This window comes from Cyprinus carpio, chromosome B20, assembly GCF_018340385.1.
Source record: "Cyprinus carpio isolate SPL01 chromosome B20, ASM1834038v1, whole genome shotgun sequence".
Classification (NCBI taxonomy): Eukaryota; Metazoa; Chordata; class Actinopteri; order Cypriniformes; family Cyprinidae; genus Cyprinus; species Cyprinus carpio.
In genome coordinates, this window is record NC_056616.1 from 11,253,979 (window position 1) to 11,326,067 (window position 72,089).

Consider the following 72,089-nt stretch of genomic DNA (forward strand, 5'->3'; position numbering starts at 1 on the left):
AAAATGATGGTAAGACAACAGGTTCCCCTTTGTTCCTCCCTCTTTATCGCTTATCTCTCTTGCTCTCTGTCAAGGCCAACCTCTCTGACGTCACTCAGACAGACCGGCGGCTCCACGGTTCGTGTGTGTGTTTGTGTGTTTCGGCCCGGGCCGGTAATGATGAGCAGATGGTGGTGCGCGCTGATGACCGGAGACTCTCTCAGAGCGCACAGGACATCTGCTCCGTAGACATTCGCTGCTGTCACAGGCACTCCTAGTGCCAGTTTCCCCATCCCTGTCCCTGCCTGTCACGATGAGAGACGCAGTCATGACCACAAGACAGCAGTGGAATAAGACATCACCTGAGCAGATTCCCTAATCAAGTTTCAGCACTGTCATAAAATCCATTTACATTGTCAATTCACACTATTTAAGATTCACAGCATAAGACAAGCATAATTTCCCCCATCTGATACTCATGAGATTTTTGGCATAACTAAATCAAATTGGCCTATATTGAATTACTTTATCTGAATTTATTACAGAGATTTCTGGAATACTTGATTCTGATTCCAACCATTCATCTCAAAAACTAATGTTGACATGTATAGCCTACATAAAGGTTCTTGGTGTTGATGGTTCTATAAACAACCTTTAACATCCATGGAACCTTTTTATTTTACACTCTTAAAAATAAAGATTATTTATTGGCATCTAAGATCTATAATAGAACATTGGAACCCATATATATATATATATATATAAAATAACCCATTGATCAAAATGTTCTTATAGTGGAATAGGATTTTATTATTATTATTATTATTGTTATTAAAATGTTCTTCACACTAAGGAAATATTGTTCTTTTAAAAACTGTTAACTGAAAAAGGTTCTTCTGGAAATCCAAAATGGTTTTTCTATCCACCTTATTCCTAAAAGCGGAAATAAGCCTATGGGCGAGATTTCCGGTTCATTAGCCACTATAACAACGTACAGTAAATGGTAAAACGGTTTGCACTACAAACCAGTGTGCTCATAATTAAGATAATACATTAAAATAATATGGAAAGACATAAATTTGCACTATAAAGCAGCAAAATTAGCTGTTTTGTACAGCTTAAAAAGCTGGAAGCGAATGAGACCATAAGCAAGACCCATAAAATTTAAATTTACAAATGGCCACGTCCGTTTTTATGGGAAGAATATGGATAGCATCACTGCAAAAAAAAAAAAAAAAAAAAAAAAAAAAAAATATATATATATATATATATATATATATATATATATATATATATATATATATTTTTTTTTTTTTTTTTTTTTTTTTGTAACCTTTATTTTTAATATTTTTATTAGTGTACAAAGGGTCCTTCATATGGGGAAAAAGATTATTTAGATTAGATTATTAATGTATTCTTTACACTAAGGGAAAAATTGTTATACAGACAGAAAATTCTAAGAAAAGTAAACAGAAAGTAAATGCCTATATTCTTTCTGTTTTAAAGATATTTAAATATTCATTTGTCTGTATAATGAGTGTGTTGTAGATCTGTTTTAGTGGTTGTTTTCTCCCCTCTTCCCACCCTCTACGTTCCCACTTTTCTACAGTTTTACACCCCCAATTCTGGAGTGTTTTTCAGATCCAAGGTGTGAAAGAAGAGTGCTGAAACAGGGGGGTTTCATAACACTTTAAGGATGGTTCTTTGAGGAACCCACAAATGGTTCTTCTACACTCTTCAAAATAAAGTTTGTTTATTAGCATTGATGGTTCCAGGCAAACTATCCATTCCACATAAGGTTCTTTATAGTAGAAAAAGGTTCTTTATTATTAAATTTTCTTTATACTTTCACTTAAGGGTTCTTTGTGGAACCACAAAAAAAAAAAAAAGTTCTTCTGTAGCATCACCGTGAAAACCTATTTTTGAAATGTTGAAAACATATTTCTAGTAGTGTTAAAAACAAATTGGAGCCTTTATTGTTAGAGCATAGGCTATATGCTGAGGTTACTACAAATAAATTTTCACATCCATGCATTTATTTCTAAAATATTCCTGTAGTAAGTACTGTCATTTTGGCAAAATAAACTCCCAAACTCGTCTGACATTTAACACTTCTCAGTCTCCTCTCACATAATAAAATATTTTGAACTCCAGTTTCAGGTGCATGTGTCATTTTTTAGCAGACGAACTTCTTGAGGGTCCTGATCACCCTTTTGGTTTTATTTTGCAGTTATGACCCGATGACTGAGCGTTACCCCTAGCATGAGGTCGTTAACGATGCTTTCAGAATTACTAACACAACATGAGATTTTCAAAGTAGCCCACCAGCATGAGACATGCACTTTAAATCCAGGAATTCTCAGCCGATTAGTGAGCAAACCAGCTCGTCGGTTGGGTGGGGTAAAGGAAAGAAGATCTTCCTTTTGTTATAGTGAAGAAGGAGTGGTCTTGTCTTCTTCGCTGTGACTTCCGGAGGCCGAAGGGGGTGACATAAGGAAAGGAGCCCTCTCTCCGGCGCAGTACCACAGAGTGCGGCAAGAGGGCGCTGCTGAGAGCACTGCTCTGCCGTTGAACTGCGCGAGCGAGCGGAGCCTCAGTACCAGACCGAGAGCAGCACGGATCGGTGCCAGAGAGAGACGGAGGAACGATTCTGTCGCTATATGCCGCCGCTACCGCACGGAACATTATAACGCAGCGGAAAACGGCCAACTCTATCGGTTTCTTCATAAAGGACGGAATTTAAACGATGTACCGTTCGGGAGGCGTGATGCTGGGGCTTCTCGCCGCTCTGCAGGTACGTTAACGTTAAAATCGAGGGTCCGACAAGCGATGTGCGCTCGGGCGCGATACTGCTTTATGTTTGAGCTTTGGCGTATTTGCTGTGGTGTGTGTTTAAACTGTGGAGAAATTGTTGGTGGGCCGAATACAAATAAACGATTTTGCTTAGTGGCATGATATTTAAATACGGCGATAGTGCCTAGATCAAATTCAGTATTAAAGGTTTTTCGGTTTGTCTCGACTTCATGTCGCATCGAATTTGCTTGCTATGCAATTCTAAAGAGTCTTTATTTTATTATTCTCGCTTCAGAGTTATTCACAAGAGGTTTCGTCTCCGTGTGCGATGGCTTTATGTCGTGTAGCCGTTAGATTGTGTACCAGCAGCCCCGTTTAAACCGTCCCGTGCTGAACCGGAGCCAGTCGCAGATCAATGCGGGTTTTCAAACGCGCTCTCGCTTCTTTTGGCACGAGATGGAAAAGTTGCCCTCGGGGAGGTGATTAGGTCGCGATGGTCCCTTTCCGACTGATGAAACAAATGTAACAATAATCAGTTAATGAACAGCTCATTGAGGTGCCCTCTTCCGCTGGCTCTGTCTCTTTTATTAGATGTGCAAATGCGAAATCTCACGCCGTACAACGGCTCTGTGCGTAACCCAGATAAGACCAATCACTCTGACCCGGAGGAATGAATCGTGCTGTCAGGTTTGGGGTCCGCTGCCCTCTGAATTGCTGAAAATGCAGAGTCCAGCAGAATAACATTTGAACGCAGGGAGCAGTCATGCTGTTTCCTTCAGCATTATCAGATGAGAAATTGCGAGCAAATCGTTATGTTGTGATGGAACCAAAACGTGTGAAAAATCTGCATGGCAATATTTGGCCCGGGGTTCAATGTTTTTATTGTGTTTGTGGTCTGCAGTTGCAGAAGTTGCAGTCCTGACCTCGTAAATGTTTTTTTTTTTTTTTGCGGCATGTTTTTAAAGAGTAATTTTAATCCATGTCGCGTTTTACTACTGTTTTGTGTGTGATATAACGGTTCCACATGTTTAAAAACCCGCTGCTGTTTGATAGCGACGTGCGATTAGTGAACGAGTCATTCTTTGGAGTCGAATCTTTCCAGTGAATCATTGGAACTGGTTATGTGCGCGAAGTGGGCTGAGTTGTTCTCGAGCCAACAACTCACTGATTTATTGAACCGAGAATCGTCCGATTCGTAACGAGCCTGTTAAAAATTAAATGTGCTGGAAATTAACATACAGAGCTGTTTAAAACATTGTTTATAGCAAAAACGCTTTCATCCAAGATATACGAATGAGTTTTTTTATTGTTTAATATAAGTACAAATTATGTTTGCGTTTTAAATGTTTTTTTTTTTTTTTTTTTTTTTTTTAACTGAATCATGACTGCAACAAACTCAACTGAAGCACGTGTATTTATAATAAACAGAGTTATTAATAAAAACACAATTAATCGAATATTTAGAGCAAATAATATTCAACACTGTAATGTCAAGAACCAAGTGATGATTGAAAATAATCGTTTATTATTTTTTTTTTTTTCTTAAAGATTCTTTGAAGTGGCCTGTTTGCAAAAAAATAATCACTGCATTTTTAAATGGGTTTAATTTTGACTTATAAACCCCAATCCCACTGTAATTTATCTGGGGAACTATAACGCCAAGTGACATAGCGGCTTTAAAGGCCTCTTTCTGCCTCTGATTCTTTATGTCAGCAGGGCCGCTGGTGTGGCTCCATCTAGAATCATTCGCTCTGTGTGGATGTGCAGAGGCAGCATATTGCTAAGCAATTGCTGACAGGACAGTATAAAGTCAGATTTTCAAACACACCCCTGTAGTGCCAGCTTTATATAGGCGTTCTGCAGATATATCATCAGCAAGGCAGCAGGAGATGACGACATCAAAATCCTGATCAGCTCTCGGTTGATGATGATCTTTGTTAGCACAAAAGCAAATGTTTGATGGGTCGTTGTGTGTAGGACATTAAGTCAGCATCCACCAAGCTAACAAGTAATTAACATGTTTGATAAATTAACTATGGGGCCATTAACAAACACAGCCAGCCGTCTTCTTCAAGCCTCTGATCTTATTCCAACACAAAGAGGCTGTTCCACGGTGGACGTCACCTTTGATCTTCTCAAGCCTCTTTTAAAAACCAAATTCACCTATTTGCCTTCACTGAGATCCTGACTTTGTGTGTCATATCAGATGCTGTTAAGACTGAATGACTCAAAGCTGGTCGTTTATTTTTCTAATAAGACAAGGCAAGTATGAATAAGGCTTTGTCCTGAGCGTTAAACACTAGGTGTGCGCGCCTGTTTTAAGCGTAAACCATAAAGGAGGGTTTGTGGCTTGTCGCTGGAGTGCTTTCGCCAGCTGCGTGAGTGTGTGTTTGTGTTTTTATGTGATAAGTGCTCCACCAGACCATGCCATTCAAGGTAGAGTGTGCGTAGCCTGGTCAGCTCTGCTTTTTTAACGTCTCGCCCTCCTGACCTCATCAGTCTAATTACACCCACCTCAAAATAACAGATGCCCCAGCGCCGGAGGGGGAGGAGGTGAGATAGAAACCCCTCGCTATCCTTGAATGAAAATAAATGGAGCAACACAATAAATTGTCATGCAATGAGCCTTATTTAATTTCGCCGATCTGCTGCAAATTAGCGAGTAATCGGTGAAAAATACAATAGCATTGCTAATTCAAAGAGTTCATTTGGAGCCTGATCAATGGACTCGGCGGCTCTGGAAAGTCTCATCATGGTGCTCTTCTTGAGCAGAGTTCTGCCTCATTTCCTCTGTTTATGGTGAAAGAACGTGATCGTTATGTCCATCGATTCCTCTCGGGATTCTGGATATTTGGCTCTTGCTGTGGTGTAGGTTGGCCCGTGCTGTTTATTAATCACCATTAATCGGGGGATTAATTTGTCTGGTGCTTTTGTGTTTTTGACAGGTGGCGGTCCAGGGCACAGGGGCAATGCCATGTCAGCCAGGTTTCACTGAGAACGAGTACAACGTCATGACCACCGACGTCATCACCGAGGGACAAGTTCTACTCAAAGGTAAACAGAGATGTCTGCATTTATTCTCCTAATAAACGCCAATCGAACCGGTGCGGCAAAACGCTCCCTCACCAGGCTTCGGTTTCCACCCTGATTCTGTTGGGAAGAGAAAGAGAGAGAGAATGGAGGATGGGGGAAGGGTGGGCTTTATGTGTGTATGTGAAAGAACGAGATGGGGTGTTAGGGTTGCTTTAGCGGGGGGTGTTTATAAAGGGGGATATGTGTGTGAGGGAAAGAAAAAAGCAGGAGAACAACTCAGTGTTTTGGTGGAATGTGTTTTGGAGGGCCACAGTGTGAAATATTTGGGGGGCTGAATCACCCTCCCCCACCGTGCTCAAAACCCCCCTGTTGTGATCAATAGCATTGATTAGACCAGCTCGTATCCATACAGTCAGTTGATGGCACAGATCCCAGTCAGCAATCTCAATATATTCAGTCAATCCAGTAGGGGCCACATTTGTGTCAGGGTTGTAAACTTTGGAGGCCTTGTAACATCCGTGCATCACATCTAATTACAACAGCGTAAAAAGAGCATAACAATGTGTTTTACATTTCCAATAGATAAACGAAACTAAACCACAAGTTACACCCATGACTTGTGATTCAGTCAAATTACGTAATTTATAAACAAAATTAGTGATGCACCAAAATAAAATTTTGAGCCGAAATGATAATAATAGTTTTAGTAATCAGATTTGGTTATTTGAACTGTCCCTGCTGTTCAAGGTGTCGTGTTCTCAGGTAATAAATGAAACCAGCCATATTAAAGTTCATTGGCAGCAAGCCATCTCCTGATATTTCAGCCAAAAAATAAATAAAAAACGGTGAAAAATTTTACTCAGAAATTTCTAGTAAATTTCACAAATAGTTACAAATAAATAATAAGTAACACATTGAAACATTACATTTTGAAGTAGTGAAACTGAAAAGTTTTTCTTACACTCCAATAAAATTATAGATGCAGTCCGTAACTTTTCGCGCTCTAGTGGTTAATAAACAGAATTGCGTGCATCTTGCGGAAGAACATTGTAGGCGGAGCTACTTCTCTCTGTTTATGTCTATGACGAATCATGTGTTACTGGGCTACTCCGCAGCAGTGCCAACATGAACCAGTCTAAAATAGCTGAATATTAACACCGATTATTTGAAAAATGGACTCATGATGTACTCGCTCATTATATAAATTTTGTAAATTTTGAACATAAAAAAGTTATGGACTGAAGCTTTAACTTTACAGTTGTAGCATCATTTTTGGTCACAGTGAAATGTTGACATGTTAACGTGTTGTGTGGTTGAAATAGAGTCTGAAACAGTCAGAACTCGCTGTCAGAGACATGCTAATTAAATCATTGTTTCAGTCAAATGATTTTTAACCCTCAAAACTATTTTTTTTTTAGTGTGTCACTAAGCAAAATATTTTTGTCCCAGAGAGCCGTGGAGTTGTTCTTTTTCTTGTCTAAAAGTGTTATGCGACTTCTAACAAGCGACATATTTTTCCATTTCCATATCGTTGACTTATTCATGGGTTACTGTGGAAGAGAAAGTCCTAGAATACGAACAGACGGTCGCAAGCTGTAGCTTTGTGCCTCATGAGGTCTTTTTGCAAACTGTGGGACACACACACACTCACAAACACGCACACACACCTGTGACAATTACAATAAAAGTGATAACACTTGCTTTAAATTTCACACTAAGAGTCGACATATCACACTGATAGGAATTTCCCAAGTGAGTGTGTGTGTGAGTCAGGAACTGCTGATGGCCGAGTTGTATTGTGCTCACAAAGACTGGTCATTTGATCTCACAGTTGACTCACTGATTCACTTCCTATGTTCTTTTCTGTAGAAAGGTGAGCTGTATCGCAGTGGCCACACGAACACAAAAGCGGCTCTCGTTTCATTACCATTTCAGCCTGTACAGTTAGCAAGTCAATGTGAACTCTGTTACGCACAGTGCCTTTTGCCAAAGGACACAAAAATTTGCTTCCCATCATCCTCCTCCCTCCCCCTTAACTCTTTCTCCATCAACCGCCCCCCCCCCCCCCCCCCAAACCAGAGGACTGGGGGAGTCTCTTGTTAAACATGAGGTGGATGTTTTGTGTCGCTGACATTCATTCATCACATCCTTTTTAGGCAAATGACTTAGGGATGAAGACTTTCTCTTCTCCCTGCAGCCTCTCTTTCACTCTCTCTCCCCCTCCGTCCCTCCTTTTCTTTTTAAGTGGGACAGAGGAATGTACAGTTAGTGCTGTCTCACTGAGCCCGCTCGGTGATTCCTACCCGGAGAATGTGCTTATGCAGTCTTTGCTGCTCTAACGGATTTTAATTTGCTTCCTGTGGGTCTGGAAGATGTAGATATAAAGTGAAAAACATGGCTTTTTTTAGTCTGTTGACTGGTTATTGTATTTTGATATTTGTATTTCAATTGACAACAGCCATTGTTTGCCAAGCAGATTTAAAATTAGTAATCTAAGAAATAAAATACAATAAACGTAGTGAAAAAACCCCAAAGCATCTTATTTTTAATAGTTGCTGAATTTCATTTATATTAATATGCGTACATATATGCAAACAGCAATATTTACAAATAAATACACATATAATGTTTTTATTTTTGCTGTTCGAAAGTGTGGACCGCTTATCTTTACCAAAGCTGCATTTATTTTGATCATTAAACTGCAAAGCTGAATTTTCAACATAATATCCTTCAGAAATCATTTATTGTTATTATAGTTCATTTTGAAAACAGTTGCACTGCTTAACAGAACTGTGGTGTGTGTGTGTGTGTGTGTATATATATATATATATATATATATATATATATATATATATATATATATATATATATATATATATATATAATTTTATTGGACAGTTTGGACAGAGTGACAAACTCATTTGTGGAGATTTATCAAAAATACCAAGTCACCAGGTCAATTCTGTTCATTTAAAGTTTAAATCTGTTTTAAAAACAGATGAAGTGTTCATTCTCACTTCCTTTTTCGGAAACCTAATGGCCAAATAAAAAGCATGTTAAAATCATTGTTTTCCAAGTTGCTTAGTGTTATATTTCCAGCAAAACCATCTGAATATTCATGGTATGCACAGCCCAACATGCCAATAAACCTTTTTTTTTTCTTTTAGGCTTCCTAAGCCTCTTCTCCAGCTTTCATCTGTTTTTCTTTTCTTCATATAATTCTCCCATCTCTTCTGAACAGAGATACTTCTTTGAAGTTTTAAGACAAACTTGTTTTACTAGAGGAGTCATTTTGTAACTTTTTTCCCATGAAATACCTTACTCAAGCCTCTTTTAACCACTGAGAATGTGCACTCCACAGATTTATCTCTCTCTCTCTCCGTGTCCTCCTTGTGTTCACAGGAACCTGTTTTTACCTCGTTTGATCTGTTTTAAAACAGGAGAGAGCAAATGATCAGAGGAAGATGCAGAGGTGAGAGGTGATTACCGTATTGCACGCATCGCACCGCTCCGGAAGGCGGTGTTTGTTTTTGATCACTTCCGATCAGAGCCTACGAAACCCAACTTTCAGCTCTGTCTGTTTTTGTGAACAAGTAAAAGAGCCGAAAAACAATAATGAGTCAACAGAGAGGGGGGAGAGTTACAGAGACAGAGTGGCTTTTTTGTCTGGCTCATGTGGGGGCTGTTGGTCACTGAGATTGACCAATCAGGACGCGACTGTGAGGTCATCAGCATGCGGGTCACTGCCCCTCAATGGGCTGACTGAGGTGGAATTAAAGAATGGTTACGGGAATACAGAGAGCAAGGGGAGCGAGTGAGAAACAAAACACTGAGAGAAAGAGAGAGGTAGATTTGGGGGGTGGGCACTCCTGGTGCTTTGTCCCTTCAGTGTTTTTAAATTTAATATGAAGTACCTAATGAGCAGTCTAAAGATTACCAAGCGTGCTATTGTCTTATTTGTTCAGGCACCGAAATTCTTTGTTGTGTGTGTATACATGTGATAATGAGCTGACATTTTTAATTAACCACAAAAGAAACATAAAAACCCTGGGTGAGAGGAAGCTTTGCAGGAATGGATTGTTCTCTACTTTGTTCATCATCAAAATTTGAGTCACAGAGTTCAGTTCAGCCCTAATTGGCCCGTTTACTTGAGTGACAGCGCAAGTCACCCAGTTTGGCCTTTGCTGTCATAGTTTTTAAAGATCACATCGCCAACGACTGTGCTTTCCATCTTCATTTAAAGCTATAGTTCAACCAAAAAAGAAAATTGAAATCGTTTACTCAACCTCATGTCATTCCAAACTTATGTGACTTTCATTTTCCTGTGGAAGAAATATATATATATATTTCAAAAAATATCTTGGTTGGTTTTTTCTTTTCTTTTCTTTTTTTGTCCGTTTATTGAAATTAAAATGGATCCAATGTTGTTCACAGAAGAATGAAAGTCATACAGTTTTGGAAAAATATGAAGGTGACTAAATAAGAACAGAAGTTAAAATTTTGGGGGAAATTAATTTTGAATCTAAATTTGAGTCAGTTTGAACAGAGTTCCATCTTCATTTAAAGTGATAGTTCACCCAAAAATGAAAAATGAAACCATTTATTCACTCTCGTGTCATTCCAAACTTCTGTGACTTTCTTTATCTGTGGATCCCAAAATGTTTAGGGAAAAAAAAAAAAAAAAAAAATAATATATATATATATATATATATATATATATATATATATATATATACATATATATATATACATATATTTTTTTTTTTTTTTTTTTTTTTTTTTTTTTTTTTTTTTTTTTCCCTATTCATTGAAAGTCAATAACATCCAATGGTAGAATGAAAGTCATGCAGGTTTGGAACATCGTTAACATGAGTAAACAAGAACAGAAGTTACATTTTTAGGTGAATTTGAACATTTTGAACAATTCTGAACAAACTTGACCCATTCACCCATTTTGGCCTTTACTGTCACAGTTTTTTTTAAACCAATGACTGTACTTTTGATCTTCATTTAAAGTAGTAGTTCACCCAAAAATGAAAAATGTGTAATATTTTACTCACCCTCATGCTGTTCTGAGCTTTTATGACTTTAATTTTCCTTTGGAATACACACACACACACACACACACACACACACACGCATACACACTGAAAGTCAGTAGGGTCCAATGTTGTCTGCAGAAGGATGAAAGTCATACAGATTTAGGACGACAATTTTCATTTTTAGGTAAGCTATCCCTTTAAGACTGGAAAAATATGCACAAACCATTTTCACAGTTGTTTAAATGCAACAGGAAGACGGGACGTGCTTAATTAATGGCCGTTTGGAGAGGTAGTCTGTGTTAAAGAGGTAAAGTAGAACGGATGAGAGTAAAACGTGACCTCTCTAAAGCCTCAGCTCTGATCCGCATACGGTCAAACCTCTGGGCTTGACAATCGCTCTCTCTCTCTCTCCCTGTAGGATTTGGCCACATGGACTTCATTACCCTAAATCGATCTGGCAAAACAAAGACCCTAAGAGTATTGATCAGAGCATGCATATATGAGAGAGCTGATGCATGTGAGAAACGAAAGAAAGAGAGAAGAAAGAAAGGATTAATTCTTGGGTAGTGAACCTGGGAAAGACAAAAAATAGACCTTTGGAGTTTACAGTTCAATATAAATTGGGGTGGTCTGTACCAGACATACCAGGATTACTGTGGACCATGAGATCCGGCGCTCTCTCGTTAGCGTCTGTGTGTACGTGCACCTGTTAATGTTGCGTTAAATCGTTGTAAAAATCTGAGTTTCAGCACCACAATGTTTCTTTAGTCAGCTGGTCTCAAGGTTTGGTGCGGCCGGGGGGGGGGAGGTGTGGAACCCGTCCAGTGTGACATCAGCCCTTTCCACGGATATTTTTAGAGAAGTGCTTTGCTCTAACATAAGCTGTATTTTCACAGAGTAAAGAATGACATCAGACACGACTCGAGCTGTGTTCGATGGTTATCATTGGCTGCTTATGGAGTTGGATTGTAGTTTTGGCGAAGCTTAAGCAGGGATCAACAATAAGGATTTTTTCTCATGGCCCAGTCCGGCCAGTAAATCAGATTTGCACTCGCCTTGCCAACATTTTCACAAGGCCCCATAACAAATTCTGTTTTTAGCATGTTTAAAAACAGCAGTGTTAAAAAAAAAATAGTGAAATAAAATAAATGTATTATAAGTAAAAATCCATATAATATAAAAATATTATATTAAATTGATAATGAGCAACAAGTGTAGTATATAAATTGTTTAATTTTTTACATTTACATTTTTTAATAAAATAATTTTAAACACATGGAAAAGTTGTCACAAGGCGTAGCATTACCTACCTACATATTTAAATGTGCTTGAAAATATGAATGTGAAATATACAATTGATTATAATTACATTTAAATATACTATAAAATATGATATAAAGTATACATTTAAATATAAAATATATTAATATATTTAGATGAAATATCATTTATTAGAATTAAATATAAATAAACTACAAAATATGAGTGTGAAATATAATGTAAAATATATAATGTTATAATATGTTTTTTTAATAAATATATTTATTTCATTTAACAATATAGTTAATAAAAAAATATATATTACTCATTTGTTTATTATTTTGAACCCATACTAACTTGTGTAAGACTATCACAAGCAATAGCATTACCTAATGCTATTTAACATATTTAAATGTGTTAGAAAAAGATTATTATAAAATAAAATATATTATAATTAAATAAAGTGAAATATTGATATAAAATACAATATATTATAATTAAAATAAATAAATATGTAATGTAAATTTTTATAAATATAATATATTTTATATGATAATATTAAGGCGAATATGTAACAGTATGTAAAATATATAATCATTATAAATATATTAATAGAAAATAAAATGACTATTTTTGTTTAATATTCTTAATTAAATAATAAAACGTTCACAAATCACAAAAAGAAAAAAAACATAATACGTAGTGCCAGTGCAACAGTTGGCCAACAGAGCAAGCGACTGTCCTGTCAACTGGCCCAAACTCTCTCCCACTGGGCCCGGGCCGTCTTTATTGTTGAACCATTTTTTCAAGACTGCTTGAGGGTGTTGGAACGCTAAGCAAACACAATCACAAGTCATTCTGTGCTTTTCTATCGGTCTTTCTCTCATGTGTACACGTAAGCCCCTTTTGACTGCCGGGGGATTATTATTGGGTGCTTTGGTGTCATGGCAACTGTCTGATTCAATTCTCTCAGGCTTTTTGTTGTCAGAGGTCAGGTGACCCAAAAACTCTGTTGTCTCTAATTTCGGGCACAACTTATTTCTCACACGCATGTTTTCAAACGCTCTACACAAGTTCATACGGGATGCCCTAGTTTCCGTCGTAATGATGGATTCCTTCCCACTGTGCTGACCATATTGGATCGAGGGGAGGGGTGGAGAGAGGAGAGGAGAGAAACAGAGGAGAAAAAGAGGAAACATGGGCGTGGTTTGAGTTTTCATACTCAGAGGATTATTGATCGTTGAACAGAAGGCATTTTAGACATCATTTACGCAGTAATGGTGTTTAACCACAGGAAACAGGTAATTATGTGGCATGTATGCTAATCATAGCATGGTTATGCGGTGAGACTAAGAGATTCCCATCGGATCGCGACTCTCACTCTGTTTCTGAGCGTGTTTATGCAGCACTGGCTGTAAAAGACTGTTTTTGTGTCATCAAAGGCTGACCGCTGCTAAACAGCCCGCGGTTCAGAAGCCCACTGCTCACGATCTCTCCCACACACACACACACACTGGTCAGTGCCGCTGACCTCTACGTGCATGCCTGGGTGACTGCGTGCTACAGAGCTGGGAGATTGCGGGGGCGGCTGAAGTACACTGAAGTCTGGTTTCAATCATCAGGCCGAGACAGGGGCTTTTGGGGGAGACGATGATTGAGAGATATGAAGGTTTGATCCAAATGCCGGAGTGGAATGAGGAGCACAGTCAAGGTTTAGGGATGGGTCAAGATGGTCAATTAGTCCAAGAACCAACTAGTCATTTAGTGAGGACTAGTTCATCCAGATTTTTTTTCTGCTTTATTATTGTTATTATTATAATTAAGAAGAAGAATTAATTTATTAGTTTTATATATGTATGCAATATCTACTGTTCATATAATAATAATAATAAAGTATGCAATATATTTTTTTCCTATAATAATAAGAATAATTTTAATTGATTAATAAATCAAAATAATAATTGATTTGAGTGATGAGACTGACATAATAAAATAATAATTAGTATTATTATTCATTTATGAATAATTACTAAATGTAACGTGTATAGTTTGCATATGTTTGAATGTAATGCAAAGCAAATAATTACATATTATAAATAATTATAGAAATAATTGATAAATTAATATGTGTGTGTGCGTGCGACCCTGGCTGTGAAAACCCAGCTAAAGTCATTTTTCTGGTGATTTATTGTTTTCTACATAAAATCATCCTTCATAAGGTAAAGAACATTCTTGATATCTTAACAACAACAGTCTTTCATATTGACTGAGTAAGACAATGTCAAAGATTTAAATCAAAATGAAATTAATGATTGAAATCTAATTCTGATGCTTGTTATCTCATAATTAGATTTTGAGACTTTAGCCTGGATTTCACAGAGAGGGTCACATATTATACATATGTAGCATAGTATATAGCATACTATCAATTGCTTAACTAGTTAACCGAGTTTTTTAACTACTGAACTATTTTTACTAGGTTATTTTCCACATTTCTAGTTAAAAGAAAGAAAACAGTACAGGCGGAAAAACTGGACAGAAACAAATTACTGGATTTAATGTTTTTCTTGTTCATTTTAGATGGTGGTTGTGAATTTATGAATCATGCCTGATTCTTGTTAGTGTGTCACAGTTACATGGAAAGGCCAATTATGATGTCATCAGTACCATCCCAGTGATTCACAGTGCTCATAAACAAAACACCACAATGCTAAAACAGCCCACTGAATGGAGCGATGTTTTTCTCCCTGTGTGTTTGTGTGTGTGTGTGTGTGTGTGTGTGTGTGTGTGTGTGTGTGTGTGTGTGTGTGTGTGTGTGTGTGTGTGTGTGTGTGTGTGTGTGTGTGTGTGTGTGTGTGTGTATAGATGCGCTCCTATGACCGTGGTCTATTTCATGCTCTGCCAAATCTCTCCTTCTCCCATCCTGCAGAGGGAAGATACGGGACACACATTTTTAGCATACAGTTGTGTGTGTGCCTGGCAGAAGCTCTTTTAATGCTTTATTAGTGTTTATGTTGCCTTGATTTGTGGCGTGAAGAATGTGAGTCGACGCACTTCAAATACACACACATTCCAGCGAACCCAGCAGACGTTACCCCGTCTCCGTCTCGCCGCCCGTCCAAAACACCCTCCCCCTCACCCCTAATCTGGCTGGTATTTGTGTTATTCTAATCTTCATCCATAAAGGGTTACAGACGTAGACGTAACTGTGCATGAGTGGGGAGCTATTATTCGATAATGGTAAACGACGGGTTAATCCCATCCTAATGGCATCTGACAACAACACTGGATTTCCGTTTTGCACATATGCATGTGTGTGTAAATATATGGATGTATAATGCCATCAGAGCCCACTGGTTGACAGCTGTAAGTACCCCCTACCCTCAAGCCCCCCGACAATCAGGATAAGCCGAGATCGGTATGTCTCAGACAAATGCGTCATTTTTTCCCCCTCTGTCTAAGTGTGTGTGTGTGTGTGTGTGTGTGTGTGTGTGTGTGTGTGTGTGTGTGTGTGTGTGTGTGTGTGTGTGTGTGTGTGTGTGTGTGTGTGTGGTTTTACAGGAGATAGAATAGCCTACATCAGAGAGGGGACAGCTGGACAGGCATGTGTCCATCTCCGCTTCAATATGAATGCTCTCATCCCATCATTATTACACTCTTCCTCTCATTCCCCTTCTCCTCACACCTCTGCTTCTGCTATCAGCTCGCTCACCGATTTAGGTGTGTCAGCAGCTAAGTGAGGGGAGAGAGTGTGAAGTGGAATTCTTGCATTTTCCCGTAAGATGGAGGGATATATTTGGATCGGGGTAAAGCTAGCATGACCTCAATACAGGACAATGGATTGCAGCTGTGCCCGGATATGGGTCTGCTTTTTTAAACACACACACGCACAACAGGAGAGAAAGGAATGGCGATTAAAAATGATTTCTCTGGTGTTTAATGAGAAAAGACATAGCTGGCACAGGAGTTAGCGGGTGCAGGAGGTGATAATTGGACCGGCTCATGTGACTTCTGTTCTCCAGCTTAAAGCTGCAGTTCACCAAGAAATCATTTAGTTAATCTGGTGACAGTGCAAAACTGTTCTGTGAAACACAGAAGTGAAACGCAAAATGAGATGTTAAGCAGAATGGACAAGCAAGCTCTTTACAATGAAAGTGGATAGTGGTTTGTAATGTCAAATATTCAAAAGCACAAAAGTATCAGAGTAGTTCATACTAATTGTGTGCTGTATTCCGTCTAAATTCTGAAATCATTTAATATTGATTACATTGTTGTATGTCGTCACATCCAGCATTACAAGATGCATGTTACCATGGCCTGAATTTAAGACTGATATATTTGAATTGCATATAAATTTGGATTGTGCTTTACATACAGAGTAACCATGTTTGTATTTATCATCAATAAATCTGACATCAGTTTTAAACAGTACATTTTTATTATATAATTCTTGTTTGTTCCACAGCAAGCCATATTTTAACTATTTTTATATTTTTTAAATGAATAAATGCAATTTTCACAGTCAACAAATGTATGCTGCTTCCCAGCAGTCTGAATAAATGTATTTTGAAAATATGATTAGTTAATTAAAAAACAAAAGATGCAAGTAGTCAATAACAAACTACGCCATGACTTTGGTGAACACACCTACTATAGTGAAGTGTGTAGCCTCTTGGCTTTGAATTTCTTATACTAAATATGATTAGCCTTATTAATTGTATATTTTGTAAATATATACCCTTACTATTTTGTTCTGTTTTTCTCCTATTTTTAATAATCCCATAATGCTCACCATCTTCCTGTTTTTATTGCTTGAAGTCTTACTCTGTAGCCTATATATATAAAAAAAAAAAAATTCACATTCATTAATACCTTTTCTACATTTCCCTACATTTACTTTTTTCCCATTTATCTGTTGATATACAATATCTTTCTGTCATGCCACTCAAAAAAGCCAGTTATATAAAAAAAATATAAAATAAAAAACCTGCTGGGTCATTCCACAGAAACATCCATTTTTCTGTCCCTAGACTTTACAGAAATATTACAATTGAAAAACACATTAGGGTTACAATTTTTTATATATATTTTGTTAGATTTTCATACTTGATTTGAAATATGTGACATAACAATCACAGTAATTACTATAAACATCTTCCTGTTGAGGTTTCCAAGATGGCCGCCAAGTAAACTTAGTTATTTAATTTGTGAGCTGCAAATATCTTGCAGAAAAAAAAAAAAAAAAATAAGGCTTAGTATTACTCTTAGGTTTTTGGCATTATAAATCACCATTGACTTTCACTGTACAAAAAAGAACAGCTTGGACCTGAATCCGGCTTTCCTCTTGGGGGCCATCTCAAAACTTACAACACTGACATCATCCCGGTCTGTCTCCCTCCGCCTTGATCGCTGTGTCTCTCTCTCTCTCTCTTCGCCCCTGTCTGTCTCATCCTGATATTCCCGTCTTTGTGTTGTATTGTCTCACCCTTTCCTTTGAAGCGTCGTTTACTAGTGTACGCTCTCGCGGTTTTTACACTCAGCCGTTCCTCAAAGGAGACAAGCTTTTGTGTCTTTTGTTACATTCTCCGTCGCCCCTTTTCTGAGCCCCACTTTTATTCCACTATCACCTTTCCGTCTTTTATTTTCACGATACTCTATCACCTGTGCGAATTCCAACGTTAATATGGCACCGCCCATGTGCTGCAATGTTACAACTGGCATATCTGCGCTGGCCGAGTGTTGCAGCTACGTTATTGCAATGTTTCCCATATGGCCGGAGAGGTGAGAGAGTGGGCTTCCCTCGGGCGAGATTTATTGGCCCCATATTGATGTCCTTGGGCGTTGCCGATTGATTTGACACGGCTGACATTGTTTTGCAAGCCTGGGGGGAGGTGTTTTGTGGCCGAATGAAACTCTATTCCACCCCTTTGCAAAAACCCTTCCAAGCTGGAGGCCTTGGGGTTGTCAGGGGCGACCAGCACGGAGCTAGGCAACCTGGCCTAATTCGTCCCATTTGACTGAGCTCGGTTGCGCAGGGACTATTGTTCCTGAGTCAACAGAAAACTAGCCAGGCGCAAACGTGATCGCACAGCCGGAGGAATCTCTGACGTCCACTACAAATCAAAAGCGTATGCTTCTCCGGGAGGGTTGTTTGATAGTTTTATCTGCGTGTTACATCTGCACATAGTTATGTAATTTGAGAATTTTGAAATATATCTCTTGCTTATTTTTCTTCTGCTCAGTTGGTGATAATCCTCACACACACACACACACACACCTCCCGGCACACATATCAAAGTACTAAGTCTGCCCTTGTCCGCAATACTGTATCCCACTGTCTCCCCAGCTGTCACCGTTCACACACAGAAGCTGACACACTTATGCTAACAGACACGAAAGCGTTTGTTCTTCTGCTCGCAGCGGATGTGCAAAAGTCCGCTAAAACAAAAGCACATGTAACTTTATTCCAAACATTTGCTTTTTTGTACTCGCAAAGGCAAATCGCAATGCGTTCATGCTCACACACGCTCCTCCACTGCGAGCTTGGTTATCTGGGTCAGTGCCTGTACAAATCTCATTACACTCCAGTCTGCCATCCTGGTGCATTATGGGTAATGTAGTTCTGACCCAGTATTGAAAACAATGCCTCAGGCACACGCATTACTTTTTAACTGCATGGGATTCGATTTGCTTTTAGCATTAGTAGTAGGCATACGCCCTCCCTTTGCCTTTAAAAAGGTATCGAGTGTCTTGCAGAGGAGTGTTGATAATGAAAGACATCGCACTATGAGCGTACTTGAAACCTCTGTAGGCTCGCTGGAGTCGTGTTTCACACAGTCTGCCTGTATCGTTGACGCACCTGAGGACAGGTACTTCACTTTCTCACACACCCTGTTCAAAAACATTTTAGCTCTATTTTTTAGTGGTCACAATAGGGATGTTTCTCTCTGAACTGCAGGATCTAATGGGCATCTGTTATGAACAGGAGGTTATAGATTTCTGCTAGCCGAAAAAATCAATATCCGCAATTCTGCACCCTCACTACATCCGAGTGTGCGAAATAGCAAAAGTGGTTCGTTCACAATTTTGTTTGCATCGTATTTGGGCCTCGTCGGAGACGCTATGCAGATACAAAACTATCGTTCCCTCAGGGTTTCACCGTGATTCTATACAACAGTGGTTTTTGGTTTTGGGTTGCGGTTTGTGTTTTTGCTTTTGTCTGTATGAACGTACCTTTATTGTTTTATCACCCTCGTCCTCGGCTGCTGTGTGGCAAATGAAGAGATCAAAAGAGGAAGAACCTCTTAAACAAATAACCCCGGGATGCCAACACTCATGGCATGCACACACTATAAATTTAATCAGAGCTTGAGCTCAAATCACTATTATTTTCCCGGGAACTCAAGATTTGAGGAAGTCTAATCCTGCTTTTGTCTTCATTTGTTTGCAGTTTGCTTTTTCAATCTGTGCTTTCTAAATACAGATTAAAAGAAGCCGTCAAAACACTCACGGCATGCAGGTACATACACAAATACTGGCATGTTTTATAGAACAGACAGATTATAAAATGCGTTGTAGATTAAAGTGACAGTTTTTACCTCAGGCAGTCAGATATGTTAACATACACACTGCTGTGTTTGTTGAGCAATCTTGGTAAATTACAGTATCATCTGCGTTCAGTGCTGTGAGAGGGAGTGCAGATGTTTGCAATTATTTGCTGTTTTGTTATTTCCTGTCAGTTTTTGTGATGCACAATGAAGAGCGATTACAGTGGTCAGCGTTGCTGACCCGAGGGAGTCTTCAATCACTCACACACACACACATAATCTGAAGCCTGTATAAACCCCTCCTCCCTCCATCAACCTCCAATTAATGATTCCTGTGGCTTACCATCCATTTTACATCAAACTCTGAACACTTGAGAGAGTGGTTGCAGGTTCACAACGTCCCAGAAAATGTAATGTTAGTCTTTAAATCATTTATGTACTTCCTTTTTTTAAAGGCTGGAAACTGGAAATATCACATTTTTTATTGTGTTTTACTGCCATTAAAATGTCATGATTAATAATTGTATATTATAAAATAAAATAACATTTTAGAATGTTCTGGGCTTTTCAGCTAGATATTGAGTAAAACATTTTAGCAAATTTGAGTCAATTTATTTATTTATTCATTCATTCATATTAAATCTAAGTAGTGTAAATAATTTGCATGAATCCGTACGGTAAAGGTCAGTGAAATGTCATGGAAATTCATTGATCAAAAGGGGTGGGAACCTGTCATTTTTTCACCCCCATTTATTTATTTCCTCCTTTGTTGCTTAAGAATAATAAAAAGACCTCTCCCTGAATTACTGCACTAGTCCTGTCTTTGTGACGATGTCCATTCATGATACTGCAGTGCTTTGTGCTGCTATAATGCAGCAGATCAGTGTTTTTTATGTCATGTCACTGTCAGACATGGTTCTCTCATTGTGTTTCTGATCCTTAAACAGAATGAGGGCTGTGACCACCACATGCATTGAGAGGGACATATTGATATTCAGATCAGTATGGTTTTCAATGAACCATCTTTGCTTCAGATCAAACTACAGTAACCCTACCACATTTAAGAAACAGCAGCAGAGAGGTTCTTTAAAGACAACTTGAAATCAAAACTAAATTTAGTTATTAATAAATGTCCCTTGGTCATATTGCACATCAGTGTTGAAAAGAAATGTGCGCTTTGATCAAATTCTAGGCCTTTTCTACCTTTGAAACATACCCAAGGCCAGGTGCAAAATAATATTAATATCATAATCTAACATGTTTTCACTTTGCCTGACCCAATCAAATACTAAGAGATATAATCCTGCTCTACATTTTTGCCTGCTGAATGCTCTGTTTCACCCTGAAATACCCTCATTACTGCACTTAAATGAGTTGTGAATACCGTTTTATGTTATCTTTAAGTATGCTTTTCTGAATCCCTAATAAGAAGACATATTTCTCACATGTTCATGCTCTATTAAATGCGAGTACTCTAAGTGTGCAGTATGTGTAGGAGACATGATAACATACAGGAGACAGGAGAAGAAGGTTGCAACTGTAATGTCTGTCCATTGACACGACAAATTTCGTGACCCAGTCAGCGTCCCCACAGGCAGCGTTGTCACAAAAGCAATTTTCTGGGTTTTCAAACCCAAATAATAGTAATTATCATGGACATTTGGTCACGCATTATAATAGGCTCCATGTTATAGTGCAATTATATGAGTAAATACAGAATGAAAGTCTCAAACAACATGTAATATGGAATTGTGTGGTCTGTAATGAATACTATTGCAATTAATTTGCCCAATGTTTGGAATGTTTGAATTAGCTCAGAAAAGATAAAGCCATTTGCTATAACACGGTCTGATGTGTTTGACACAACTTCTGGTGAAGGTGTTGAAATGTGCTTGCAGGAATATCGAATTTGCATTTTTAAAGGCCCACGATGTGCTTGACAATAAGTCAGAGGTCTTATACATCAGTTTTTGTTCGTATATTTTGTAAAACAATTTTTGTGTGTGTGTGAGGACAGACAGCAAAGGAATGCGCTGCCCGTTTTAGGTCCTCAGGATCAGGCTGGCGTGGTGCCCCTGCCATATGCTGCATGTGTGTGTGCTTTAGCGTGTGTTTATGTGTGTGTGGCTCTGCGCATGGTCATAAATCCTAAATCCTTGCAGACACCACCAATCTAGCGAAGTCAGAGGTTAAAATTACATTGCACGCATGCGTACATACACAAACACACATGCAAAACTGGAGTTTCGCACTTAAAATTTATGATTGAAAAAGTAACCTAAAGGCCCTTAGTGCTATTATGATGCAGAATGAATAATTGAGTTTGTCTGTGACAGGGATTATCCGCTGAATGCCAGAAAATGATTTTTTTTTTTTTTCTCACTGCATTCAGTATCGCACATTTTATTTGTGCTATTTTGGAAGTGTCTGCTGTATTGCCATTTATGGTTATAAGCCGACAAGTGCTGTGCATGTGAAATGTGGGGTATAGTTGTATTCTGGGTTTTGTTGGCATTCACGTTTTGTACAAAACATTAGTACACACCTTCTTCTATTGCAAAGCATTTGTCGAAACTAAGAATTTGCATGTAAATCCAAAATATTCAAATGATGATGTCAGACTTGTTAGCATGGTGTAACCAAATGACCCGTTCAGAAATATACTGCCATGGTGAGGTGACGGTATCAGATGGTAGATGGTAATTGGATTACCATATACATATCAACAACTAAATCAACATAAAAAAATAAAGTACACCTTAAAAAAAAAAAAAAAAAATACCACATTAATAGTATGGTACATGGCTCCAGGGATCAACAATTTGTAGAAATTAAAAGAATGAGTTAGAAGCATCTGTAAGAATGTGTCCATATCAATTAAAGTTATAATATACAATATAACTACCATTGATTCTATTTTATTTTTATTATTTTTTTTTTATGTAGCATTTAATGAAGTTGCATTAAATTGTTAGACAATGTAGATATTTAGTTTGTTTTATTATAAAGCATTTCATGGAGTTACATTAAAGTTGTGTAATATAACTTCTATTGATTTTATTATTTAATTTCATTTGAAAGAAAACTTACTGAAGTTACATTACATGATAATATATAATATAGCTGCTATTGTTTTTTATTACAGCAAATATTTCAATGACAGCATTATTATAGTATGTTGATAAAAATGTGTGTTTTTTTAATAGTAGAGCCAGTAAAAAATATTTATAAATTAATAAAATGATGAACACTTACTGTTGAGCTACGAAAGAATGTTATTTTTGTTAGTGGCATTTATATACAGATCACCCAGTCCTGTGGATGAATTAAATAAAGCCTTCTGTTACACTGACATTACATTAGTGTGAGGCAGAAAATGAGTAATGTCGCTACTCTCTATACATGTATTTATTTGAGCGCGTGTGCGTCATTTAACAGGTTGAGATTGAGCTTAATCAAGCGTGAGATTCACCATGTTCTTTTGATCTAAAGTATAAATCTGAACAAATGAGGAAAGAGACGAGAGGATGTTTTAAGAGGGAACATCATATTCTCTTTCTAGATTTTACTCGCTTTGTTTGAGGGGAAACAGCATGAGGCGAGTAGATATGGTATGTTGTTAGTTGTACTTTTAGATCAAAGATGATTCATATTAACAAAGAAACACATAAAAGCAGCTGTTACTCACCATTATAACATTTTGGCAACTAATCAATAGCCATTGGCTCATTATAGAAGCTACATATTGTGCCAGTTTCCAAAAGAGATAATGAATCCCTTTATGAGCTGAAAGGCTCTAACAGTTTAATGCACACTTTGGTTTTTGAATTGATTTAGTTCCCATTGGTGCATTTTCTCGGCCTGTGTTTAGGTGTATTTGTGAATGTGTCTGTCTTTTTTTTGTGTGTGTGTATTTTTGGCGAGGGAAGTGTATACGAGTTAAACCTAAGTTGCCATGTCCACCGAGGGATGTGTCTGAGCGATGTGGCCATTAGAGGAAGCTCACCCTTAGAAAAGTCATGGAAAAAGGGCAATTATAGGCAGGCGGTACAAAAGACAGCTTTGCTCAGTGCGGAATGGGGTCCTAAGTGCCACATCCATCTGAATTCTTTCACAGGAAGGCTCAGTATGTCTCGGAGACCATGAAACCCCAAACGACGACATTAAGACAGCTATTTTACACTCTCTCATGGGGGTGGTGGGCTAAACAAAACTATTTTTCCATTACTTCCCTCATTTATGTCTTGCTGTTACTAAAAGCTTGTACCAGTTGAAGCCGGCTCGTATTAAAATGAACTAAGAGTCCCATTGGGAGGGAATAGCGGGGACGTTTTGAGCGGTAAAGATGTGATGTTGGTGCTGAATGCTAAATGCAAACGGGAAAAAGAGATTGCTTACAGAGCACATCACACCTCTGCTGGCTCACCAAATCAGCACTTCAGCTTCAATGTATACGCTTGGCCAGGTCTTCATTTGTGCTTCATTGGGAAAAAAAAAATAAAAATAACATTCACCATGTCTTATGTCATTTCAATTTTTATTTTTATTTTTCTGTCAAGCACAAAATAGAATGTAGTGAAAAAACAATAATCAAACAACAGAACTTTAGAGATTTTCAAAAACAGCCTCTGGTTAAAATACAGTGTGGTGTAAGGACAAGAATTGCGTAACAGTTCTTCAAAGATTTGAACTTTAGTGCTCCTCAGAAGAAATAACAGCATACAGGTTTGAAACGACATGATGGGTGAGTAAATACTAGCACAATTGCTTTAAATTCTCAGTTCCCCTTCAATCGGCCTCTTAAAAATCATTCTGGAGGTAATTTTGAACAGACATAGTGAAGGGCAATTGACTCTCGTCTTGCTTTTCTCAAACATGTCTGTGGTGTCTGATCACCTTCTTGCACATTCTTAGACACACATACGTGCGCATATCAAGCCTCCTTGCTTGCATTTAGCACTTTGACAAATTATTTTCCATCTCATTGTTCAAGGTGACAGAAAATGGATGGTTTTTCTTTATTTAGATTGTATCAGTTCATTACAGATAAATCAAGACCTTGTTTGTCCCATGATTTTGTAGCTGAAGGATTACATAATCAACATTTAACAAATAACACCACTTTACACTTCAGCATGGAAAAGGTTGATGAATATTTTCAGGTTTACATTAAATGTAGCTGAAGAATCCTGGTTTGTAGAATAAAATCTATTTATCCGAATCAATTTGCAGTTTGAAGATCCATATATGCGCTCATTTGCTGAGGGCTTTGAGAAAACACATGCAAGCTTTCTCAAACGTAAATGAATGAATTATTTTAAGCAAACTCTGTCTTACATTAAATCACCCTTATAATTAAATCACTTTCCACTGTTTTCGCCGTAACCGTGTTTACTTGCGAGACGCGATGAGTAATGTGGCTTTTACGCGCCGCATTAAGCCGAGTTTGCAGGGACGCGTAAAGAGATTGCGATGAGAAGAAAGATTCAAAGACACTGCTCTCTCTGTTTCATCCGTTAGAAGAGCAGCGCTCGGTAATGGAAGGAGACAGCGCGGTAGACATATAGCGCTCAACAACACCCTCCCCCCGTCCTCATGAAAACTGCAAGAGAAAATGCAGCTGCAGGCGAAACTGGTGCAGCCATCTAATAAAACGTACTCGGTGCACTTCGTCAAGCTAGACTGACACAGTTTCACAAGCTACTACCTCACACCTGCCGAGCGGCACATCTTGTGCCATCAGGGCAATCACGTTACATTAAACGCATTACTTTGTGATGGGTACCATTGCGCCAGGGGCCACGGAGAGGAGTCTTTTAATTTTGAAGAATCAAAATTAAACAACATAGGAGGTGCTTTTTGCAAGTAACATGCAAGGACGACAGGACTGCCAATATTAACAATCAGATAAACGTAATAATTGCTCACCCCCTTCAGCAGGTCTTTATCTAATAATCAGTAATAAGGTCTCATTGGTTGCCATGTCTAATAATAGTGAGCGATTATTTTAGCCTACTGTAATACCCTGAGAGGTCCTCACATAATAAATGGTGATTAACAAGAGTGAAAGGTGTAATTTACCTATGGACCTGCCTAATTGCTATATGGCAAATCAGCATTGTACCCCTCGCACATATACGTGAGATCAAGGAATCACACTTGCAAAAACAACGCAACACACAATGAAAGCAGATTGAAGCCACCTATGAGAGTGAAATTCATCTGTGAGGCGGAAATGTAGTCTGTGCTTGCTGCTGTGTGTTTCTCTGTGAGAGAAAGGGTGGAAATTTCCATGGAGATGGAAAATTGGCTTTTGCACCATTTTTATTGACGCTGATAGTAGAGAAAGGACGGAAATGTTCAGGGAGTGACATGAGCCCAACTTTTCCTGTATGAGCATCATGATTCAATGTGTTACTGCTAGGCTGAGGCACAGTTACAGTATGTAGTTTGTAGAGCTTTGTATCGATGCAGATTTCCTGATTCAATTTAGATGGATCTTGATTCAATTTGATGGCAATTCATTTGGATGGTTTTTTTTGACATAAAAGAAAATGCTGTACATTATACTTATATAGTTGTTGTATTGTATTTCAGACTGAGTAAATCTGCAATTTGTCTGTTTAAATTTGGGGTATCAGACTACACTGTTCACGCTGCTTATTTGATTCACTAAAAATTTCATAAGAGTTTGTAAATCTCGGTCAACTTCTGTGAGTGTTTTTGCATGCAAGGACTGCTGGCTGAAAAGTTTGTGAAAAATTAAATGTTATTATCTGAGAAAATATTATTTTTATGTTATTTGGAGAATTTAATTGTAATTGGAAACTAATTTCAAAGTAAATTTGGAAAATTTACTGTAATGAGCCTTGTGATGATCATTTGTTTACAAATTTTACACGCTATTAATAGCGAATTAACCATGCAGGATGACTCGTATCTGCCTGCACATGACAGATTTCATGTATATTGCAATGATTAGTCTTGTAAACCTTCTTGTTAAATGATATGCAAATTGATCATGCATATTCAGCAGTCTATGCATGTTTACATCAAGGCGGCCAAAATTTAAGGTTCAAACCCACCTTAGTGTGCTTGCTTACAGGTGTTTTTATTCATAGTTCATGTCCTGACAGGACTGATGAATGGTAAAATGAATCCCTGTCAGTAATTGTACATCCACCACAGCTATACCGTCACGTTAAAGCTTGGCGAGAAATCATGTGTGCCGTCCACCTGGGCTGGATAATGAGAGCTGGCGTTCTGCTTAAAAGATGAAAAATGTCAGATAAATGAGCCCTGTCAATACGAGGCTCCTCGCAAACAAATGCGTCCTGATAGGAGAGCGTCCCGACGTCTCTCTCAGTTCCGGGCGTGTAATTGTCTGTCTGTGTTCTCTAATTGCGGCATAATAAATAAAGCACATTCATTTGTTTATGTCTGTACTTCTAATGCGATTCCCTCCAGTGTTTTGCCTCAGATACCTCTCAACTCGGCTTTTTCTCCGTTTTCTCTCTTTTTCCCTCCACTCATCCCTCTCTCTCTTTGTCTCCTCGTCCTCCTGTTCCACCATTCCTCAGCACACCTGGGGGCATGCAGGGGATGTCTCAGCATGAATAATGCAGGAGAGCTTCAGAAGTTGTACCTGCTCTCCTTTCCTACCATCTCTCTCTCTTTCTCTCTGTCAGTGCATATTTTCCATCTCTGGCTCTCCTTGTCCTCACTTTTCAAGTAAAACCATTATTCCCTTGCGGAGGAGCAGAATGTGATTTCCTGTGTGCCTGTTTTTTTGTAAAAAAAAAAAAAAAAAAGAGATGTTTGCAGTTTAAAAACAAAAGCAGGCCTGCACTCAGTCCAATCTCTCTCTCTTTTGCAGTGGATTTCGTGGACTGTGGCCGAGGTTCTGGCTTGCGTTTCGAGAGCAGAGACCCTGCGAATTTCCGGATAGAGGCCGACGGGACGGTTTTTGCAGCACGGACCCTGCAGCTATCTGACAGGAAGGGGCGGAGCTTGGAGATTAAGGCCAAGGACGTGAAGTCTCAAGAGGAATGGCTGGTGCACGTCAACTTCACCCAACCCAAGCAGGTAGGAAGTCATGCGCTCTTGCACATTAACAGTGAACGGTGGCTGCATGACTGCAAATTCGCACTAATTATAACCATGTCAAATCGCTAACGGTGCATGGCGTTTCTAAACTAGCCTCACGCTGCAATTACACCATCAAACAGCCATTGTGCGAATGTAAGCTCACAAAAATGTCTCTCTTCATCCGTAGGCCCTCTGTGACAAAGCCAAAGCTCTAATAAAACTATATTAGAAAATTAGCAGAGCACTAACACGTTGATAGTAGGGCTGTAATTAATGTTTAACGATGCTAAAGAGACATTAAGGCAGGAGGATACATTAGACAGTGGAGATCTGGACCCTCAGCTTGGGAACACTAACCATATGTCTCATAGCCATGCCTTCTGCTCGGAGACAAGGAGAATTTACTCTTTATTACTGATACACACATGCCCACACACTGCCGCCAAGGGGAAGGAGGACGAGAGGAGCCAGCGGGGAAGAGAGTGGATAAGGGTGAGATAAAGGCTGAGAATGGTCGAGGAGGCAAAGGAGGAGAGGGTGAAGGGTTTAGGCCAATGCTGGCCAGTCACGATGCATTCCCAATGAGTTTGCTGCAGTATTCAAGCCAAGCAACACTGGGAATATCACTGCGATTTTAATGAGCTTTTAATTTGGCCATTAAGTTTTCTAAAGAACGTGTCATTAGACTAGTTTTGCAACCGGTCTCCTTCCTTCTCTTGTGAGATATAACTGCGTCTGTGATTTAAAGTAGCAAAAGCCATGTTAAAATGGGTACGTTTGATTAATTTGTGTTTTAATGAATCAGTTCAAAACTTAATGATTCATCATTATTTAAATGAGGTATTAGGGCTGGGTGATATGGGCAAAAATCATATCGCTGTATTTTTTTTTTTTTTTGACCAATTTGCAATATACAATATATCTCAGTATTTTCGTTTTTGTATTTGGATGAAAGAAAATCTGTATTTAATATATATATATGATATATATATTTCACTTACCGCCCAATATTGTCCAACAAAACAATACATATTAAAGGCTATGAAAACAAATAAAGTGAATATAACCATGTATTTTTGCCTTTATATTATGTGCAAAAAAGGGTTAAAATCACATTTCATCCTAACATTGTAACACTGCAATCTAAAAACAAAATTCACTAAACTAAAAAAGAAAATCAATGAGAACAAAAGCACAGGGTTGTGTTAGGCTATTTTGATTACCCCAATACAGTCACTTTACAGTCAGTGCTATCATAAAAATAGACTTACCTATTACCTGTAGGTTTAAAATTCTACGTCACATTTATTGTCCAACTACAAATATTTCAGCGAAATGTATATTTTAGTCAGAATTATTGCACGCCTATTTAATTGGGCACCATCTGTTTGGCTCGCGCCAGCGCTCGTTCACTGAAGTCTGTAAAGTTTAGCGGAGAATCCCAAAGCAGAAGGCTCATGCACTTCCGACAGAAAAATGGAAATAATTCCATGGCTTTCTAACATTTACAGATGAAGAATATACCTGTGAAATGTAAGTAATGCATTCATGAAAACAGCACATCTCAAGCACATTACAGCGCAAGTAGCCTAGTGTCTCTGTCAGCGGCACACGCAGCCTTTCTGTCAAAGGATATGACGTGTCGAGCCGCTTAAACTAATATACGAAACTAGAGATTATGTCTTACCAGTTTTTAAAGGCCTTAATATGACGCTTGTCACATGTTTAGAACAAATTGGATTATGCAGCTCAGTCTATCCTTCACTATATTTTCAGATGCGCTCGTATCAAACTACTGGATATCGATATAAACGGTATTGCCTCATATCGAATCACTTATAAAGAAAATATCGATATATCGTACGAACTCGATATACCGCCCAGCCCTATGTGGTATAAGCCTGCAAGGCATTTTTAGTGTATTAAACTTAAGTAAAAATGTATGTACACTATCGTTCAAAAGTTGAAAAGATCGGTAAGATTTCAGTGAAGATCGGTGAAGGAATTCAATGTTCCGGAAAAAAATCTAAAATGTACGGAGCCCCGCACATGACATGCAAGAAAAAATAAATAAATTGTGCGCACGATTTACTAATTCGTTCCCTCAATGTACTAAAATGTGCACACGATTACTATTGCGTTCCCTCGATTTACTTTTGCGTTCACTTGATTTGCTAAATCGTGCGCACGATTTAGCAAATCGAGGGAACGAATTAGTAAATCGTGCACACAATTTATAAATCGAGTGAACGAAATAGTAAATCAAGGGAACGCAATAGTAATCGTGTGCACATTTTAGTACATTGAGGGAACGAATTAGTAAATCGTGCGCACGATTTAGCCCTCTATTTTTTCCTGCATGCCATGTGCGGGGCTCCATAAAAATGTGCTTTCCATGGAAGATAATTTTTTTTTAAAAGGTCATGGTCCATAGACAATATAAATATTTCTAGTTAAGATCAAGTATCTCTTTAGCTACAGATGACTTGATAAGGTGGCTAATGGCTAGTGGCTAAATGGCTAATTCAAGGATATATCAAATAAATTTGTTCGCCAGAAAGTATGGGAACCCTGTATGCATTATTCCTGAATTAATTTAGTGAAAAACATTCCTTGCTTATTGTAGAGTATTTTTTTTATTGTTTTTTTTCTTTTGCATTAAACATTCTGAATGCCATAAACAATAAACATGTTAAATGAAAGGAGCTCATCAAAAGCCCAGCCTTGTTTTGTACAGCTAGAGAGATAACAAGAGAAAGAGAGGCGGGAAATGTGGAATGAGAGAGAAATTGGAGATGTGAAAAGTTAACGAGAAGGAACATAGGTGAAAGACATTTTTCCATCAATTCCGTTGATGTTTATGTTGAGAAGGTACCGGGAGTAATGAGTTAACTCATCACCTGAGTCACAACAGAGAGAGAGAAAAACGAGTGTATCTACCTCGCTTCGTCAACACAAAAACTGCCACCCACCCCCATGTGTCTGCCATTACCAGCAATGTTTCACCACTGAGAGGAAGAGAGAGAAGATGGGTCAGGAGAAAGGGACGCTTAGTTGATATCAACTGAAATATTGAATCACCTTATAAACAGAGATTCTGTATTTGCATAAAGAATGCAGTCTTTGTATTGTGTTGGTAGCTGGAAATGAACTCTTAACTGAACACTCAGAGGGGTTTTTGTTCTCTATAACACTAAGAGCAGGGCAAATGTCTGGTCAAGCACATCTCTGGCTGCCTTTGGCACAGGAATAACAAGGCTCAGGGAGAAAGAAAATGGAACAATACTGCAAACTCGACACACACACACACTCTCACATTCACTCTGTGGGTGTTACTGCTGAGGGATTTAACGATGGAGCTTCAGTGATATTTATGACCCCATTACAGAGGGTAAAATTAATTCTGTAATTATTTGGGGCCGGGGCAGATGTGTTGAAAGTGCCGCAGTGTGTATATGAGTGTGTGTGTGTGTGTGTGTGTGTGAGTATGTGCTTTCCTTAATGTACATTGAGTGTGTGGGTGTTTGTGAATATAACTGTTGTTCTTTTCATTGTTTTTTTTGCTTTACCAGGTGCCAGAGATACTGTTTCCGTGGCACAGTGTGGTTGTCAAGGGCGACGGCAGTCTGAATCGCGTGAAAAGAGACTGGGTCATTCCTCCTGTCAACGTGCTTGAGAACTCCAGAAAACAATTCCCTGAAGAGCTTGTGAAAGTGAGTGTGTACACAAAGCAAAACAACACTGGTTCATCATGTGAAGTGTATTCGAAAACGTACGATAAAAATAAACTGTAATTCATTCATCGGGTTGTTATTTGAGTGCAGAGTAACTCAATTTTATGTTTACCCTTCAAAATGTGTGTGTTTCAGATCCAGTCAGATAAGGACAAGAGTAACACACTGCGCTATAGCGTGACCGGACCAGGAGCCGACCAGAACCCCACCGGCCTGTTTATCATCGACCCCATTACAGGATTCCTGTCCGTCACCAAACCGCTGGACAGAGAACACATCCCAAATTTCCATGTAAGTGTGTGTTTTTGACTCCACATCCTGAATTGGTAAACTTTAGTGGAGATTTCATCCACATAAGCCTGCAGGTTTTTCTCTTTATATATATATATATACAGTATATATATATATACAGTATATATATTTTTTATTAGTTACTTTCCAGAAAATATCCTCAAAACAAGATCCATTTTTATATGAAACTACGTGAATATCTGCATAAAAATGCAGTTTTAGTGGAAGGTTCCCTAATTACCATAACCATATGTTTTACTATGCGTCAAGTCAAGTCAAGTCTGCTTTATTGTCAATTCTTCCACATGTACAGTAAATACATACAGAGAATTGAAATTGCATTACTCTCAGACCCTTGGTGCATACAGATAACACTAACAGTAGAACATTAAATGCAGATAAAATAAAAAGTTCAACTATACAAATATACAAATAGGTCATGTAAAAAGAAAGATAAGTAAAGCAGCACAAGGCACATAGCAGAGTGCAAACCAGTGAAGTAAACAAACAGTGCAGATATAATTATTGTAGTGCAAAGAGCTTATTCAGTCTGATTAAAGTGTCAAAATCTCAGAGAGCAGTTCTTTATTTAAACTGACAGAAGAGGTAGTTGAATGAGGTCAGTAAAATGCAGAATGAGGTAGTGAGCAGACTAATGCTGCACAAAGTGTCTGGTCACCGGGAGGAGGTGGAGTCTTCTGTGCAGTGATGCTGTTTTGTTCCTCAAAGCGAGCAAAGAAGGCGTTCAGCTCGTTCAGCGGGGAGGTGGTGCTGTCACAGGTCCGCGGTGGGGGCTTGTAGTCCGTAATGGTCTGTATCCCCTGCCACAGGCTCAGAGTGTCTCTGCATGACCTCATCTGCATATAATTTCCATATGCATATGACAAACAGATATGTAATGCAATGCATGTCTGTATTACATTTATAAGACTATATATCGGAATTATACTTTGCAAAAATATATTTTTCTAATAAAAATGTTATAAAAAAAAATATTTTAAACCATAATAATACCATAATAAATACCATAATACCATAATAAACCTTTTTTTTTTTTTTTTTTACAGATGATTTTTTAATGCTTTTTCAAGTTATTAATTAGAATAATGTCATTTTTATTTCCTGCATGAAGATAAAAGTATAAAAGTGGCATTTATATTATAAAAGTGGTGTATGAAGGTGAAATGCAGAGTTTTGTATTGTTCAGTTCATTGTTTGGCCACTAGAGTCACCAAATCACCCAGTAAAAGTGTTGATTTATTATTTAAATTTCAATTTAAAGTTTATTTTATACAAATGTATGCTTAAGATGGCGTAAGCACTTTCCAGTGCCCGTTTTGAGCGCACACATTGTTTAAAGATCAGTCCTTTGATCTTTAGATCCATACATTCCATCCAGGATAGAGAGAAACTCTCTAAAACTCCCAGTAAATTACGTGTGTCAGGGTTACCATGGCAGCCAGTCTGAGAATGTGACCTTTGACATCCCTTTAATCCACTGTACCATGAAGAGGAGAGCAGACAAAATTAAACTCGGAGGAGCTTATCCTAACATTAAGTCACACACACACATTCATTCATTGTGCTCGCAGGGGGGCATTCCCTAAATCTGGCTTTTCCTAAGTAAGAACAATCCTCAATCTCCCCTGGAAGTAGCTGCAAACTTTTCCTGCCTGGTTTCAATACCCTTTCACTTCACTACTGGACCCGAGAGGCTGTTAACCTCCCTCAGTGTCCACCTAATCCACATTCAGATTCAAATTATGCGGAGATTACATGAATATGAAATGATTTGCTTCCTAATGGTGCCAAAGGTGGAGCATCAGGCTTCTTTCTGTCAGCTCATGCATATATGCAGCAGACCTAAGACTGCTCTAGCACACAAACTGCAACCAAGTCAACTGCAGCAGCTGCTTAACGCGAATAACCGCTGAAAATGAGTGTGGTTTTTAAGAGCCTCTTTTCTGCTGACAGTGTGCAAGTACTGCAGTAACAGTTTTACAATTGATTCGCAATAACTTCTGAATGTTGCACTGGCATAAAGACGTCTGCAATGTTATAAAAAATATCAAATAATGCTGCTCTTTTGAACTTTCTGTTAGAATCCTGAAAAAAATAAAAATAAATAAATCATTGTTTCCACAAAAATATGCTGTTTTTAACACTATTTATAATATGAAATGTTTCTTGAGCACCAAATCTGCATTTTAGAATGATTCTACTGTTTTTACTGTATTTTGGTCAAATTATCCAGCCTTGTTGACTACAAGAGACCTGTTGTTGAAATGTTTGACCCTAAACTTTTGACTTTTTGCATTCACAGCTACGTGCTCATGCTGTAGACATCAATGGGAACCAGATGGAGAACCCCATCGACATCATCATCAATGTCATCGATATGAACGACAACCGGCCCGAGTTCACTCACCAGATCTGGAACGGAACCGTGGATGAGGGCGCCAAACCGGGTACACCTGTCTTCACATTTAAGTGGATATTAATGTGGTTATAATGATGGGAAAACTGACATTTCTTTCTCGGCTCTAGGTACATTTGTAATGACAGTGACCTCCCAGGATAAGGATGACCCAAATACAGCCAATGGGATGCTCAGATACAAGATCCTCTCCCAGACTCCAGAGAGCCCCTCCTCCAACATGTTCACTATCAACAACAAGACTGGCAAAATCATCACTGTAGCTGCAGGTCTAGATCGTGAGGTAAGACGAAGTGTGTGCAAGTATCAACAATGTACAATACAACAATACTGTAAACCAGAGGTACTCAACCAATGTTAACACCACGAGCAGTAACTATAATGATAACTTTAATAACGTTCGCACTAATGGATGAAAACCCTGAGGTGCAGTTACTTTGTCGGTTGCTTTAATTTCTTGAGCTCGGGTGGATTCTGATTGGTTTTCCATCTAATATATGTTTTATTTTATTTTTGATTTCTTTTAATTACCATTTTATTTTAATTTCATTTCATTTTTGTTATTAACAATAACAAAACTGTTATCAAATGTTGAGTTGGAGCCAAAAAATGTGCCGCTAGTATGTTTTGATAGGGTTAAGTGATAAGATGCAAACATAATCTTTCCCAGTCTTATCCTGTCAGACACTGCTGTAAACCATTTATGTCTAGCTTTTTCAACCTACAGTAACTTATCTTGTTTCATTTTTGTTGCCGAGCAGAAGGTGCCTCAGTACACCCTGATCATTCAGGCTACCGACATGGAGGGAAACCCCACCTATGGTCTGTCCAACACTGCCACTGCTGTCATACGCCTGCTGGATGTCAATGACAACGCTCCAGAGTTCACCCGAGAGACTGTGAGTGACACACCAACAGACACTTGAACACGCATCTCGCCAAAGCCATCTTTGCTGAAAGTCGATCTCTCTCTGCCTGTCTCTGTAGTTCCACGGTGAGGTCCCAGAGAACCGTGTGAATGTGATAGTGACGAATCTCACCGTGACTGACAAAGATGAACCGGGGACTCCTGCCTGGAATGCAGTGTACCGGGTCATATCAGGGGATCCAACCGGACGCTTCTCCATCCCTACTGATCCCGTTACCAACGAAGGCCTCGTCACCGTCGTCAAGGTAACACTTACAACAAAACTTACTAAAAATTGAACATACTGACAAGTGGTCTGGAACAGAGTACATAAGTGGTTCCACTCCTGGTTTTGCACTTCCTGAGAGAAATCAGAGCAGCAAAAAATCAACATACTCCGCCTAGATACTGGAATGTCATAAACAGAGAAGCGGAGGGATACAAACAGTGAAAAGTCCCAGGACTCTGCTCAACCAATCAGATTCATGGACCGGAACTAATTGTTGTATAAATGCTGTAATTGGGTTGCGCTGCTATTCGCTAGAATCTCGCTAGAGTCCCTCAGGCACGGGTTCAGATACGGAGCAAAAGACGGTCTCCATGGAAACAGCTTCCACCTGCTGTTCAGCTGAGTTAATGGTTTATGTCTCTTAATTGAGAATGAGTCATTCATTAATTATTATTCAAACATTTCTCCTCTGTGTATTTAATTGCAACACGATCCATTCATTGTATCATTTTGATTCTTTTTCCTAACAGATTATGACACTATGTTAACTTGATTGTGTGTGTGTGTTTGTGTGTCCTTGTGTACAGCCAATTGATTTTGAGATGAATCGATCATTCATGCTGACGGTTTTCGCTGAAAATGAGGTGCCGCTGGCGAGTGGGATCCATCGCACCCGCCAGTCTACATCCACCGTGTCCATACGTGTCATCGATGTGAACGAAAGCCCAAATTTTGAGCCCAACCCCAAACAGGTCAAACTGGAGGAGGGACTTCCACAGTGGTCGATGCTGGCGACTTTTACAGCTCATGATCCAGACAGATACATGCAGCAGACTATTAGGTATTAAAACACACACATGCATGTATATGTGCATTTATAGGCCAGCTCTTATATATGCATTTTTGGAAATTATATAGCATAATAGCTGTCAAAAGTGTTTAATGCGCTATGTAGACCAAAGCAGAGCTCTCTTGCTAGTCTAGCCTGAACATTTATGGAAACTAAGCTGAAAATGCAGTAGCAAAAAAAAAAAGAGGTTGCAAAATAGTCATGTAAAATGGATGATCATGATTATGGCCTATTTAATTAATTGTTAATGGGTATGTTCAGAAAGGAACACTAGCTTACTACTTACTGAATATTTTATAGTATAAATTGTATACTTGCTAATGTTTTTAAAAATGATATGAAAAAAATTAGGCATTATGCAATGATAAATGTTTGAACACTACTGTGCTACATTTTTGTCACGTTACCTCATTATTTGTTTTATTTAACAAATGATTTTCTGGTAAAATCATTATTAAATCATTATTGATAATATAAAATAAAAATAAAAAAACACTGATAAACAAATATTGATCAAATTTAATCTAAAAGTGCCATTTGGCAATGCTGTCAAATAAAACTGTTTAAAATAAAATGTTAAAATTGATAAGATTTCTGATTCATAAATGTTAACCACCTTTGTATGGTGTGTTTTAAAGGTACTCTAAATTGTTTGACCCTGCCAACTGGCTAGAGATCGACCCCAACAACGGACGAATTTCCACCATTGCTGTCCTGGACCGAGAGTCTCCATATGTCAAAAACAACCTCTACAACGCCACATTCATGGCCGCTGATAACGGTAGGAGCAACTGTGTTTGAATGCGTATTTATGCAGCAGAAGCAGTTGAGATTGACTGATTCCATTGATTTTAGCTCTAGGGAGAAATGCAACCCGAACAAACTGCAACTGAGATATACACATGCCCACACATCCATGTTAATGATCACACCAACAACAAATGCAAACTCATTCTGAATGTCTATGCGTTCACTTTCTCTGGGTTTTTCTTTGAAGCACACACATATGCACATACACTACCCGCTGTGTGAAAGAGTCTACAGAAGTGTGCTAGGCCCTATTCTGCTGTGGTGTTTAACATTCTCGCTGCATCAGAGCTGTGAAACAAACCCCCTCTCACACACACACACGCTGTAAATTTGAAAGCTTGTCTCCAGAAACACTCACTAAACTGTTGTACCATTTTTGTATGCGGCATTTCAGCAGAAAAACCTAGCTGTAATCCAGTTTATCCAGACCCTAAATGCACTGAAATAGGGAAGCACTCTTAGATTGTGCAAACTCAGCGCTATCTTCATGGCCAATTATCATTGTGCTGGAAACCAGGGGGTAATTTTATTAAGCAATTTTAATTTAAAAATAATAATAAAAAAATAAAAAAGAGTTAATTGAAAAGTTGTTTGTGTACATCTTCCAGTCATAATTGCAGCTGCAATTTGTGAAATTATGAGGATCAGTGTTATATCCAGCTGTGTGGTGCAGTCAAGTGCACTTTCTACATTTGAAAGGTGTCTGGATTGCAGTGGTGGAGTGATGCTGAACAGTTACTAAAAAGTATTTCATATTGTAGTAGTCTGCTGCATCCACCACAACCAGACACACATAATAATGGCCAACTACGGTTGCAAGTTCCGACGTTGCCAATGAAGTTCAATGATTAAGTGTTTCCCCAAACCCATACTGTAGGTCTGTGATTAGTTTCTTGGTAGTACAACATCTAGACTAGATCATGTTCTTGAGCTAAATAAGCAAAATAACATGCAGTATAATATGTATCTTTTATGCACATTAATGCAAATTTCATTCTATGTCTTTTAGTTTATTGAGTGAAAATGACATTTTTTTTAGTACCCTGGAGGAGTAAGACAGAACCTGTGATTGATTCAAACATCTGTAAATAAAGCAAAACAATACAAAACAAAATTATCAAAAAAGTAGTACTTAAATGCCAAGTTCATTTACAGCAATAATCTGACTCAAAGTGTTTCTTTAATAGCAGTTATTACTCCATTACCTTTGTGACATTAGTATCAACAGTTCTATATTGTTGAACCAACATGGTTTGAACGGCAAATATGCAACAGAGTTACTACAGTTTGACTAGCTAATAATTTTTTGGAATTATTATGTTGTACTGGAAACACATGCCTAAGGAATTGCAGTGTGCAAATTGTCTTTAAAACTGTTTTTTTGGGTGTGTCTGTGCTGTAACCTTTATTTCTATAATAAATTTGTAAATCAAGTGCTAAAATAATGCAGACGGAGTGCGCAAATACACAACGCTAACTTAACATTCTTAGTGAATTCCTGTCTCAGTTCAGTTGAATCTTTGTGTGCGAGTAGCCACAAAGAAGCCTTTTCGCATCTAGTTGATGCTGATTCGCACACCTGATTCAATAAATTAAGGATACTTAGTCGTACTTGAGTTAGGGGTTTTCAGGGCTGGAACAGATTAAAAATGTGCTGTGAATGCCAGGTGTAGAACAGAAAGCCGCTGCTCCGTCAGCCTGCCACACTGCACTGCCCGTCTCTTGTTCTTTGTTTAAAGATCAGTGAAGTCGAAAGGTCTTGTTACTCTTGTTGAAACAGAAACTGAGCTCTAAGCTCTAAGTATTGATGGTCCAGTCTGTGCTGGGGCTCTTATTCGCAGATATTTCATGGACGTGGGCAGCTTGATTGGATCTTATAGACTGTGCATTATGGTTTATAAATGAGTTGGCCTGCCCAGCAACCCAGAAGAGAGGAGCCTAAAGTCGTTAACTGCTGTAGTTCGTCTGTATCGTCAGTTTTCAACTATTAGTGTTTGGCTCAGATGTCACGCCCACAAACCCTTCATGGTCATGATGCATATTGCACACAATAACGCCAAGAGCTGTATGGAATCAGTTTCCAGGACTCCAGGTACACAAGTTTTGTTATTAATCGTCCTGTCATGTAGGAACGGATACAGCTATGACCAGAAGTGATGCAAAATCTTGCCGGGATGGACAGGAAGAAAAAATCTAATAAAATTAAATTAAATGGACAGTATAGAACACAACTATTTGAAGTTTTAAAATTCAACTAAAAGTACTTTGAACCAAAATCTCTTAAAATCAGTATCTGTATCCCTTTCTTTCTCAACTTGTCAAATAGGATACATTTTTTAAACTACATGTTGAAAATAGTGTTTGGAAGTTTTAAAATTCAACTTTCTCACCTATTTATCGTGAACTATTTATTGACTTCAAAGACCACAAAGTTAAAACTGAGTGTTTACCTAGCATGTGACAGCTGCCGTTGATGTGTGGCGTTAATGTTTCTACTGGACTTAAAAGTTGTCTGAAAAAGTAGGGTGCACAGCCTGTCTAAATTAGTTCACCTTGGTCCACTTATGTACATAATGTATAAATCTATAAAATTGCATTTTACTAAGATATGTCAACATTTAAACCGCTTACATTTAAAAACGTAATCCAGCATTTCCTCTCAAAAAATACTGTCATAGATTGAATCTTGCGATCGTGTGGGCCGTGAAGGATACATCTGTTGTATCCTTCATGGCCTGGAAAACAAAAGACGGATTTTGAGACTGCATTTGATGGAGTCTTCAAATTGGTTTGAAATTGGTGACGCATTCGGTCTTCAAATGAAGCCTTCAAAGGATGCAGCCTCTGAATTGGGATACAGCTTATGCTTGTATTGACTTTCCCTTTTTCCTTCTGTCCATCGACAGGTGTTCCCCCTGCGAGTGGGACGGGTACTCTTCAGATCTACCTGCTGGACATAAACGATAACGCACCTCGAGTCTTTCCTCAAGAAACAGAAGTCTGCGAGCGCCCCGAACCCAATGCCATCAATATCACAGCCGTAGACGGTGATCTCAACCCCAACGCTGGGCCCTACGCTTTCGAACTGCCCAACCGACCCTCTGATATCCGAAGGAACTGGACACTGACTCGAATCAGTGGTACGCCACATGGAAAAGATTTCTCTGGGATTAACAGTTACTTAATTCTTATTGCCAGACTTTATCTCATGTGTTTTGTGGTTGGTTTGTAGGCGATCACGCTCAGTTAAGTCTGAAGATTAGTTACCTGGAAAGCGGGATATACGAGCTGCCCATCAGCATCACAGACTCGGGTAACCTGCCCATGTCCAACACCACCTACCTGCGCATCAAAGTGTGCCAGTGCGATCATCACGGTGACTGCGTGGACATGGAACGCATCATGGCAGCTGGACTGGGCACCGGAGCCATCATCGCCATACTTATCTGCATCATCATTCTGCTGGGTAAGACACACTAGACAGAGATTGTTTCTTCCAGGCAGTGGAGTTCTTATCAGTTGGTCACATTTCTGCCGAGCACATGTGATCTGCTTTTGGAGTCACAAAAGACTTCATAGTGAGGCTGTTGTAGTAAGGATAGGAACAGCTCTGTTCACTTACACCAGTGTTATCAGTTGAATCAAAATCATTGCCTTTCTCTTTTGGGGTCAACTGTAGCTGGGCTTCCATCCATAGCTTTTTATTTAATATTTAATATTTAATTTTATATTTTATAAAAAATGGAAACACCAAGAGGTAAATCCAATTTCTAAAATGTGCAAATAAAAAAAAAAACGTATAAGCTCTCTTGAGGTGGATGAATGTTTTATTCAGCAAGAAGATATAAACAAAGAAGACATAAACAAAATGCCTAGAGTCATGTGACTGAATAATTCACTTCAGACCAATATCATTGCAGATATTTGGCTCTGGTCTTCAAGAAACATTGGAGCCATAGCCTGTTGTCAAAACGATTGGCTACTGTCACCTTACAAAACAGTTTGACACACCGTCGCCCCTCAAAAAATGAAGCTTCTGTCGTCATTCACTAGTGACGTCATTTTTCAGAATGTTTTGTCTCTGCTCTCTAAAGTAATTTATTACATTTAATAAAAGAGCCACTGTAGTTTTCCCAATAGCCACAACTTCCATTTCTGTTTTGCTCAAACTTCTGTGAAAGTGACAATTTTGTTCTCTCAAACACATGGGATGTAAAACCTGTTTTTTCGTTAAATTAAATTTGGAATATGGATGGAAACACAGCTTGTGATCAACTAAGTTGCGCAGTCTCTGCAGTTTTAAATCACTTTACTTACATTATTTTCCTATTAACCTAAAAAAAAACAGCAGATGAAATACTTTGACATGAATAATATCACAGAATAATAGCAGAATCCAATTTTTACTACCTAATGAGCTAATTTTAAGGAAAAATGACACAAAAATATAGCTTGTCTGAGAGAACAAAAGTAACTGAGGATGGCTGTTCTTAGCGAAACGTCGATTTCGGTTTGAGGTGCTAAAAATTACACACTGCACCTTTAACTGTCTGATCTCAAGTCATTTTGCTCGTTTTATATTGATCTATCTCTCACTTTCTGTCTCTCTCTGCAGTGCTGGTGTTGATGTTTGTGATGTGGATGAAGAGACGGGATAAAGAGAGACAGGCCAAGCAGCTGCTGATCGATCCAGAGGACGATGTGCGAGACAACATACTCAAATACGACGAGGAGGGCGGCGGAGAGGAAGACCAGGTACATGCGCTCCCTCTCTATTGCTGCTGCAGGGCATACACAATTATCCCAGCTCAGAATTACTCGAGATAATCTAGCTTGTTTAATAAAAACATTTTAAAAAGTTTCATTTTAACCAGTCAAATGTTCACAATTTTAATTTGAGCTGCGTGGTGCAGTTTGAAATCTTGATGACTAATTTTTAGCATTCGTTTTTCAAGTAATGCTGATTATAAAGTGACTCAATTTAAACTGATGCAACAGTTCCTGCTTTACCTGCTGGTATATGTGTGAGACTCACAGATTTGCATTTGAGCTAAACTTTGGCTTTTGCACACACAAAACACTCAGATTTGTATTTTATAGTTTGGAGACTTTTCTATGGTTTTTATGAGTTAATGATATGAACTTACTCCCACAGGAACCATTTTGCATTTTTAGATTTTAATTAAAACATTAAATCTAAAAAATCCATTAGTAATGTACTTAAGCCTGGTGTAAGCTGTGTTTTTTCCACCTGCTTTTACATCTTGCACATGGTTGAGTGTTCTAGCATTTTCAAAGTAATACTCCATAAACCATTAGCACTTACAGACGTGTGTCATCTTGTAAAAGGCAGGTATATTCTGACCTCCTTTCATATCCATTTCTGTTGTTTTAACCTTCATCTATGGTTATTTTTATTGCCATTTTCTTTTTCAAAGAATTCTTGAAAACAGCAGCCCAACTGCACAATGTATATGTATATATGTAAACACTTTGACTGTTTTTATACAAAAACTATTTTATACTCATTTTAACTACTTGCTTACCTAAAAGAATTGAACAAGTACAATTTCAAATAAATAACTTTAGAATAAATAATAGATATATATATAGGACATTCTAACAATTTCGACAAGCAAGGTTTTTAGTTAACTGAATATCCTTCATATGGAACAAAGCAAACATAAATTAAATTTCTAAGGTCAAGGTTTATTTGTTCTCCATGCAGATGTTTCCAGCAGACCTCTAACCCTATTTGTGATTGTCTCTTCCCTCTATCTGTGATTGTTCAGGACTATGATCTGAGCCAGCTGCAGCAGCCCGATACTCTGGAGCCAGACATGATCAAGCCCGTCGGGATCCGCCGGCTGGACGAGCGACCGATGCACTCCGAGCCCAACTATCCCATCCGCTCGGCCGCACCCCATCCTGGAGACATAGGAGAGTTCATCCACGAGGTACGCCATGTGTCCGCTCTTCCGAAGTCGCGCCATATAAAATGGCTCGATGGCACCAGTGATAAGACCTAATGGTGATTGATTGGTTAATTGGACCATGGTCCTTTTAGTTTTGTTGATCATTAGCCAGGCTCAGGGATTCAATATCTCATGCTACAGTCTTTGGATGTGTGCCCTCCCACACACACGCGTACATGCAGACCTCACAGGCTCTAAGCAATGTGACTGTGCTCAAAGCAGTGTGAGATTAGCCCTGAAACTGCTTAAATCAGGTAATGAATTAAACATTACTGCTAAATGTAATCAGCCTTACTTAAAAGACAGGCAGGCTTTGTAGACGGCAGCATTTGCCAATCTGTTTGACCGAACTGTTTTAAAGAAACACTGTATAGTTTGGATTTTTAGATGTTTTTTTAGCATTCCAACAAAAATTGTCACTTACGAGTTTGGTTTATAGCCGTTTTATGTCTGTAGAAAGATTTGTTTGGACAAGCGACATCAGGATTCAGAATTATGTCAGCTGAATGTCTATACAGTGTTTAGTCTGTGTTAGCACTTTGCCTGGACAGTGTTATGCCAAGAATAGAACTTTATTTGTACAATATAGCAGGCTTTCAAAACCAAGTGAGTTGTCCTCCTAGACCACCTTTTTGGGCACTAGAGGCATTTTAAACATTCAAATTGAATATGCATTTGGGTGTTTGATTCACTACCAAAATCGGTTTGGCACATGTAAATCAAACATTTGAATTTGTCCATGCCCATAAATGTTGTACATACATTTTTGTATATAGACAGTTTGTGTCTCACGTTTTGTATCTAAATTTGTGTCCGAAATGCTGCACTTAGTACTACTTGTTTGCAACTGGAAGGAAATGTCATTTTAAAGGGGACATATGACGTTACTAAAAAGAACATTATTTTGTGTATTTGGTGTAATGCAATGTGTTTATGCGGTTTAAGGTTAAAAAACGCAATATTTTCCACAAAATTTACATTATTGTTGCTCCTCTATGCCCAGCCTTTCTGAAACGTGTCGATTTTTACAAAGCTCATCGTCCTGAAAAGCAAGGTGTAAGCTGATTGGCCAGCTAGCCAGTGTGTTGTGATTGGCTGAATACCTCAAGCATGTGACGGAAATATTACGCCCCTTAAACATACTGTGATGCCGGCGCGATGAGACAAAACCAATAAAACCCATTACAAACGAGGCTTTTGTAGCATGCAGTGGGGACATAATTACTCATTATAATGACTTATACTGTCTTTTTACGCGTTGCGTTGCATATCGCGCTGCGTAAACATAAAACCATGTCTGCATTTGTGATCGGAGAAACGACACACAACATGCTACTCTGCACTGCTCAAAACTCGTGTTTGAATCATCAGTGGTAAATTCTTTAAATATGTAAATGTACTTACAGGCTGTGAGTCAGAAGCGCCAGACTGTCCTTGCAAAGTTGAAACTCCCCCACTTTATAGAAACAGCCTTTGTGCACACAACCATTTTAGGCTACTGGTTCAGGAAACAGTCCTCATCCTCCGTAAAATGCACTGCACACATCTGAATATTTGGTTTGAACTGTACTGGAAAAGTGTTGTAAATACAACTTAACCACTGATTTCTAGTTGTGTGCTCTTTTGGAAGGCCAAACAAAGTAGTTTTGCTTTCACACAGAAAAACACAGCTTCTCCACAACATGGCGGCGGCAACAGCAAGAATAAAAGTTACATCTTCTTTCTTTGCGTGAACATTTGGGCGGCATTATGCAAATCTTCCCACATAGTGACGTAGAGTAGGGGGCGTGTTAGAACGAGACGTTTTAGGGGGTGTGGTTGACTCTTAACTTTTATAAAGAATATCTCTTTGGATTTGAGACCTTAGTCTTTACAACTTTACAATTTCCTCTTCATGCACCAAGAGCTTGTAACACTCCAAAGAGAAAGGAAAAATTGAAATCGCATCATAAGACCCCTTTATATTTTAGCTTTATAAGAAAAGTGACCACTTAGTGTTCAACACATTGGCTTTTTTAGCTAAAGAACTACATAATTCAGTATTCCAGAGTCCAGCATCTGTTTGCACAGCGACCCTAATCCTCCTCCGCTTCGCTCTCCTCCCATCTCCCCTCCTCCTCTTTTGTTCCTACTTCTTTTTCTCCATCCCATCCCCCTCTGCGCTTAAACAGCAATGCCAAATGAGTTATTTAAACGGTTGTACTAGAGAACGTTTGAAATGTGTCTATTTTAAAACCACATCCGTTCTCATCATTTTCACCCAGGGTCTCAAGGCAGCCGACACCGATCCCACGGCCCCTCCGTATGACTCCCTGCTGGTTTTCGACTACGAGGGCAGCGGCTCCACGGCCGGATCGCTCAGCTCCCTTCACTCCTCCAGCAGTGGAGGCGACCAGGACTATGACTACCTCAACGACTGGGGCCCTCGCTTCCGCAAACTTGCTGACATGTACGGAGGCAACGACGACTAGCTCACGCCATCACCGCAAGACCACATAAAGAGAAGGAGGATCCGGAGGAGGAGGAAAATTAAAAGAAAACATCAAAAAAACAGTGTGGCACTTTTTTTTTAATCGCGGGACATGGACTGTGTGCAGAATCAAAACAATGAAGAAACCAATATACCCTAGAGAGACAGAGAATGAAGACTGAAAAAATGAAGAGACAAGAAAGTGGAAGGAAGATCACCATGGCAACAAAACCAGGTCTCTCCGAGGCCCTCTGATGTAGACGGAGGGGGCCTAATGAAGGAAATCTGCCTAGTTTTGGTTCAGTCCAGGATTTTTTCGCCGTAAGTTTGAAGGATCATCGGTACGAAACATATGAAGGAACGCTTAAAGAACGTTAAATGAATGCTAAGTTACACTTGAATCTCACAGTACAGAAGCACTGGGATATTACGTGCCTTTTTGTACATTTTTTTTGTTTGTTTCTTTTTTACATTTTCCTTTCTTTTTCAGTCGTTGTTCATTTGATCTGATGATGCTGTTTTTCTGTTCAATGGCTTTGGTGGCTCAGAGTTTTGGAGTGTTTTTTTGTCGTGAGCCTGTTTATAACGTTGATGCTTCTACACGCTTCTGTTTGCGTTTCTCACCATCACGCTGTTCGTTCACGTCACGTATCAAAACAAAGACTTTGGAAAAGTGAGAGCGTCTAGACAGAGAGAACAGCTTTGTACAGTATGCTAGAAAATAGATTTCAGTTTCTCGTTTTTGTTGCGTTTTCTCTTTTTTTACATATATATTCACAATTTTTCCACCAAAACGTTAACTTATGCAGCCGGTTACATAATGAGAGACGAGCATTATTATTTGGTAGCAGAACTTTTTGTTTTGTTCATTTATTTCTCTCTCTCTCTCTCTCTCTCTGCAGTTTTTTTTTTTTAAGTATATTTAAAATTAAAAAAATCAAAATTTTCTTGTTTTTTTTTTTTTGTTGTTTGTTTTGTTTTTTCAAATGTCATCTGCCTTAGTCATCCTGGTATTCTTTCATGCCTGGTATTCTTTCATTTTTTACTCCACTGTAAATTAAATGGTGTGTACATAGTTTTTGTTTTGTTTCTCCTCTTTTGATGTAGTCTACGAAGAAGAACAGGGCGTGAAGAACTTGTATATGTATAATTTGGACTACAGACAAAAGGATTTTTGCATGTTTTTATCTTTTCCGTATAAAACAGTCTTTCTGAAATTTATTTACACACAAATAAAGAAATGCCCACCTCAATGGAGACTTAAGCGAATAAGTGAGACAGAAGTTTGGTCCAGATACCCGTTGCTTTCATTCCTCCCCTTTCGTAACGCGTAACATTCCTTTTTGGTGTCACCCTTTCTGCCCAGTTAATGACCTTCCATTTGCCCATCCTCTGATTTTATGGCTTGACGTCCTCCGTCAAGGATTCCCTGTTGACCTTCCGCTTCCTTTGTTCTTCTCTGCTACGTTCTGCATTTCCATTGTCTTCTCCCCTGGGCCACTCTCATGGATCATCTGACATTCGAGGCCATAATCCTAAATGCACGATCCTTTGGGATCTTCATGTTTGAACTAAACTGTAAAGGTGGACCGAAGCCCTCATCATAACCGTCTCTGCCTGTTAGAGAACCGTATTGGTGTGTGTGCGCGTGTGTGTATCACTGGATGCCGTCAGAGAGGGCCAATTAAAAGAGCAGGATGGAAGAACAAGGCCAGTCCACTCATGAGGCTCAGCCATAAGATGATTAACAGCTTTTTAATGAACGATGGCTGTCCTGAGTTCTGTGGGCTCTGTTTGCAATTACCTGTTGATATTATGACCCATTGCAGCCCAAATGACCAATAAAAGTCTAATTTTGGAAAAGTTGATTTGTTGGTTTTCTTTGCTACAATGGTGTTTTAGCTCTGGTCCAAAACCTAGCATGTCCCTAGATAGTCAGTTGGCTTCTAAGGCAGGCACCTAAGCATCATGGGACCTCACTAGTGAACAAAAATAGCGCTGCAAGTGGGAGAATCACAATTGATTTAAATATAGTTGATGTTAGTATGTTGCTGAACTAAAAGCTTTCTTAATAAGTTTTAGCCTATAATCATAAAAATTAGTTATGCATTGAAATTTCAGCACAATAATAATAATAAAAAAAAAATAAAAAAAAAAAAAAAACAATAAAATAAAGAAAAATAATAAAACTTGTTTGACTAAAATATAAATGGAATAAAAGGAAATATAGTTTTACTACATATACATTATAAATTTACATTTACTACATATTAACTACATAAATACATTCATTTATAAAATAATAAATTTTTCATTACACAGAACATTTTTCATCAGCATTTTTCAGTATTGAATAAAATACTAATCTATAAAAAACATTCCTCTTGCCTTTCACCATTTTGAAATTATTTCTCGAAGTGCATTATGGGATCACTTACTGCTGCCTTTGGATAAAATTAGGTATCTTAATTAACTAGCCGACATTTTGAACACCCTTTGTGTCTGAAGTGTGTATGTGACGCCCTAAAATACTGCCTACGTATGCAGCTCACAAGGTTTTGGAATGAGATAATTGTATATATGCATGCTAAATGGGCTCCATTAAATGGAAAAAGGAAATGCCGTTGCATAACTTGACCTTAAAAGTGATTACTGGCAGCTGGGTCATTATCTGGGTCTTTGCGTGCCTGTCTCCATCATTTGAGTCAGTCTACAGTCCACACACACCAACTTGTGTATTTCTGTACTCCCTTCAGGGCTATCCTTTGCTCCGCCTTCTCTATCTAACCTTCTCCGGGGACTCAGATTATTGTGCCGACATCAAAGCCTGGCCTCCCCATGTCCCATTGTGTGTGACAGAGAATGAGAGAGCTAAAAAGTGGAAGTCTTGTGGCTTAAGGTCACATGAAGGATGGGGAATAAGCTTTTCTCTGTGCTGCTATCTCCATCATGCCACGCTCTCTATGTATAGTATATATGTACATATAAAACTCCTTCCTGCGTTTTATATTTAGAGTTTCCTATTTCCTTTTTATACTCCATGTTCCATCCCTTTCTTTCTGTCCTTTGTTTCAATTTTTTTGTACTTGGTTTTGTCAGTAATGGTCTGGGCAGTCCAGTGGAACACTTGATCCTTTGTTACGCCAAAGGGGTATGTGTGTGTGTGTGTGTGTGTGTGTGTGTGTGTGTGTGTGTGTGTGTGTGTGTGTGTGTGTGTGTGTGTGTGTGTGTGTGTGTGTGTGTGTGTGTGTGTGAATAATAGTCAGAAGGAAAGGCAGTGAGTGCAGCAGGGATTTACTAAGAAAGAGGTTTAAAATTTGGGATGAGATATACATTTCTGTTTATATGTCCATATAGGAGCATTTTTATCTTTTTGTTTGTGTTTTAAATAAGAGGAATCATGCAAAAAAAAAAAAAAAAAAAAACACCTAATTTTAAGTACAGCTCTAAGGAACTTATATGACATAACAGATATGTTCAGATACAAACATTATGCTGATAACAACTTAACATATACCCTTGGTGGGCCTATTATTATTTTGTCTTATAAATATCTGTTAATCAGCTTCTTCTGTATATTTTAATGCAGTGTTTTGGTTTGTATGTGTGTTTGTTTTTTCATAGAATACAGGTATATGTACAAATATGTAAAAATGTCTTTAGTGGACAGGCTTAGCCCACACCTCTGCAGATGCATAGGGAGTCATCCTTTGATAATAAATACTTAAATATTATAGGCCTACTTGTATGTTAGACATATAAATTTATGTTGTGAAATTTTAGATCTGTAAAGAATTGCAGTGAAAATGTACATTTTATTTTACTTTTTTTTTCTTTGAGATCTTGTTTAATCAATCATTCAAGTCTTAGAACCGCTGTGATCGATTCAGTTCAGAAAATAATACATTACACTGATTTAAACAGGTAAGTCGTTGTTTTGAACTATTAAACAAACCGTCAGCACGGGAATCAGGTTATACTGACTCAGGCCCAGCTCCGGAATCAAATCACTGATGGTGTTTAAATTAGTGAGGGTGTTTTAATCAGGGGCGTAAATTTCGTCTAACAGTTCAGGGGGACAATAAACATAAAATTTCTCAAGAGCAATTTTTGAAGGGTCCACAAATAATACAGCTAAAAATATACTTATAAGGATATATACACAGAGGAAAGCTTTACTTCTATTCGTTTAGCAGGTAGACCATGCCAAATTAGACAATTTAAAGCCACTCGTGTCTGTTGTAGACATTACTATCCGTCACAGTGTTGCCTAGTCCACGTTTTTCCTGAGGAACTGGGCTTCTTTATCACTGTTGCCGCGAGTTGAAACGACCCCAATAACGTGTATTTTAGTACCCGGAACGTGATTTTTACAGGGGGACTCCATTGAAATGCAGTTAGTTTGGGCTAGTTTTGAGCAGAGGCATAGCAACGGGGCAGGCAAATGTCTGGGGCCCTGCATTTTAAGGGGCCCCCAATGGCTGACCATTTAAACCAACAGGAATGTTAATATTAATAGCTATAACAGGCAGCGATATCTCTCCCTCCCCCTATGGGGCCCCCTCTCTCATTACACTGGTTATGCTTTTGCCGCCTCGGTAGCCTTTTTCAAACAGGAGCGCGTCCTCGCCATGCTGTAGATTAGAAAATGCATGATCTGGAGCAGAACACGGGACCCGAGCGTTATTAATCCATTCCTATGGAATTGAACTTGCGCAACTAATAATCTGAAAAAGTTCGCGCACACACACACAAACACACATGTTAAAGAGGACAAATCTGTCAAGCAGCCTGAAGCAAAAAAAAAAAAAAAAAAAGAGGAGGAAAAGAGGAAACAGGACAACGGTAAGCATATGTACCAGTTTATGTTTCTGCACACACTCTATTTCACTCCAAATTATATATAAAATATTTTATTCATCATTGTTTCCATGAGCAAATGATAACGAGCTAGGTTGTCATGCAACCACCCTGCCTTATTTTAACATTCCCATTTTTTACAGCCTAATTAATTAAAAATTAGAAGTATATTTTTCTCACTTGCTGATATACATAAAACAATTCAATAAATACCTATTTACAATAGGCACTTAATTCAAATAACTATTGAGCTAAATAATAAAATTAAATATGAGAATTCACTAACCAATATCAGCTTGAAAATACTAACAAAGATGGATGCAATTTCTTTGCAACTGAAAGGTACACTGTGTTATTTCATCAGTCAGTCATGGAAGTCTGGTGGTTGATGGGCTTCTGGCAACATTAATTCCAGGAGACAAGACAATTCTATAGATTTGAGAGCACAATTTTGAGCGTTCACATATGAGTGAGAGAAAGAGCACGTCCTGTTTTGTGCATTACACTGTTAGATGTGTTTTGTCCACATTTCATGTTGTATAATTATATCACTAGGTAACAAAGATACATTAACAAAAAAAAGGTAAAAAAAAACCTTTTAGAAGGGCCTCACTGATTAATTTTGCCTGGGGCCCCCACTTCATGTAAGTACGCCTCTGGTTTTGAGTAGCAATTGGCAGGGTTTTGTTGTGAAAACCTGGCAATCCTTTCCCTCAAGCAGGTAACGTTATTATTGCTAGCATAGCAACTCACAGGAAAATACATTGGCATCATCTGTATTAAAGAGAAAATAATCACTTCATCAGATGTTTAAGTGAATAAAATAACATTGACAGCCTTACTTGATGGAGTTCCACAACTATTCACTTTGTTCTCTCTCACAGGACTGTGTGTGTGTGTGTGTGTGTGTAGGTGATGTAAAAGAGGAAAGCAGGCATTTGGACCAAAGCACTGTAAGGCAAGGGAGGGGGAGACTCAAAATGTTTTTAAACTTAAAAAAAATAATAATAAATTAAACAAAAAAATGTAAAAGTACAGAACATTGTTATTTACAATACACAGCGTGGATTTTAATCATATTTTTAGGGGGACAACCCTCACATGGGGGGTCCTCTCCTCCCCATTTCCGCCTATGGCTTTAATATATATATATATATATATATATATATATATATATATATATATATATATATATATGTATATATATATATATAGTAGCGTCTGTAAAAAGATGCTTTTTACCCTCATTATGATGAATGCATTTTAAAAGTTAAGAACTCACTTGATTAAGTTTGCATGAGAAAAAATTATTTACACAATTTATTTATAAAACTATGCAATTACAGCAAAAAAAGAAGGGAAAAAAACAAGTCATACAGAACGTATACATATAAAAAAATAACATTTAGCAAAATTACCCTTGCATTCATTTATACTTTAAATAAATTATACTTAAATTTAACACATACAAACAGTAAACACTCAGGTGACACTACAATTTACAATAAGGTTTCATTTGTTAACATGAGTTACCTACCCAACATGAACTAACATGGCAAATACTTAACATTAACCATAGTTAACTGTAGTAAATATATTAACCTAGTTAATTTTAACATTTACTAATACATTATTAAGAACAAAAGTTGTGCCTGTTAACATTTAATGGATTAAAGCTAACATGAGCTAACACAGAACAGTTGTTTTTTGTTTTTTGTTTTTTAACAGCATCAAAGATTTATGCATTTTGTAATAAATGTATTGCTCATTGTTATATAATGTTAATTTCAATATTTACCAATGTTAACTAAAGATACCTTATTGTAAAGAGACACCAAAACTTAGTTTTTTTAACAACACAATAAATTTTACGGTTTTAAAATTAAAAACATTTTGTACTTTTATTTATCTATCTAATCATTTACAACTATTACCATTGATAATTTCTGAGTGAAACAATGAGTACTTTTTCTTATTTTTCTCCAATTTACAAATCTCCAATTATTTATGGTTGTGGTGGTGTAACATGTCTTTCCACTTCTTAATCCGGTGACATCTTTGTTTGGGAGCTTTCATTTCTGCACCTGTAAAGGGCAAATAATATGGAAGTATTAGTAAAGGTCTAACGTAATGCATCAGTGTGAACTACATTAAATGTATGTTGTAGCAATGTACCTGTTATTTGACAGACTATTTACAGCACTTACTGCAATGACAGCACAATAAGTGGCTGTGCCCAGCATGATTAATATTTAGTGTGTAGCATGCTAATTAAAGAGAGTTCATCCAAAAAAATGAAAATCATTTAGTCCCCTTCATACTGTCCATACCTGACAAACTTCTTGGGTTTGATTACCAGCATTCTTCAAATTATCTTCTTTTGAGTTCTGCAGAAAAACAAAAGTCAGAGGTTTGGTAAAACGTAAATGACAGATTTCTGGTTAACTATACACTGAAGTAAATTAATAAACACTTTTCACCAGTCATCACTATGCAGAAATATAACACTGAACGCTGCAATAAAATGCTTTAAAAATACACATTAAGTGGATCCAAAGCTTGCTGTTGATCAAGTCTCTTCAGTAAATATTCCACGCAGTTACTGCTGAAAATAACATGGTGAAATGGTCAATGCAGACATTTTACTTGAACTTACTTTCTCATTGGTTCTAATGCTCCTTGCTAGTTTAGTCAGAAGTATAATAAAGATGATTTCACTGTCTTGGACTCCGAGCACTGTTTAGTGTTCACAAGTGTCTGAGTAACGTCTGCCATTCCTTCAGCGATGACACTTCTGTTGATTACTACAAAACATAGAAATATTAAAAGAAATTTGTAGCATGTTAAGAGAAATAATCAGTTACGCCTGTGTGTCTCTAAATCCAGAGTGAAGAAGCAATTCAAGTAGCAACAAAAGTGATGAACTGTGATGCTGTGTTTGTGTTGTAGTCACATGTATTTTGGCAGAGATGAGCATCTGTACATGTATAGTCTGCTTATATTTAGCATCTGTAAAAGCAGGACAGAGATATTGCAGATGATCTCAGACATACTGATGCGTATATGACTGCAGTACATTCTCATCATAAAAATAACTGAAACTAGATTATGTATTTAGTTGAGGTTTTTTGAAAACAATGACCTTATACCCACTTAAACAAATCTTGACTGGTACATACTTAAAGAAATATGTGGAAAAAACTATGTTTGCTTGTTGCAACTGCATTTACAAAAATAAGAATGTGGAAGTTAAAAATACAAACAACTCTTTCTCTTTGTATATGCTGTACCGCCATCATCCTCCTCTTCCTCATCTGTTTGTTGATGGACTGTTGTGTTGCTTGTCATTTTTCTGCAGCATAAAAACTCTAGACCCACACAACTCTTTGATCAAAAATGAAAAATATATAGTTTATTTATTTTTAAATGACGTTTCGCACAAACCACGTTCGCTGCAGTCTCACACGTGAGGTGAATGTTTGTGAGTTCCTTTATGAGCTTATGAGTGCCTGCGCTGGTAAAATACTAAAAATAAATGCTCAACGATGATTACCATAAGTGTTTTATCGAAATGAGTCCATACATCCATATCTCTTGGTAAATAATCCATTGTTTTCTTTGCATCCAAACCACACAAACATGGCGGACAGCCCTCGCAAGCACAGATATGAGACTCCGCCCACGCTGCGCGAGTGAAAGTGAATAAATCACCTGAGACCACAATGAAGCGAGTTCAAAATACATAAGCAAGCTTATAAAAGAATGACCTGCTGCGTTACATAAATATAGATTTGCTATTGTTATAAATATTAGAGAATGTTCTGTCCTACAAAGCACTTTTTATTTTTTTTTATCACAGATAATTTGTTTTTGACAAATTCACGACATTAAACGTGTAGTTAACATTATAGGATACTGTAAAGGTCTTAAGTCAAGTTTAAAACAGTTTTATTTTAATTATTGCTATATTAATGTAACCTACTGAACCGAGCCGAGTCATTGCCAGAAGTGCCCCAGACTCAGGCTAGTTACGGTGAACGGGAATCGGGCCAGTGCTCTATAGCCGCATCACAAACACATGCACGAGCTGCGAGCCACACTCGGCCCGGATAACATTCGCCGATGCCGAGTCTGAGCCTGTTGTTATTGATTCTATTTGGAAGTCTACTGGAAGTAAAGTTGAATAAAAGTGCACAAGTGTGCATGCGCAGTATCGTTTGTTCATAGTGTTGCCGTTGAAACCGTCTATAATGCATAAAAGCTGTCATTCATCTTAGTTCATTGCGATCTCACAGTTACATTATAATAAATTAATTTCTCTACACTGCACAACGAGTGAATTCGAACTTAACGCTGATTTAAAAAATCAACAGATATGTCCATAATTTAGCTACATTGCTAAATGCTGCAAAAACACATTGAAATTGAAACCGATCTCACGAGTGCAAACCATAGCGCACTGGCAAATGCCAAATCTGCAATGAAGTGTCAATAATACAGCTGTGAGGGTGCTATTGATTTCGTTTGAGGGTGCTTAGCACCCTCTAGCACCCCCGTAGAACATAGAACTGGGCTTGAAAGTCATTCATTTCGAGAGTCGGGCCATGATTCCCTAATTGATTCATTAATAAGGTCGGCTCATGAGAGTCATTTGTACGTAAATTGAACTACACTAGTCACCCATAAAAATTGAGTGCATCCTGCGAAGACGACACAACAGTAAGTAGTTTTTTGAGATTATTTTGTGGTATATGGTGTTTCTACTGTATATCACACTGTATACAGACTGCGAACTCCCTTTCACAACACAAGGTAAATAGGCTATGATTTATTTTGCAGGGGCGCTGAAAAGCAGTGCAGGAACACTCTTTATGTTCTTTCCTATTTTTAACCAAGTAGGTTAGCCATTCTACAAGGGGATTCTGCAAGGGGTATGTAAATTTATGAGCACAACTGTATATTTGTACAAAAGGGCCAGTAAAGGGAAAGGGAGGACTGCATGTGTACAGTATGTAAGGGAAAGAGTGTGTGAAGGGGAGTTTGAGTTTGAGGCTCTAAAAATAGGACTTAGTGCTGGCTGGAGGATGGAGATGACATTGATCAACTGATACATGGAGAACAACTCTCATCCCCTATCTCACTCTCTCTCTCTCTCTTTCTCTCTGTTTCTTTCCCGAGGTCTTAACTCTGCCTTTTACATTCCTGCTTTGCCATTGCTGTCAGGGTCAAACTCACTCCCACACAATAGTGAGTGTGTGCATTTGGGTATGAGTTTGCGAGTGTATGACTGTGTTTTACCTTTATGCTGTAATCCAAACTAAAACCTTTGTTATGATTCATTGTGAAAGGCAAAATTAACAATCTAAAAAGGTTAATCAAAGTTCTGTTATCATTTACTCTTGTGTGGTTTCAAAACATCTGAATTTCTTTATTTTGTAGAGCACAAAACAGAATTTTGATGTCAAACCTGTTGTAACCCATTTAAGGGGGAAAAACACCCTAGTAAGGCACACTCTGGATTTTTGTGAAAATCCCAACACTTTTTCAGTTCGTAGCTTATTTTATGTTTTACTGAACTTGAGGTTAATTCACATGAATTTGTACATTCTCAGTTTTCATATGATCTGCTTACACCCCAATCATACAAAATCACCACTTCGTAAAATAGTTAGCAAAAACATCTCTCTTTTTTTTCAGACAAACTTGTCATATGGCTTCAAAATAATTAAAATATAACACATGAGTCACATGGATTAATTTATTTATGATTTTATACTTTTTTTTTTTTGTAGCTTGACAACCCCAGTCTCCATTCACTTTCATTAAAAAATGTTGTGCACGACTGGTGTTGAAACAATTTTCACCCAAAAATTGCTAGTAAATTTCACAAATAACAACAAAGAATCATCATGCAACAATTAAAAATGTGATTAAAAAGTACATTGGGGTGGGGGGTGAATGGTGTAGAATCAATATTTATTCAGAACTTGCTATTAAATTTCACAAATAATTACAAACAAACAGCAAGTAACTCTGAATTAAACATATTTAAACAAAACATTTTATTTTCTTGCAAAATATATTCCAATAATCTTTCAAAACTTCTCCTCTCGTGTTCATCCAAGGAAGAAAGAAAGCCATATAAGCCTTTTGAAATGACTTGAAATATACTTATCAATAAATGTCACTGCTGGTTGAATTATTCCTGTAATTATAGTATAGGAGGGTAGCATGTTTGGTGAGTAGGATCAAGCACTCCCACATACAGTATCTGCTACATTAATGAATCAGATTAATTGAAACATCCAGTCCAGGACTGATGTGTAGATTCATAAAGTACTAGAAATCATAATGTACCCTTCGTTTTGTGATTCAAATTTGATTACATTTGTGGATGTCAGCATACATGTTATGTCCCCATGCTCGGACATTCAAGATCACATGACAAAGGGAATGATGTAGGACGTTACTTTGGCTTGTTGTCCACAGAAATGGCCTGAAGAGTCAACAAGAGCTTCTCTCTCCCTGTCTGTACTGATGTGAGTGGACATGAGAGGGAGATCGGGCCAGCTATATCATTGTACTGACAGGGTCTGTCCACAGCTCTGGGGAAGAGAGAGTCATTCACATAATGCATTCGGTCCCGTTTTGGATGTAGTCTGCTGAAATGCCAAGTAAATCAGAGCACTTTGCCATGCTGTGTCACAAAAAGAGGCTGCTTTAGACAAATGTCCTCTGATGATATATCATACCGCCTGTTTTCAGGTTTAGGTGCCTCTTGAAATCAATCTTTCATCAGAATGTCTTAAACCGCTTGCTTGTGGACACTGGAAAGAAAATGATAAATTTTTCTCCTCAAGGAATAGTTTTCAAAAATGAAAATTTGCTAAAGATTTACTCACCCTCCAGCCATCCAAGACATAGATGAGATTGTTTCTTCTAAGGAACAGATTTTGAGAAATTTAGCATTACATCACGACGCTCACCAGTGGCTCCTCTGCAGTGAATGGGTGCCGTCAGAATGACAGTCCAAACAGCTGATAAAAACATCACAATAATCCATAAATTATCCGCATGACTCCAGTCCATCAATTAACATCTTTGGCTAAAATGAGTCCTCTATCCATAATATTGCTTTCTCCGGTGAAAAGTCTGAATTAGGAGAGAAATATGCACAGATTAAACAGCCCAAAACATCTGTCAGTGGATTTTGATGTCAGAGGACAACAGTGTATAGAGTTTGCTCACTGAAGGAAGCATTATTATGGTGTATGGACTCTGCAAAGAAACAGTGGTTTAAAATTAACACCATAATAATGAATTTTCTTATTTTACAAGACATTAATTTATGAACTGGAGTCATGTTGACCCCACAATCTGAGATGTGATCTCAAAGAGTGCTCAGATTTTGTGAGATAGTGAATTCTGTAATCAAAAATTAGGTTTCAGTATGAACTCGGATGTTTCTCTTGATAATTTTGGAGGACATTTTTTAAAACTATTATCTATCTTTATACTCATATTGTATGTCAAAATTGTCTTGTGTCATTTTAATCCTCATAAGGAATTTCAGAGAAGCATTTAAAAACTGAAAACTGCATTACGCTTTACTGAGCTATTAAAGAGCTTCTCAGCAGTATAAAATTTTACTCTCCGTAACCACATCATGCATATAAATGTGTGTGTGAACAGCTGAATAATTTTATGGCGTGTGCATGTAACAGCAAACTGCTGGGTCGGGAGATGTGGCTTACTGCTCATAATGATATAATCCAGCAATGGAAACATTACATTAAGCAGACCCAAAGCAAGTGAAAGGAAAGAAAGCAGACCTACATCAAACTAGCAAGCGGAAATAAAGGCCTTGTGTCTGTGAATACTGCTGGAGAATAATGGACTTTTATAAAGGGATATACCACGGTACAAAAGCATGAATACCGCTTTACGCCTCTAAAGCCAAATTCTGCTTTCGGACAAGAAAGATTCCCAGATGCTATTATTCCAGCTGAGGTGAAGTGTTTTGAAGAGCATGTTTGTGGTTCTACACATTTCGAAATGCTTGTTTGTCTGTGTGTTTGAATAATTCAGCCAGAGATGCTGAATGTGCGCTGCTGCCCACACCTAGTGCCCTTTCCTCTCATTTCTCCTCTTAAGCTAAGAGATTGTCTCTTTTCATTACCTATGACTGGTCTTTTTCTTTGTTCCTTGGCTGTTTTTCTCTTCTCTGACCAGCTGTTGTCTCCCTTTGTATTACAACAGAGTGTACTCTTTAAGGCTGTCCTCTGTTTGCTTTCTTAATGCACATTCTTGGTTTAATTGTGAACAGCTTATCAGTGTCAAAAACTTTTGATTAGGTCATGTCAGGAGGAAAAAATATTTTGACACACTACCGTTTTACACTCCACTCACACTATACTGTATAATGTTTAGAATTTATGATGTTACAAAACATTTCTATTTTAAAATTGATGCTGTTCTTTTGAACATCCTGAAAAAGTATCACAGTTTCCACCAAAATATTAAGCACTGTGATGATAATAACAAGAAATGTTTCTTGAGCAGCAAACCAGCATATTAGAATGACTCTGCCATCACAGAAATAAATTATAAATATGTTAAAACAGAGACAAAAATAAACAATTTACTTTAATTTACTTTGCTCAGTTATTGACACTGGTTGCCTGTTTCTGTCCGTATTCAGTACTGGTCTGTTAACCTTTTAAATGTTTATAAATAAAATATATAGTAAAATAAAGTATAAGAATATCACTATTATTAGTGTAATTGGCCTTTTTGCTATAAAAACATGTAAAAACACAATGTTTCAGAACCCAAAAATACCTCTCCAGGCTAAATGGACTATTATTGATTTCGCTTGGCAAAAAAATGGCTTGTTTTGAAATCGGCGACAATGTGATTTCATTTGAATATGTTTGTCCTGAATATGTCTATCATGAAAGCATAGAAAGTCTATAAATTATAAATATATCTTTAAGGAAATTCTGGTTTGCCTTTATTGACATCAGTTCCATGTGCATAATCAAGCAGTCACTGATCATTTTCCATGGATAATTGTTAACCATCTTTGCAATGGCAGTTTACATTGAAGTCTTAAAGTCTGTGTGAACTGGAAGTTGCTACCGACTTTATTTCAGTGTAGTGACGTATTTCCATCTATAACGGAATATTGAATAGAGGGCGTGGTTTCATTTTTGTGCTCCTCCTGTCTGTCTCACTGATAGCAACCTAACGGTTGGAGGGGTGTGTTTAAGGATATTAATCCCAAGCCGTCAAACTGACATCATCAGAGAAGGAATGCCATTCCAGAGTGGAAGTAAATGTTCAGATTTTGATTTAAGATTACCAAGACAAATATTTTTTATTTTTTTTCACAGATTAATTGTTCACATCAAGACTAGCAATATGCGCTATATATTTCAATATTTCATATTGCCTATGCTGTTTCATTTGGCAATTCCCATTGATGCAGACCCAAAAAGAGAATCTAAATATCTTTTTTGAATTGTTAAATGCCTGAACAGTTAATGAAAATGCATGGCTTTATGAAAATCTCACACACCACCATTTTCCTTTTTCTTCATCCTTCATTTCAAGGTACAATGGCGCCCAGTAAAGCCTGGCTGTAATGTGTGTGTGTGTGTGTGTGTGTGTGTGTGTGTGTGTGTGTGTCTCTCTCTCTCTCCTTCTCTATTAGAGTATAGCCTCTAGTCATGTTATCTATATCATTATTCCACTGAGATACGGGGGAGGAGAGTCTTAATGCTCCAACATTACATTACAATCACTGTTACAGTTTTCTTCTGTCTGGATTTGTGTGCCTAATGTGGGTTTATACGAAGTGTGTTTGTTGCTTTCATTTCACCCTGTTTTCTATAAAAGCCTCTAGCTACAGCAAAACTACAGGTTCATGACTGAAACACTCTTTAAACTTGGACACATTCAGTCCCACCCTACAGCTTGTCAGAGAGAATGAAAGACAGAAATTAGCAAAAAAATGAAGCAAGCCAGCTACACGTCAGGACATTGAATATTTAATACTTCAATACAGACCAGTGCGACTATCTAATAACTCTTTTAATTAGCGCTGGTTAATAGAATTTGCTTTCTCGATGTTTCATTGTCTATCTCCCACTCCCTTCTCTTTTCTATTTCATTCACACTATCCATCTCTGTTCTCTCGTTGCCCCCAGGGGTTTTCTCTCCTTTTGATTGTGGGCTTTGGAAAACTGGGATTTGAGTTAGAAGACAATGAAGTTGGACTCCATCTTGTGGCAAATCCCAGAGGGCAGTTGGTGGACCATGCATTATGGAGCATACCTTCACTTCTCTGCACCGCTAGTTTTAGCATCACTCGCTTGCCTTTCACAGTTGCACCCACAGTCACTCGCACAAGTTCACAAAATTAAATTAGGGGTGGGCTTTTAAACAAATGGGCGGGCCTACAGGCAAATTGGTGTAGGAGTTCATAAAGGAATAATTGCATGTTACTATTAGTACAGCGTAACATTTAGAACCACACTGACAAATGAAGTTTAAATCCAGTCTGAACAATGAATGCATACATTTTAAACGTATTCCTCCCAACTGCAAGGCTGAACTATTGTTCAAAAGTTTGGGATTGGTTAGATTTTTGTATGTTTTTGTGCTGAAAAATGCTGTATTTATTTGGTCAAAAATACAGTAAAAACAGTAATAATGTGAAATATTATTACAATTTAAAAGAACTGATTTCTATTTTGATATGTTATGACATGTCATTATATTCTTGTGATGCAAAGCTGAATTTTCAGCATCATTATTCCAGTCTTATGTGTTACATGATCCTTCAGAAAACATTCTAAAATGCTGATTTTGCTGCTCAAGAAACTTGTCTTTGATAAATAGAAAGATCAAAGGAAACATCTCAGGTTACGAATGTAACCATGGTTCCCTGAGTAGGGAACGAGACACTGCGCCCTCTAGGGGTCGCTATGGGGAACACCTCGTCGTGACCCGTGTCTGAAGCATACAAATGAAAAAACACCAACAAGTTGGCCGGCGACAGCCTCTGACGTCACTACCGGTACGACTATAAAAGAGGCATCGGGAAAACACGTCATTCACTTCTTCGTCTGAAGCTTGCGTCCGAAGCATGGCAGGGAGCTAGAGGACGCATTGTCTCGTTCCCTACTCAGGAAACCATGGTTACATTCATAACCTGAGACGTTCCCTTTCAAGGGAACTTCGAACTGCGTCCTCTAGGGGTCGCTATGGGGAACAGTATACCCACGCCGCCATGCTGAGGGGAGTGCAGGCCAGAATCATGGCGAACACTAAGTACCAACTCTACCATTTCAATGGGAGTTGCCCCCGGGACGTTTAGACGGCTGTCTGTGACAATACCCCTTACGGCCAAAGGCCTAAGCTACATACCCAACTTAATTGTTAGGGCCTCGGCCCGGTGGTAGAGCTAAAGGCTTGGAATCAGGAAAGATTCCTTTAAAGGGATACAGCTAGGAACCTAGCATTTTATACTAAGTCTAGCCTGTCACACAGGGGCTACAGCTTGCTTCCGCAAAAGCTTGCTGAAGGAGCTGTCTCAACAGATCTCCAGTAGCAACACCCTGTTTAGATAGGTATCCGAGGATACATGGGTGGAGTGGCGCCCAAGATGAACGGGGCTTTTACCAGCTCAAGAAAGGGCACGAAGCAACCGCGCGAAGCCCTCACCATATAGGATTTTATAAAGAACGCAGAGTACTAGCGTGCGAACTTACCACAGTGTGGATTTCAGAAAGTGTGCAAAGACTTCACGTGCACACTTACCATATCATGGATTTTCAAATACTGTTCTAAGGAAGGGCTCTCGTGGCACTCTGATAGAGCAGCTCATAGATGGAATGGTGCATCTCAAAAAAGTATGTTTGAGAGTCATCAACTCGATCTGTGGAAATAATGCTGGAGCGCTCTGGGAAAAAAACAGTGAACTCAGTCTCATATGAGAGGAGAACTCCTGAATACAGAGAAGCACGCTCATAGGCGACCCTTCTTGGAAAAGGGGAGCGCTGCTAAACTACCACAAGAATCGCCCCCGAATAGCCCCTCATGTTGAGGGAAGCGATGCTTGAGGTGTATAAACAAATACACACTGGCCAAAAAAAACCCAAGAAAACAATGCATAATCTTGAATGCAAACTTACCACTTGTGGATTTTTAGAAAGAAAGATACAGTACACAATAAACACCGCAGAGTCTTGCGTGCACACTTACCATTCCTAAGCATCGCAGAGGCGCTGAACCGCACGGGAGAGGCAAGCTCAAATTTTATAAACCTCTAGCGAGGGGAGCATCACCTGAGGCAGCATATACAAGAAGACTTCTGTAACTGCCACCTTCACTTCCCGCTGGATGCGATAGCACCTAAGCGGCCAGGAGCCACCTCAGGGTGACCTGGCCGGACATCCATGAAATTCCCTGCAGTGCTGTGCCAGGCCTGATGATCAAGGAGGCTCCCGCAGAAACCTGTGATCTCAGCCGCCTAATACCGGAACATGAAGCCGGATGGCTGGTGCTGACGAGTGTTTAGTAAACACTGTAACTGAGCACTGCAAAGGAAACTCACAGAGTTTATTAGTAGACACATAACCACCAGCAATTTACACATAAGTATATACAGAAAGGGTTATTTTTATACTCCCACCCTCCTGCACTGGAGCCCCGCTCAAGGGGCACCTCCTGTTAGTCCGGACCATCAGAAAGGTGGTTGCTATGAACATAGAACCAGCCAAAAACATTATAGGTCCAGCATAGGAGACTGTTATGCGTTAGAGGTTTCCACCTAACCTCGATCAGGTGGAGATCTGGTGGTTACAGGGGAATTAGGAAGGGGAGGATAAAAGCAGAAGTTAAAAATCCCTAAAGGGAACGAGTAGATACCTCAGTATCACTCTGACTCAGACGAGAACACTGCCTCATCTGGATCACATCCCTTAGGTTCTGCTTACCCCCTTGTGACCCACAATTCCTCTTAACCCTGCCCGCAGGTGGGGGAGGAGCGTGAGTCGCGACACTAGCCTTCTGTGCCCGTCTTTGATCCTCAGATCGAGACAGGCCAGGACCCCTATGTTGTTCGGGCTCAGACCTGGACCTTCGTGGAACGAAGGATCTGAAAGCAGCGGAGTGCGCCTTCGTCTCCCCGAACTTCTCGATCACCGTCTCAACGGAAATACCGAAAAGTTCAGAAGGCGAAACCTGAGCATCGAGAAGAAAGCCTTTTCTTTCCTCCCGATGTCTGCCAGGTTCATCCACAGATGTCTCTCCGCCACCACCATGGCCGCCATAGTCCTGCACTTGGCAGAGGCGGCCTGCTTGGTAGCCCGGAGAGAGGCCTGTGGTGCGGCGCAGCTCGGCTACCTGATCAGGAAAAAGGCCTTCGCCTCTATCCAGGTCTTCCAGCAGATCAGTCTGATATGCTTGAAGCATTTATTTTGTAATAAAGCCACAGCCTGACCTGCTGCTGCGTATGCCTTGCCATTTAAGCAAGATGCATTGCTTGAAGGGGCTTAGATGGCAAGGAGGGAGATTAAGAGAGGATGTCTCCCCCGCAGAATGAAAGCTCTTTCTGCAGGGGGCATCCTCTCATAGCCGTTTTCGCGCATCGCCTCGATGTCGGCAAAAACTCTTATGCCGAAACCGATGGATGCGAGAAGAAAACGGCCTCTTTTCATTTCCTTTCTATCTCTGTATGGAGATCAGGCAGAAATGGAAGGCTCACCTGAGCTGGAGGGCTATGGTTGGAAAGATAACGCTCATCGAGGCGCGATCCATAAACTCCAACAGCTCTACATACGCTGGGCAGGAGAATTGAGAAGGCTCAGCCTCAGCTTCTTCACCATCCTCAAATATCTCCTGCTTTTCCTGGGTAAAAACCCAGCAGAGCACTAACCTCAGTATCAGAAAGTGTTAAAGATATAACATCATCCTCCCGAGGCTCTCTCTCGTCCGCCGCCATTTTGAGCACGAAAGGGAAAGTCCCTCTTTAAACCATTCAGACAGATCCACCTGAAATTCTCACGAGCTCATTCTCCTCCGTGCCTCAGCAACGGCGGGCCCTGAACCGCGGGAAGCAGATGGCTACCTTTTTTTTTTTTTTTTTTCGGAAAGAGAGACGAACGAGAGCGGAGCTTTTTTTTCTTGAAAAAAATGCTCGCAATGCACGCAGATTGCCTCCTCAAAGACATCGCGTGCGTGCTCTTTACCCAAACAAATCACGTAAAGATCGTGTGTGTCATCAGGTGTCAAATAACGCCGACACGGATGCATACATTGTCTAAACGCTTGCTAGTAGTCGCCATGATAGACAGAGAAAGAGCGCTCTTACCGGTTCTTTCAGATGCACGCTTCAAACAAAACAGTCAGTGAAGACGAAGAAGAGAATGACGTGTTTTCCCGATGCCTGTTTTATAGTCGCACCGGTAGTGACGTCAGAGGCTGTCGCCGGCCAACTTGTTGGTGTTTTTTCATTTGTATGCTTCAGACACGGGTCACGACGAGGTGTTCCCCATAGCGACCCCTAGAGGACGCAGTTCAAAGTTCCCTTGAAAGGAAACAGAAGTATTTACTGTCACTTTTGATCAATTTAATGTGTCCTTGCAGAATAAAAGTATTAATTTATTATTAATACTTCCAAAAAAATGTCCAAACAAATTCTTCCTGGCCACAAACTTTTAAAGGGTAGTGTATATGAAGCACTCCAAATTCACTTGTGGGATGCTGTCTTAGAAGGCATTTGCTTGTGTTTTGAAAGAATGCTAGGCTTCCCACTCCGATCCGTACACAGTGTAGTGACTACTAGGTTTGAATCACCGTCTTGACACTAATCTAGATCATTACATAAGCTGATGTATTGTTTTGTGGGAATGTGAAACACCATTTGCCGGAGTGTTGGGGGTTGGAGTGTGATTAGGGGAGATCTGGCTGTGGGGAGAATACAGCAGAGGATCTCCTGCTGGGAGACAGTATGTCTGAGGAGCACAACAGGAGCCCGGGGGCTAGACACGGATGATAGGTTTAATGGTGCGTCTGTGCATTAACGTCACAATATGCTACTCAAACTCGCTTCTGTCTAATTGCCTGATGTTTAATACTTCTAAAATGTCCTAATTCCTGAAATCAGCCACTGTTACTTGTTTTGTTCCTCATATTTTTTGCTGTTTGCAGCGTGTGTGCGCTGTCTTACCTGACCATCTGGAGAGTATCCTCCCTGACCCAGCAGCCATCTGGGTCCAGTCCAGGATTCACGTCCGTTCTGCTACCATCTGACGCACCACACACACAAAATCTCACAGCGGGTTGAAAAGTTTCAGACTCATTTGCTTGATATCTTGATGAGTTATTGGAGTGACTAAGTGGATGTCAGTATATGCTTATGTGAGCATTTGGGTGAGTTTGTGCATCTAAAGTGCCTAAAGCGCACAACCCTGGTGTGGTGGATGTGTTTATCACACATAAGCCGTATTTGGACGGGACTAATTTTCCCTGCGGAGGTCAGGTAAATATAGAGTTACGCAGACGTAGGTTTAATTCTTACACAGCCATGGTAAAAATTACAGAGCTAATTACAGAACGTTTTTCAGCTAACTCGGGGGTTCCTCGAAGAAATCTTAATTAATTCCTTCAGTTAATTATATTCATAATACTATAATTATATTGCATATAAATTCGTTCAATTGTTTTTGTGATGCGCGCATCCAGAGCACTTGACCTTCCAAAGCACCCACTTACAGACAACAAACACTCTTGGTAATAAAAACAGAATTCTGAATAGCATAGCTGCATACTACTCTTATCATTTCTGCCATCATATCTTTTATATGGTGTTTCTTCAACTATAGACATTATTGGACCTTTGGTTTAATAATGTCCAGTAGTATATATACATACATGCACCTTTTTCTTTTTTCTTTCTTTTTTCTTTTATTTTTTCTTTTTTGAAAGTCATTAACATTTATTATTATATATTAATATATTATATATTATATATAGCATATTATTATTATTATTTATTTTTTTTCTTATGGAATGTTGCAGTCTTAATAATAAATTATTGATCTTGTCATGTTTTATATTTAATAACTTATAAACATTTCCAGGACATCTCAAATGATGTTTTATTTTTAATAGCATTCTGTAGAGGAAATGATGGTGACAGAGAGGATATTTCTAACATTTTTATTTATTTATTTATTTATTTATTGGAATAAAATGGCTGCATTTTACATATATTCTTATATATATTCTTATTTTATTATAGAATGTTGCAATCTTTATAATAAATGATTTATCCTGTCATCTCAAATTTTTTTATATTTAATAGCTTTCGGTGGAGGAAATGGTGACGATGGAAATTAGATTTTTTAAATGAAAAAAGACTTTTGTCTTGCTAATTGCATAGCTAGCATATCAGTTTATTATTATTATTTTATTTATTTATTTTTACTTCATTACTTACTTTCAGTTAACTTTATTGTGAGCTGCTTTGTTTAGTGTGATGACAACTACGGAAAACAAATGTTGTACAGTTTATGTATTTATTTTTAGAAGGATCAAAAGAAGTGATTTTCAGATGATAATCACTAAAATAGTTAATATATTTCACAATATTTTTACTCCCTTAATAATTCCTAACTGTTTAACCATGATTTAAGATTAATAGTTTCAGATAATGGTAAAATAGTAAACATACAGTAGTAAAAATGAATTATGAAGGCATGAAAAACTTCAAGATGCACTAAAGCCACCATGAAATCAAAACTGACAGTTCTTATTTTCTTTCAATTGAATGTTTTGGTATTTATTATAAATGATTTATCCATGCACATCATAATTTTTTCATTATTTTCATGCCAAATTTAATGTGACCTTCACATAAAATAGTTATATGTCGAAGAAGTTCTTCGAAAGTCGAAGAAATGCCAAATTACAGAGATCCCTTTCCAGTTTGATTCAGTACATGATGTCCTTTAGAAATAATTGTAACTCTAACGTTTTTCAGAAAAACGAGTTGTGTTCTAGTGCTTGTAGTGCATGTGCTCATCTTGTGTAACCTCCTCTAAGGTCACTGTGACCCCGGGCGCTCGCCTTCTGTTTCCCAAACCATGACCGGCGTGCCGGTTCTCTAATCAGCAGAGTTAAAGATAAAAGTATCTCCAATGGGACCGCATGTATCTCATTATTAAAAAAGCATTTTGAAAGTTCCTATGCTGCCCCAAAGCGCAAACTGTTATTCTAATGAGATGGGTTTGACCTTTGTCACGCAAACTGCTGTCCTGAAAGCGTGTGCTCCAGGGGCATTCAGATCCTCCTACATTTGCTATGCTGGCCCGAGGAAAGCTTGGCCAATGCTGGCTTTCATCTCGGTTCCTTTTAGAAGACTGTAAATACTGAGCTCCCAAAAGAGGTATATTGCCTGGTTTCTGTTTTATTTCAGAGATGCTGCACACACACACACACACACACACACACTCACAAAACGCAGTACATTTGGATCCATCATTTGAAAATAGCCCGTAATGTATAAATATGTTGGCATGCAGAAGGTTATGTTTTAATGATTGCCTCTGTTAACGGCAGCGTTCACGAGTAATTGGTTCTAGCGAAAGACGCTAACCTTTTCAGAGAACAAATAAGATTGCGAGAAAGCGGGATGCCCTGATCGGTGTGTGTATGACTGTGTAACCCCTCGCTACACGCGAGCCGAGTTATAAAAACAATTGAAAATATGCATCAGGGAACGCTAACCTCAGACAAGCACTCTTGCATTAGCTTCTCGACCACTGGAGAGAGCATTGATTGCTGCCACAAAAACTAATTAAAGAAGCATTTGCTGTGCACTCCCTAATCAGGGGAAAACTTTTTAAGAGAGCAGCTTTGCATGTCATTAGCTTCCATAAGAGAAACCCTTGCGAGAGGCTAATTGAACACAGTTGCCTGTGAGCAGACACTGCTACGACTGCGCTGGTGTTATTGAGAGATTTTAGCTTTAGCATTTATTTAGCCAGTGAAGGGGAATAAAGCTGCAGGAGACTGAAATCATCATGGGATGAGCGCTAATAACCAGGCCTTTACATCTAGCTAATGGGCACCGCACACCAAACATACACTTATATGAGCACAATGCCTGACTAGTGCAATCGCACAATCGGTCACACACAGATGAATAAATATAATTTCATCCCAAAATTGCACATAATCCTCTTGAATAAACAAGTAGCAACTCAGCATGGCTTTAAAGAAAATTGGCAAGCTGTTCCAGCTAGCAGTAGCATAACTATGCAGCATTAGCAAAACACAGCTAACGGGCCACTGCTAGCACTATATTTTCAACCTAGGTTCATTGGAAAAACTTGCTTCTACCTACATTATTGAAAAACTTTCAAAATGTACCTGTACGTAAAATTTATGTGGATATTTCATTTACTTGTTCTGTCCCAAATAGACCTGAAAGACTCCCTTAGCTTGATCCTTCAGTTCAATCAATGCAGTAAAGTATCTACTTAATTACTGACCAAATATTTCTACTGTATATCCAGAGGAGAAATCGCCCCTTGGTGGTTCTCCAAAGTTTTTTTTCTCTCTCTCCATTATCCAAACATGGAGTTTTTTGTTCCTTGCCTCATTCGCCTTTGGCTTGCACACTAGGAGACTAAAGATATCATGTGCTGTGTACAAAGGGTTATTATCCAGTGACTACAACTCCTCAGTTGCAATGATAAGTGGGTGATGTGATAAAAATTTTGAATATAATTATTTTATTGAATTTTTAATTTATGTGGTGATTGAGAATTTATGATTTTATAAAACTTTAAATGTGCAGAGCAAGACATCTTCTCACCATAGGCCCCGCCTACTTGCATTCAGTCTCAGCTTGATCACGCTGATCACACTGAATGCGACTGTCATATGTCAAAAGCAAAAATAAATTATAATCTCTGCTGCTATCTTGTCTACACTGGATACAGTATACAAATGCGCGTTTGCTTTCTGATACAGTCCATGTGCTTGAGTCAATTGGACAAATGAAGTGAAAGAACGCATCTCTGTACAGATATCAGGATCCTAGCGTAAGGAACAAGTTGATAGTTTATTTTTAATGGCATCTTGGATTGTGTCAAAGGATTGATCTGAGTATTTTGTTTTGTAAACAAGACACTGTGTCATGGAGGGTCCACAAAGAAATTTGTTGAAAGGTGAAGCGGTAACTTACTAGATCTGACTGCTTTAATAATGATTTGTCAGGAAATGGCCATTTTATTTTGATCATATTGTCAAAACACTCACATGCAATAGCGAAGGAGCATTGATACTGGTTCCTATGCAATGAAATTAGCCAATCATAACAGTGGCTGCAAGCCTTAAAGGACCCACCCCTTAAAAACTGATCATTTTAGACAGAGGGTCTTATCGTGTGTGTGTGTGTGTGTGTGTGTGTGTGTGTGTGTGTGTGTGTGTGTGTGTGTGTGTGTGTGTGTGTGTGCATGCAAAAACTTTATAAGTAAACTTCTTTCATAACCCGTTGCTTAATTATATGATCAAAAAATTTAAACTATATTATCGCCCCGCGATATAGTACAAATTGGAAAACAGTACATGCTATTTTACCTATTATTAATTTAACTATATTATGGCCCAGCTCTTTTTTTAAAGTACGTCCAACTTTACCTGCAGTATACTTGCATAGGGCTATATGTATTGCATGGCATATCACAACTGCTTGATTGCTTTTATAGTCGTAAAATCTAAACTATATTATTGCCCAGCTGTAATTTTCTAATTTTGAGTATAAGACATTAAGATATTAATATGTTATAAACATTAATATCATGATTTTTTGCTTTGAACTTTTAATTTTTTAATTTTTTTAATTTTTTTAAGTGCTATACAAATAAATTGAACTTGACTGGAGTTTCCCTCTGAAATGAATAATAGGGGCAGTAAAACACCACGACTTTTATCAAAAAAAATTGACAGGGGTAGATTATCAATTAATAAAGACTTATTTTCATGTGGCTCTTTGCAAAATACTATATTACGACCTTAAAAATGCTTTTATCATGGTGCATGATTTGAAAATTAATATATTTTGACATTTCCATCACATAACCACATGGCTTTGCTAACTTAATAAACTTGCTTGTTAGCTCACCCAATACAACATTGTACTCATAATGTGGTACAAGTCCTGTAAAACGACGCTTGATAAAAGAAATCAAAGAGTTGAAGTTGTAGAAGAGTTGGAAAAGGGCCTGGTTGCTTCAGCAAATGCGTTTTCATCTCACGTTTGCTTTTGTTAACACTTTTGGTTAGGTTAAGGGTAATGTTTAGTGTAGGTGGTACATTATTTTTACACACTTTATTTAGCATTATCGTGTTTAGATCTACTCACCAGACATTTAATCTTCAAACTGCCATGATACAAACAACTTAAAAAATCCACGTTCATCTGTTTCATATAAAACTGAACACACTTTTAGACTACACTTTCTAGAAAGTGAAACTCGAAATGTGCAGGAGGCAATAACATTTTGCTGAATTTTTGCAACAGGCCCGTTTTTCCAACTAGCCTGGATTGTTTATTTCACACTTCCAAAGTCTCTCCTCTTGAAATGCTAAAGATAACAGGGAGAGATGTTCCAAGCGCACATAAAACCTTCAACACTTTCCATGCTAGCTGGAAGACAGAGGAGCAACATCTAAATTATAAACGCAACATTTGACATGGACTGCGCTTATTTTTTCAATCACACACACTTCAGCCAGTTTTGGAGCTCTTTTTGATGTTGAAACTTTGAACAGAAGTTCTTGGAGGCAGTTCATATGGTGGAGGTCTTTTCATTCTGTTTGAAAGCGCTAGATGTGAGTAAGCTAGAACAAGGGCAAAGACGGCTACTTCTGACTTGAAATAAGGAGCGCAGGCCTTTAAATCTGATTGCTTGCCATCTTTTGTGCTGTGATTTAGACATTTTTTGCAATGGGGAATTCGAGATCTCTTGCGGTAGACCGGTTTAGCAGGCTTTATCGAGTTTCAGCTAGGCTGCAGTTGGAGTACAGCGTCAGCTGTCATAAAGCGAGACGGCTTCTTGCCCTCTGGTCACCTATCATAAGTGATGTATATCACCCTATCATTGTTGTAAGATAGCAGGATAAATTCTCAGAATAAAATCTATAATGAAACTCCTGTCAGAACAGTGTGACTCTCCAAAGGCTCTGTTACATCATTTCGGGTCTGGATTTCACCATTGTTTCTGCACAGCATGGCTGATGTGCTCAAATTGCTCATATCTCTCTTAATGTTCTCTGCAGTGGGCCGTCATCTCAGAAACCCTCATTAGATGAACTGCTTGTTAGTGTGCCTCCAACACCCTTGCATTCCCTGCTGAAAAATACATTGCTTATGGAGGGAGTTCCATTACATTTAAACAAACTGGGGTGGATTCACTAAACAGTTGTGGCATGCTGTATTTGGGCACAAACGCCTGCGTCTTATTCACTAACCACCCAAAATCCAGTTTAATCAGCCGCTAAATGTGCGAGAATTGCTCTATTTAAATGAAGAATTGTCATTCTTTTATGCACAAACAATGCACGTTCTGTGCAAAAGGGGCTTATTATAGACAAATGCGATTTATTCACAAAACTCAGCGCTATTTGCCTGGTGCAATTAACTTTGTGTTACTGCCTGTGGAATGAGAATTTTATTTAAAAGAGATGTTTGTATGCATTTTCC

General features: G+C 38.4%; 1 protein-coding gene across 1 annotated transcript; it reads left to right on the forward strand.

The window, feature by feature from the left end:
• Window positions 1–2,505: 2,505 nt before the first annotated feature.
• LOC109097614 (cadherin-2-like) lies at window positions 2,506–46,186 on the forward strand. Its single transcript, XM_042747146.1, has 16 exons — window positions 2,506–2,773; window positions 5,718–5,826; window positions 27,531–27,739; window positions 31,315–31,455; window positions 31,612–31,767; window positions 34,091–34,235; window positions 34,315–34,487; window positions 34,966–35,103; window positions 35,192–35,377; window positions 35,928–36,181; window positions 36,829–36,971; window positions 39,907–40,140; window positions 40,233–40,466; window positions 41,616–41,755; window positions 42,793–42,957; window positions 45,240–46,186. The coding sequence occupies exons 1-16, from the start codon at window positions 2,726–2,728 to the stop codon at window positions 45,444–45,446; spliced, it is 2,682 nt and encodes an 893-aa protein (XP_042603080.1). The 5' UTR covers window positions 2,506–2,725; the 3' UTR covers window positions 45,447–46,186.
• The last annotated feature ends 25,903 nt before the right edge of the window (window positions 46,187–72,089 follow it).

Coding starts and splice junctions, on each gene's coding strand:
- LOC109097614 (XM_042747146.1), top strand. CDS start 2,726: ATGTACCGTTCGGGAGGCGTGATGCTGGGGCTTCTCGCCGCTCTGCAG. Junction 5,827..27,530: donor GGGACAAGTTCTACTCAAAG/GTAAACAGAGAT, acceptor TCTCTTTTGCAG/TGGATTTCGTGGACTGTGGC. Junction 36,972..39,906: donor ATTCATGGCCGCTGATAACG/GTAGGAGCAACT, acceptor GTCCATCGACAG/GTGTTCCCCCTGCGAGTGGG.